Raw genomic sequence first — 72,089 nt, forward strand, 5'->3', positions numbered from 1 at the left:
TTCATCAAGTAAATATACTTAGAATCTACTCAAATCATCTGTGAAGTAAGAGCATAACGATATTCACTGCGTGCCTCAGCACTCATTGGATTGCACACATCAAATGTATTACTTCCAACAAGTTGCTCTCTTGTTTCATCTCACTGAATACGAGGCCTTTTAGTCATCTTGCCCATGTGGTATGATTTGCATGTCTCAAGTGATTCAAAATCAAGTGAGTCCAAACGATCCATCTGCATGGAGTTTCTTCATGCGTATAAACCAATAGACATGGTTCGCATGTCTCAAACTTTTCAAAAAAACGAGTGAGTCCAAAGATCCATCAACATGGAGCTTCTTCATGCGTTTTATACCAATATGACTCAAATGGCAGTGCCACAAGTATGTGGTACTATCATTACTATCTTATATCTTTTGGCATGAACATGTGTATCACTACGATCGAGATTCAATAAACCATTCATTTTAGGTGCAAGACCATTGAAGGTATTATTCAAATAAACAGAGTAACCATTATTCTCCTTAAATGAATAATCGTACTGCGATAAACATAATCCAATCATGTCTATGCTCAACGCAAACACCAAATAACAATTATTTAGGTTTAACACCAATCTCGATGGTAGAGGGAGCATGCGATGCTTGATCACATCAACCTTGGAAACACTTCCAACACATATCGTCATCTCACCTTCAGCTAGTCTCCGTTTATTCCGTAGCTTTTTATTTCGAGTTACTAACACTTAGCAACCGAACCGGTATTTTAATACCCTGGTGCTACTAGGAGTACTAGTAAAGTACACATTATAATGTATATCCAATATACTTCTATCGGCCTTGCCAGCCTTCTCATCTACCAAGTATCTAGGGTAGTTCTGCTTCAGTGACCGTTCCCCTTATTTCAGAAGCACTTAGTCTCGGGTTTGGGTTTAACCTTGGGTTTCTTCACTAGAGCAGCAACTGATTTGCCGTTTCATGAAGTATCCCTTTCTTGCCCTTGCCCTTCTTGAAACTACTGGTTTTACTAACCATCAACAATTGATGCTCCTATTTGATTTCTACTTTTGCGGTGTCGCGAATAGCTCAAGGATCATCATATCTATCCCTGATATGTTATAGTTCATCATGAAGCTCTAGCAGCTTGGTGGCAGTGACTTTGGAGAACCATCACTATCTCATATGGAAGATTAACTCCCACTCGATTCAAGCGATTGTAGTACTCATACAATCTGAGCACATGCTCAACGATTGAGCTTTTCTCCTTAGTTTGCAGGCTTAAGTAACTTGTCAAAGGTCTCATACCTCTTGACGTGGGCACTAGCCTGAAATCCCAATTTCAGTCCTTGGAACATCTCATATGTTCTGCAATGTTTCAAAAACGTCTTTGGTGCCTGAATTCTAAACTATTTAGCATTACGCACTGAACTATCATGTAGTCATCAAAACGTGTATGTCAGATGTTCGCAACATCCACAACCGACGCTCGAGGTTTAGCACACTGAGCGGTGCATTAAGGACATAATCCTTCTGCGCAGCAATGAGGACAATCCTCAGTTTACGGACCCAGCCCGCATAATTGCTACTGTCAACTCTCAACTAAATTTTCTCTAGGAACATATCTAAAACAGTAGAACCAAAGCGTGAGCTACGACATAATTTGCAAAGACCTTTTGACTATGTTCATGATAATTAAGTTCATCTAATCAAATTATTTAATGAACTCCCACTCAGATAGACATCCCTCTAGTCATCTAAGTGATACATGATCCGAGTCAACTAGGCCGTGTCCGATCATCACGTGAGACGGACTAGTCATCATCGGTGAACATCTTCATGTTGATCGTATCCACTATACGACTCATGTTCGACCTTTCGGTCTCTTGTGTTCCGAGGCCATGTCTGTACGTGCTAGGCTCGTCAAGTCAACCTAAGTGTTTTGCATGTGTAAGTCTAGCTTACACCCGTTGTATGCGAACGTTAGAATCTATCACACCCGATCATCACGTGGTGCTTCGAAACAACGAAATTTCGCAACGGTGCACAGTTAGGGGGAACACTTTCTTGAAATTTTATGAGGGATCATCTTATTTATGCTACCGTCGTTCTAAGCAAATAAGATGTAAACATGACAAACATCACATGCAAATCATAGAGTGACATGATATGGCCAATATCATCTCGCGCCTTTGAGCTTCATCTTTGAGGCGCGGCATGATCACCTTCGTCACCGGCATGACACCATGATCTCCATCATCGTGTCTTCATGAAGTTGTCTCACCAGCTATTACTTCTACTACTATGGCTAACAGTTAGCAATAAAGTAAAGTAATTACATGGCGTTTTCAATGACACGCAGGTCATACAATAAATTAAGACAACTCCTATGGCTCCTGCCGGTTGTCATACTCATCGACATGCAAGTCATGATTCCTATTACAAGAACATGATCAATCTCATACATCACATATATATAATTCATCACATCCTTTTGGTCATATCATATCACATAGCATACCCTGCAAAAACAAGTTAGACGTCCTCTAATTGTTGTTGCATGTTTTACGTGGCTGCTATGGGTTTCTAGCAAGAACGTTTCTTACCTACGCAAAAGCCACAACGTGATATGCCAATTTCTATTTACCCTTCATAAGGACCCTTTTCATCGAATCCGATCCGACTAAAGTGAGAGAGACAGACACCCGCTAGCCACCTTATGCAACTAGTGCATGTCAGTCGGTGGAACCTGTCTCACGTAAGCGTACGTGTAAGGTCGGTCCGGGCCGCTTCATCCCACGATGCCGCTGAATCAAGATAAGACTAGTAACGGCAAGTAAATTGACAAAATCGACGCCCACAACAACTTGTGTTCTACTCGTGCATAGAAACTACGCATAGACCTAGCTCATGATGCCACTGTTGGGGATCGTTGCAGAAATTAAAAAAATTCTACGCATCACCAAGATCAATCTATGGAGAGACTAGCAAAGAGAGAGAGGGGAGTGCATATTCATACCCTTGAAGATCGCGATGCGGAAGCGTTACAAGAATGCGGATGAAGGAGTCGTACTCGCAGCGATTCAGATCGCGGTTGATTCCGATCTAAGCGCGCGCCTCCGCGTTCAACACACGTACAGCCCGGGGACGTCTCCTCCTTCTTGATCTAGCAAGGGGAGAGGAAAATTTGAGGGAGAGCTCCGGCAGCACGACGGCGTGGTGGTGGAGCTTGCAGTTCTCCGGCAGGGCTTCGCCAAGCACTACGGAGGAGGAGGAGGTGTTGGGGAGGGAGAGGGCCGCGCCAGGGGAAGGGGTGCGGCTCCCATGCGCCTCCCCACTATATATAGGGGTGGAGGGGGCTGGTTTCTTGCCCTCCAAGTCCATTGGAGCGTTGGCAAAGGTGGGGGAAAGAAATCCCATCATTTCCCTTCCCCACCGATTGTTATCCCCCTTTTTTAGGGATCTTGATCTTATCCCTTCGGGATATGATCTTATTCCTTCTAAGGGGGGATCTTGGTGCGCCTTGACCAGGGGTGTGGGGCCTTGCCCCCACTACCCACGTTCATGTGGGTCCTCCCATGCAGGTGGGCCCCACTCCGGAACCTTCTAGAACCTTCCCGGTACAATACCGAAAAATCCCGAACATTTTTCGGTGGCCCAAATAGGACTTCCCATATATAAATCTTTACCTCCGGACCATTCCGGAACTCCTCGTGACGTCCGGGACTCCGAACAACATTCGGTAACTGCACACTAATTCTCATAACAACTCTAGCGTCACTGAACCTTAAGTGTGTAGACCCTACGGGTTCGGGAATCATGCAGACATGACCGAGACAGCTCTCTGGCCAATAACCAACAGCGGGATCTGGATACCCATGTCGGCTCCCACATGTTCCACGATGATCTCATCGGATGATCCACGATGTCGGGGATTCAATTAATCCTGTATACAATTCCCTTTGTCAATCGGTACGTTACTTGCCCGAGATTCAATCGTCGGTATCCCAATACCTCGTTCAATCTCGCTGCCGGCAAGTCACTTTACTCGTTTCGTAATGCATGATCCCGCGACTAACTACTTAGTCACATTGAGCTCATTATGATGATGCATTACCGAGTGGGCCCAGAGATACCTCTCCGTCATACGGAGTGACAAATCCCAGTCTCGATTCGTGCCAACCCAACAGACATTTTCGGAGATACCTGTAGTGCACCTTTATAGCCACCCAGTTACAATTGTGATGTTTGGCACACCCAAAGCATTCCTACGGTATCCGGGAGTTGCACAATCTCATGGTCTAAGGAAATGATACTTGACATTAGAAAAGCTTTAGCAGACGAACTACACGATCTTGTGCTATGCTTAGGATTGGGTCTTGTCCATCACATCATTCTCCTAATGATGTGATCCCGTTATCAACGACATCCAATGTCCATGGTCAGGAAACCGTAACCATCTATTGATCAACGAGCTAGTCAACTAGAGGCTTACTAGGGACATGTTGTGGTCTACATATTCACACATGTCTTACGGTCTCCGGTTAATACAATTATAGCATGAACAATAGACAATTATCATGAACAAGGAAATATAATAATAACCAATTTATTATTGCCTCTAGGGCATATTTCCAACAGCGTGCATGGTTGTGTTTTCTTAAATGAATGAAAAGCTTTCGAGTAAAGTACATATATTGAACGGGAACCAAAAGACATCCATCATCATCCGTCGACTTGCTAGTCAGTCTCCTATACTTAACAACAAGCAAGAATGGCACTCCACTCCCTCTCCTGGTCCGCATACTTCGTCGTCGTTCTCGCTCTCGCTTCTACCACCCTCGCTGCCTCTGGCTATGACTGTAGTAGATCCTTGAGGGCGGTGACTTCGCAATGCAAGTCCGTGCTCACAAGGGTTATATCTACCGGAGACAAGAGGCTTATTGGGCTTGAGTGCTGGCAGCAACTTGGTTGTGTGAATGAAACAACATGTTCCCCCCTGGTCAACATGATTTTTTCGGATCATCAGTGCCCACGGTCACCTTCCGTGGCATAGGTGTACCTGAGTAGGCCTCTACCTCCTCTACGTGCACGTGGAGGGTAGTAGATCTGAATAATCTATGTGTGCGTGCATGGTTGCGTTTTTTTAAATGAATGAAAAGATTTCGAGTAAAGTACATAGAACCATCACAATAGCGGTGCAATTCGCCGAAAATCACCACTTTACAAAACATTGCATGTCTCACCGTGTCGAAAAATTGACAGTGGCAAAAAACACTGACGCCAAATGCTAAGCGTTTTGATGACATCACTAACTATTCAGACCCGCCCGTCAAGCCGAGTTGGAAAAATAACTGCCACATAGACACTTGGACCTAGTCTTCTTCTTCTTCATTCTCTTTTCTCTCTTTGTAGCATTATGACAAACAACTCACATGCATCAGTAGCCGCGGCCATGCCTACTTCCAGGGCCGGCCCTATGCCATGGCAAAAGGTGCGGCAGCCTAGGACATGTTATAAATAAGGGGCCAATATATCTGCATATTTAAATAAATTACAAATAATGATTTGCAAATAAAAAATCAACATGGGCAGGGGACATATGCCCCCCCCCACCGGGCACACTTCATCACGTTGTATTTATTTAATAGTTATTTATAGTTAGTACATTATAATCATTATTTGCATCATATAATCACATATAGACGGTGTATTGAGACTTTATTAACAACTAAGATTATGTTTTTATGTTAACACCTTTATATTTTTCATAGTATACAATATATATTGTTGAAAGGATATATGTTACTATGTTAATGTTCATTGTGCCTCACTCGCAATAGGGCCTCCATAATGCTAGGGCCGGCCCTGCCTACTTCCTCCTCCCTCACTCTGGTGACGTACTGAGCCGCCCCGCGTCGTCCAGATCCTGCCACCCCATGTCGGCCACCATCTACTGGCGACTCACCCCCGGCCGCTGATTCCAATGGCTTGCCTTGCCCATTCCCTTGTTCTCCCACGAGCGTGAGTTACCATGACACACTGGCCATTGTGTAGAGAACGACGACGAGGTGCAGCTCCTTCCCCGCCACTCAGCATCGCCCGCACCGTCAGCGTTTTCTCAGCCGTCATTATCTCCCGGCCATGGGGCACCAACGAAACTTGCGCGGAGTCTGGGCACGTCGGCGGCCACTACGCCCGCACCCCGGTAAAGGATAGGAGGGGAAGGGCGCCGTAGGAGCGGAGGCGACTCGCCGGTCGTTCTCCTACGGCGACGCAGAGGCATGAGGTGCATCTCCCGTGACTTTGTTTGATGCACAAGAGGTGCTTGATGTAATTCCCAGAAGAAATAGGGTGAAGGAGGAAGAAGAAGACCAAGTCAACATCTGTGAGGCAGTTTTTTTTTTCAATTCAGCTCAATGGACAGGCCCGAACAGTTAGTAACGTCATCAAAGTGCTTAGCAGTTAGCATCAGTGTTTTTTGCACTGTCAATTTTCCGGCGCGGTGAGAAATGCAACTTTTGTAAAGTTGTGGTTTCTTGCTAATCGCACCGCTATTGTGGTGGTTCCGTGCAATTTACTCAAAGCTTTCTGTGTTCTGAATCTTAGAAATCACACACTGATAATTCTATATGTACTAATTGAAGGCATTAATCCATTAACAATTACCATTGGGAAATGGATGAAAAGCTTTCTAGGTTCTACACCTACATCTTAGAAAATCGAACTTGTATTTTTTTAAATTAAGATGGATATTACCTTTTTTTAATTAAGCTAGATATCACCTTGCCATCGAAGTTGACGCAAAGTACGACCAAAATGAAATGGAAAACGCTTTGTTGCTTCTCTCTCGGTCACTGGCCTCACCAGGTGCATCGCACTGTCTTCTCTCCCAGCGCTAGGAGGTTTCTACCGATAATCCTAGACCTGCGAACCCACTACGTAATCCTACATAAACTTCCAATCCCACCCCCTGATTTTCAGGGGGAGGGCCTCTTCCACCCCTCCCGATCCAATAGTATTATGTTTACGTAAAACACGTAAGAGAAATTACATAGAGCCAGCAGCGGCTTGATCACTTCACTTGGACAATGTGGATGTTCTCGCGAAGCTGGTGAAGACGTGCTTGGGTTTGCCCAGAGCCTTGGTGAAGATGTCCACGAGCTGCTCGTTGGAGCTGACGAACTGGACGGTTACTGATTCATCGTCAATGCAGTCGCGGATGAAGTGATGACACACCTCGATGTGCTTGCTCCTATCGGGGAAGACATGAGTCTTGCAAAGTTGAATTGCAGACTTGTTTTCCACGTGCAGACGGGCGTTATATATATATATGGATCCGTCTTGAGCACATCACCAATAAAGCCACCCGAGCCACACACCTTGGCATCCGCGGTGATGTGCTTAGCTTGAGCTTGGTATTAGGAGAGAGACACCACCTTCTGCTTCTGGCGCTGCCAGTATGGTCAATGTGCTCTTCGGCCGTCGACGTCGCCTGCCATATCATCAACCATTCTGGCCAATCAACTGAGTATTGATGGCTATGGTGGTGGAGCTGCATCCGACCTTGAGCATGCTCGCGATGTACCTCCGGAGATGCTTGATTGCGCTTATATGCTCCATGGTCGGTGCTTCCCTGAACCAGCTCACCATGCCGACAACAAAGCGGATGTCCAGGCGGGTGTGCACCAAGTATCTTTAATTTGTCCTTGTCGGACCACAATGGAGAATCGATATGTGGTTAGGGAGCGAGCAACATTAATAGAGTCGAGGAGGAGCAAACATGAAGGGTGAAATTAAAGAGATTGGATTTGTATTTTGTGGATGGAGAAAAAACAACATGTTCGGTTGGAGGGAGAAAATCTGGGTGTGTGCGTAAGTTTTTGTTTTGTTTTTTTGCGGGGAGGAAGAAAACTATATGATGTGATGGCTGAAAATAACACGTTCACTTGTGCTCAATATGCATGTGCCTGTGTTTTGTGTAGAGAATATCTCTTTGAGTGTCGCCGTATATATCACGTAAGTAGCAACGCACGAATTTCTAACTAGTACTACTGGTTAAGCTTGGGTACACGACACAAGCTAGGATGGTTGCACAAATGGTTGTTGCACCGTCAACCTCCCTCTTGAAGCACATCAAGTCAAAGGGGGCTCTCTCCCGTATAGCTCCACGCTCTCCCGATCTAATTGGACTAAGTTCTTCTTCCTGGACGTCGAAGGTCTGTCGGACTACTACTCGGGACGCGTGGATACCTTGGACGGCTCGTCTACTTCGACTCCCGTCTCAAAGATCATCCTCGCGGCTGCGAGGTACTACTACTACCCACGTCGTCCCGATTTATTAGGTCGGGCGTTTAATTCTATTGATGGTCCCGTGGAAAGATTGGCCATGCAGGCAAGGGAGAGAAAAAGGTTGTTACATGCACGCTATTCATTGGGTACAGACACACAGGAGAGAAAAAGTGCATGCATGGGAGAGAGGTCCAAGAGATTAGCAATAAAATATCCTTGGTCATGTTCCTCCGGCTCGCGGGGCTTTTTTTTTGAATAATTTGGATTGCTTACCACATGTGTCAGGCTCGCGGGACTTGAAAACTCGGGCGGAGGTTGTATAACCTAACTACGGGAATCCGCGGGAATCTTTGCGCTACACCAACTCGTCACTGCTTTCGCTACTCTGCTCATCGGTGAGTTTGACTGTTACCGCCATCTTCATAGTGTTCCTGGGTGTGACCGTGTAGCACAAAAAAATTGTGTTGCATGTTCCCCTACATAAGGGGTATCCACTTATATCTCAAGCGGCTCAACATGACTTGGAAAATTCGATTACGAAAATAAAGATATGACCATGATGTGATATATTGATACTGGTGATTTATCGGATCCCTACAATGCCAGATCACGGACAAAGTTCACTGGAATAACTGAAATCATCTAAATAGACTCTAATGATTACCTCCACTAATCATTATGAAACAATTACTTCATATGAAGCATTGCAAAATGTGCATGGCTTAGTAGAATGATTGACCACACTCAAAATTATGTAGCTAAGATCCATCAGAATCACATATTATTATCTAGCAGGATAATATCACTTGTACCATTCAAATGCATTTGGGTTATGTGAAGTGTAATATGACAAGCAAATTACTCATAAATTATGTATCTATACAAATTATTGAAAAGTGAGGAGTTAATTTAGAAACAAAATATAGTGAGGATCTAATAGATTATTCAAAGTGTCATTAATTACCATCTTCTACATTCCATAATCATGTCAATGGAACTGGTATAACACATCCTCCAGATTTGCAGTGTTCAAAGGGAGTAAACACCCAAATTATAACATGTTGACAATCATCAGGTTGCATATATTGTACTCTTTTTCCTTCATGATTCTTCCCTTATGATTTCTCATAAAAGGTTTTAAATGATAAAGTGTGCACATATATGTCATATTAAATATAGATACAAGTGTCCACATATGTCATATTAGTTTTTCCTTATATTTTCCCGCTGGATTTTATATGAGTTCTCAATGGTATATCAGATCACATTCTTTAGCCTTATTAGTTTTCCTATCAAATTTTCTAATAACGGGTTTTAGTGAAGCAAAATATTTTAAGATCATATGCAATATTTTCAAGCTTTTCCCCACCGGAATTATAAAGGAAAATATACAAAGCACATTTATTGCTCTCTACACTAACCAATGAGTTTTCTCCCTTCTCAAAGGTTTTGTCATTTGAGCTATAGGAGACAATAACCATTATGTGTTGCATCATTTTTTTCTTATTATTTTTTCACTGGATTTAAAGAAGCTTTAGAACGTTTCTGTACAATTCTCCACATATTTTTCCACAGGTTTTTTGGTGGAGAATTTCGAGACTATAAAAGGATTTCTTAAAATGAAAGATGAATATACAAGAAGCTTTTAATGATAGATTATTCAAGAAGCGGTGTTGTGCAAGGAGAATTTTTCAGACGCTTCCCTTTTTTTCTCTCTCACAATATGTAACCGGCATCTATCTGAGGGGTCCCTTCGACTTGTATATATAGCTTTGCATCAATGAAATCCAACACAGATCTGTCAATTACTTCTCATTCTTCATAATAAGAATGAATGGTCGGATTCTCCATTGATATATGCAGATGTGAATGTGGACGTTGGGCCCGAATGCTCCATTTATGGGTATTATCTTCGAGACCCATTCCTCAAAAAGGAAATCTCCATCAGTGAAGTTGGTCGTCGCCATGTTGGTAGAACCTCCATTGAGGCATATCCTTCTCCCCCATAATATTGTGGCACGCTTAATTCGTCGCCATCAGTTGTCGGACCACAATGGAGAATCGATATGTGGCTAGAGAGCGAGTGACATTAATAGGGTCTAGGAGGAGCAAACATGAAGGGTGAAATAAACGAAAATGAATTTGTATTTGTGGATGGAGAAGAAAAACGTCGGGCTATAGCTACGAGGTAGGAAAACCGGGGTGCGCGGGTTGAAAACAACATGTTCGGTAGGAGGGCGAAAACCGTGGTGTGTATGTTGACAACAATTCGTAAGGGGAGGAAGAAAATTATGATGTGCTGGCTGGAAATGGCACATTCACTTGTGCTCAATACATATATGTGCCTTTTGTGTTTTGTGTAGAGAATATATGTCATCGTGGCAATGCACCGGCTTCTAACCAGTACACGACACAAGCTAGCTAGCTAGAATGGTTGCAGAAATGGTTGTTGAGCCGTTGAACTCGCCCGCGCTCATCACCCTCCTCGCCTTCCTTCTCGTGGTGATCACCCTCCTCGTCTCCACCCGGCGCAGCAGCAATGCGCCGCGGCTGCCCCCGTCGCCGCGGGGCCTGCCGGTCGTCGGCCACCTCCACCTGCTCGGGAGCCTGCCGCACCGAAGCCTCCGGTCCCTGGCCTCGTCCCTCGGCCCGGTCATGCACCTGCGGCTCGGCCGCGTGCCGACAGTCGTGGCGTCCTCCCCGGCCGCGGCGGAGGAGGCCATGAAGACCCGCGACCTGGACTTCGCCGGCCGCCCCAGGCTCCTCATGGTCGACCGCTTCTACTACGGCACCGGCGGGATCGGCTTCGCGCCCTACGGCGACCACTGGCGCCAGGCGCGCCGCGTCTGCGCCGTCCACATGCTCAGCGCGCGCCGCGTCGCGTCCCTGGGCCGCGTGCGGGCGCAGGAGGCCGCCGCGCTCGTCGGCCGGGTCCGCCGCGCCGGCATCTCTGGCGGCGTCGTGAACCTGAGCGACAGCCTCAACGGCTACTCCAACGGTGTCATCTCCCGCTGCACGCTCGGCGACGCGGACTGCGGGGTGGAGGGCGGCGGCGCGAGGCTGAGGAAGGCGTTCGGCGAGATGGAGGAGCTGCTGGGCACGGTGCCCATGGAGGAGACGGTGCCGTGGCTGGGATGGGTGGACACGGTGACAGGGCTGGAGCGGAAGGCCAAGCGCGTCTTCGAGGAGATGGACGGGCTGCTGGAGCGGGTCATCGCCGACCACCGCCAGCGACGCCGTGCCGCCGCCGGCCCGCCGCCACCGGGGACGTTGAAGACTTTGTGGACGTGATGCTGGACGCGGACGAGCTGGACACGGGCAGCATCAAGTCCATCATCCTGGACGTGCTCGCCGCCGCCACGGCCACGACCTTCGCGCTGCTCGAGTGGGCCATGGCGGAGCTCATCAACCACCCGCACGAGATGCGCAGGCTCCAGGCCGAGGTCCGCTCGGCCGTCGGCCCCGACCCCGGCGCCAGCGCCGTCGTCACGGAGGCCCATCTCCCGCGCCTGCCGTACCTGAAGGCCGTGATCAACGAGACCCTGCGGCTCCACCCGCCGTCGCCGCTGCTCCTGCCGCGGGAGACGCTGGAGGACACCCGGCTGCTGGGCTACGACGTGCCGGCGGGCACCCGGGTCCTGATCAACGCGTGGGCCATCGGCCGCGACCCGGCGACGTGGGGGCCCCGCGCCGAGGAGTTCGCGCCGGAGAGGTTCGTCGGGTACGGCGGCCTCGGCGGCGCCGGGCAGGACTTCTCGTTCCTGCCCTTCGGCGCCGGGAGGAGGGGCTGCCCAGGGGTGGAGTTCGCCATGCTGTCCAACGAGCTGGCGCTGGCGAGCCTCGTGCATGGCTTCGACTGGGAGCTGCCCGGCGGGAGGGCGCCGCCGGTGGACATGAGCGAGCTGTACGGCATCTCCGTGTGCCTCAAGGCGCCTCTGCTTCTGGTCGCCAAGCCGTGGTCGTCCATGGATATGGATGGCGTTGAATGAGCTAGGATCGACGGTGCTTCTTTTTTCTGAATATATAATACTGCAATAATGCTAAAGGTACAAAGAGTTGCTACGCAATTACACGTTGACTAGGATCCCTTATTTTTTTTAAATGGAGGCAAAATATTTTCCCTAGTCTATTTTAATTAAAATTTAAAAGAGTGTACAAATAATTACAACTTGATCCAACTGCACATTAAAACGAGCCCTACTCTCGCAGCATGATTGAACTCAAGTGTTTTGTGCCCGCATCCCTAGCACGACGGCTTCGGCTTTAGTCTTATACGTGATGTCACTAGATATGGGAGAAAGACCGTCACATTCTCCTCATTGCAAATTGCCAACGAAGTACGCATAACAAGGGATGTCAGTGGCGGAGCCAGAAACTGAATATAGAGAGGGCCAAAACATGTCATATAATGTTTGAGGGGGTCAAATCATCTAAACCTAGCTAATTTTGTCTAACAAATGGAGCATTAGGAGTACATATAGGTGTATTTTTTAGAGCATAGCGGGGGGGGGAGGGGGGGGCGAGGGGGGCTGCCTTCGCCACTGGATGTGATCCCCTTCTTCATAATGCCGTTGAAAGGTTATCATGGAACATCGCCAATCCATGTCCAAACTGAAGTTGCACCAATGATCAATATGGATCTCGACATGGCCTAACCAAACTCTAAGCTCCTCCCAAATGTGTCGAACAAAATCTGTACTTGAACAATATATGTGTGTCCCCAGTGTGCATAATTGACATAAGCTACAATTCAACCACTTTACTCTTTGCAATTGGTAAGCCATGGAAATCATCGCTTGTACCGTGTTTCTTTAAAAAAATAAAAATTCTTTGTGGTGTAATCCGACAAAGGCCTAGACTTGGCACGAGGGCTACCGTTTTTCAGGATTTCTTCAGACTTTTGACGCTATTCATTTAGTGATGTGATGTGATGTGATGCGCCTGTCAACTACGACGCTTAAGAGGATGAGCATGTGGCTCGATGGTTCGATGTGGCAGTGGTCACGTAGCCCGCCCAAGTTTGGTCCCTTGGATCGGCTTGGGTGTCTCACTCATGATATTTTCCCCTTGTAGATTTCTCACGCTACAAGGCCACAAGGAGAATGATGTACCCACCGATTCATGAAGTCACACGGCTTCGGAAGTTACCAAGATGTGTTGCGCGTGTATACAGTGGCAGAGCCAGAAAAAATTGATAGAGGGGGGCCAAGTGATGGTGAATCAGATTGAGGAGGGCTAAACCATAGAAAGAGAGACTTTTAGCAGCAACTAATGACTAATTTTGCGTTGTTTACAAGCAAATTATCAACAAATCTTGGTTGTTAGGGGAGGGAGGTTGTAGCCCTTGGTAGGCACACAGCTAGGTGCGTGTAGTGGTGTTGCTAAAACTTGTATCGATTTAACCGAGGCTAAAAAACCTATAAAGTGATTGTGACGACCAATCTCAAGATATGTCGTACCGTGTCTCTCAAAAAAAAATACTCCCTCTATTCACTATTATAAGATGTTTTAGATGAATGTTAAAAAATAAAAAAATGTTTTAGATGTTTCAATAATGAACTGAAATGAATAAACAAAAACACTAAAACATACAAGTAAAAAAGAAACACTAAAACATATCTACATGCATCCAGTTTTCCTATAATACTCCTCCCGTTCATAAGATGGTTTTAGTTCACGACAGTTATAGGAGTACCAAATATATAGTTTGTAAAGTTTCACTCTGCTCATACAAGGTTTCACTACCATCTAATCTGAAACAAATGGAAAATGAATTCAAACTGAAAGTTCAGTTGTTTCTATCATTTTGATTGGTTGTTTATTCCATTAAAAAGAAAAAGCATGCACTAAATTTACCAGTGGTTAGGAAATTGCAAGCCAGCGACGCCCACAACTAAACTGAGTAGTATAATAATAACATGCTAGAACGTTGCGTTGCAGGGCACTTCACAGCTAAATTCAGGCATACGCCAAAAGGTAGCAGGTTCAGTCAGGCAGGCAGCTAACTATCATACAGATCAAGAGGGAGAGAGGTTCTAGGAACCCTAGAGAAGTCACCTATTACAGACAAGTAATCGTCAACACTGCCAAAGGAAACCCGGATTCTAACCCAGAAACCGTGGCATTGAGGAGCTCCTCGTTCGTCGCTTATCTGTTGCCGGCGTCGGCGTCGGCACGGTGCCCTTGCGACGCTTATTGCGCCGCTCTGTCTTCTCGGCGGTAGACTCGACGTCCTCCGAGCACCTGTCCTCGGAAACTTGCATCTTCTGGTCTTCAGAGGTGCTGGCAAGACGAGGCCTTTTAGCATCGCAGGGTTTGTCCTCAGAAACTGCTTCATTCGGTTTGTCCTCTGAAGCTACCATCTTCTGATCTTCAGAGGTGCTGGCAAGAAGAGCCCTTTTAGCATCACGGGGTTTGTCCTCCCAAACTGCTTCATTCGGTTTGTCCTCGCAAACTTCCATCTTCTGATCTTTGGAGATGCCATCAGGAAGAGGCCTTTTAGCATCACAGGGTGTGTCCTCGCAAACTGTTTCATTCTTCACGCACAAGGCGCTATCAATGTCAGGCATCTCAGCATCGGTATGGTTAGTGTCAACTTCACAAGGAACTGTCTCGCCTGCTCCTGGTCCTACGTTACCATGTGCATCCACACTATCCACATGAGCTTCATCACTCCAATTTTTACTGTCACCTGACACGATGCTGCTAGTCTCTCCCTCTTTCGGCTCATGGGGAACAGCGCTGTCAATGTTTCCCTCTTTGGACTCGGGTGAAATATGCCGCATACCATCACTGATCTTATCCGCAGCGGCGCAAGTTTCCTCCATGCCAACTTCGATATCATCTTCTACCTTGAGATCCACAGAAGTCTCTTCATGTTTCGCGTCCTCAGATTCGACAGCAATTGTTGCGGGAGAATGCTCAGCAACATCATTGTTCAAATCACATACCACGGGTGAAGACTGCTCAGCAACATCATTGTTCAAATCACATACTATGAGAGAAATATCACCCTTGGCCTCCTCATCTTCAATAATGTTTCTTTCTGAAGAATGCTCAGAAGTATTCCCTTCTATATCACCAGCCACAACAGATCCCATGACATCCGGGAGATCACATCTGCCATTGTCAGCTTCGTCTTTGGTGCTTGCTGGATCAGGTGCAATGTCAACTTCCCTGGCATCAGACATCATGACAGGATCCATATCCTCGGAAACATCACAGCAATCATACAGAACTTCATTTATGCTTGTTTCTAAGCTCTGTTCTTTGTAGGCCATTGCCGCGGAGTTAATAGAGAATGAGCCACACTTGGAATCCATAATATCATGCATCATAACTTCTGCGTGGCTAGAAATTGTCTGGTTATTATGCGAACAATCCAGCATGGATTCCTCAAAAGTGTCCTGACCTTTTACCACACAACCATCATCCTTCAACGCTTCATCATCTTCTGGGGCACATGATCTCAGGTCAGGTTTATTATCATAATCCGCAGGAGGTGGCTCATTTTCAACAGCCTGGCTTGGCATGCAGATGGCAATATCATTGTCGGGTGGACAAACCTAACAAAAATAATGAACAACAGGTAAAAAATGACCTTAGAAAACAAGTTCAACAAGTTAACTACTATCGATCAATTGAAATACTAAGAGTACTAGCCACTAACTAAAATTATACCTGTGTGTCCTGTACAGCAAATGTTGTAACCCCTTCAGTCTCTAAAATGCATCCAGGAACAGGTAGAACATTTCCAGAATCATTAAAGCAGACGGATGTGGATTGTTGCTGTGTTCCAGGAATTTGGCAAAGTGAGTCAGATTCACCAGCAGAGCACCCCTGAGCAAGGAACTCTCTAGCTGCTTCAGGCTCAGCATTTTCTCTTCCTAGATAACTTTCATCAAACTGCTCGCTGCCACAGGTTAGTTCCGGAAAAGTTTGAGAAGGTACTGTCACTAGCTCCTGGATTAACTTCCGGATCAATGAACGCTTCAGAGAAGCTTCAGCGGGTTCAAACCAACCATCACTGAGCTGAAAAGTACATTAAGCATTAGAATATGGGGTTAACAAAATATCCAAAATGAGATGTGTGAAGATTACTCAAGCAGAGAGGCATCAACTAAAACTTCAGTCTCCTGCTAAAAAGATGTACTAAAAAGGCTACATGCTATATAAAGAATTTCACCAAACACCTACCACTCCAACTGGGAGGATGGAAAGGTGGGATCAAAACTCAAGAGCGCTCACATCCTACCGATCCCCATATTTTAATTAGGAAAGTGTTCCCCAAGCTCCCAACCACAAACAATTTCATAAGGCAGCAAACAGCCCATCAATATTTTAAAGCTTTAACTTTGATAACCCCACAACTGTACTTTTGACCTGGTGCAAAATGCCACTGTACTTCAAACTTTGATTATTCTCCAATGACTTCAAGGTTCAATTGGACTTGCAACTTATGCTTTATAATGTTCAATGGACCGCCATAGTGGCAGAAAATATGAACCCTAACGCCAGCAAGTACCATGCACCAATTCTGACACATAGCAAGTTGCTCAAATGCATATGGAGATGGTCAGACCACAAATAACTGTGGTAAATTGACTAAGGTGAAGCTACAAGTGAGTGGCTACAATCTCGGAAAACTAGGAACAGGTGCTGTGCAGTTTCCTCCGACTTTTCATCAACAAACTTCTAACAGATGCATGCACATCTGAATTATACTCACTCCGTTCCTAAATATAAGTCTTTGGAGAGATTTCACTATGGACCACATACGGAGCAAATGAGTGAATCTACACTCTAAAATGCATCTATATACATCCGTATGTGGCCCATAGTGGAATCTCTACAAAGACCTATATTTAGGAACGGAGGGAGTAGAATCTATGATAGTTTCTCCATTAGTGATTATGTACTAAAATATCCACACTTTGCATGGTGTTCACTATAACACCAAAATTAGCATTTACTGAAGAAAAATAAACCAAATTATATAAACAGAACAGAAAAGAAGTAGGCTGCTAATGAAATAGAGCTGGGGGCCCAAACATAACAACATCAAATTTTAAGAAAAATAATTAATTAGAACTCACAAAGGTTGAGGATACTGATATCTTCATAGGGTTGAAGCTACTGGGATAATCCATCAGAAAGCGTTCCACATAATGGAGAAGGAACAGGCCACAGTCAAATGAGTTATCTTGCTGAGGGAGCTGGACGGACAAATAGAACAAAGCTATATCACAATAAGAAAATAGATAGTGACAAATGAAACAAAAGAATTCCTTTGTTTTGTAGGCACGTATACGATATTAAAAGAAATTTCTTCGTTCTGCAGGCATGATACGATATACATTTGCAACCTTGCAAGTTATTTCAACAATGAAGGCGAAGAGCAGCTGAAAGTATTTTTCATAGAATGAAAATATGTTGGACTGGCCAACTCAACAAGTCAAACAGACTAGCTCATAGAGATAATTAACAGAAGCTCCTAACCCATTAGACAAGCAATCCCTGGACTGCAATTTCAGTTAAAACAGAGAGCCTGCAAATAGTATCTTTATTGCCTATTACATGTTCATGGGCCATTTATTTTTTGTGCGGGCATTTTTTTTCATGTGTGCATGGGCCGGAGGGTGTGTGTTCATGGGCCATGTATTTGCACTGAATTCGCTATTTGGTTGGCCATAGATTAGCAAGGATAAGAAAAAACTTAAATGCACACGCGACAAAAGCTCGTTAAAAAATTGGCAACAGGCCAAGACTGGGCATCATGACAGGATTTTGGCAAACATGTTGTTGTAAATTTTAGCTTTAAAACTTAAACCCTAATGGATAAAAGATTTTATTAATAATTCAAACCTTAACATTTTTATCGAGTTAATACTTAAGCTAAATACCTTCGACAGATATCCACACTAGTTACCATCTATACCTCTCCATGAATGGTGAGTGCAAGTGGCAATGCAACTTAAAAACAGCTCCTTGATTTATTGATCACTCATGAAAGGAAATAACAAGGGGTAGGGTTTCTCTCAGTGCTTGCCCTCTTCACAGCATCAACATTAAATGGTTCTCAGAACTAGTGTAAGTCAGAAATTGGCATCAAAAATAGAAGTACTCAACAACAATTTTACAGAAACACATGAGACTTGATACTAAAAGCTGATGTCAACAAACCTCAAGGGAGACGAATCTCAGATTTAAGAATTTGTCTGAAATATCTAATGCTGATTCAGGGTGCCTTTCCTTCCACTCTTCCCATAGATAACTGCACCAGAAAGAGTTAAACTCAGCAGATATTGGTCACCAAGTGATAAGCTAAATTGGAGTAATTAAGTGCAAAAAAGCGACATTGACTGTTTACACTTCTCAGTTATTATATACTCCCTCCGTTCCAAAAAATTTGTCTTAGATTTATCTAAATACGGATGTACCAAGTCACGTTTTAGTATTAGATACATCCATATCTAGACGAATCTAAGACAAGAATTTTGGGACGGAGGGAGTACTTGCAAATTAGATGTATCAATCAGGCATTGATGTTGTCTACAAGTGACGCCTTTGACCATTACCTAGACCAAAATATATTAATAATAATATAATTATTTAATGTGCTTCTGACTATAGTGTCCGTTTTTTATCTGAAAAACCTAAAGACCATAAGTGGTCAAAGTTTTGAAAATATGATAGCTCATCCTAAAATAAACTAGTTTGCACAAAAGCAGCACAAGATCTCACTCTTCCAGAAATGAGTTTACCTTTGAATAATGTCTTTCAGTCCACTGTGATTTCCTTTAAGAGAATCCATATGTAATATACATGGAACTTTACCATGCTTTTTTGCTTCACCATCTGAAGCAAAACAACGGGAAAGTAAAACATTACTCCATAAAAATGTTAAAAGTACCAACTTTAATTTATGTTCCCACCTTCAGATGTTTCCACTTCTCCAGGATAACAAATAACAATCAAGCTCCAATGCAAGCTGCAATGCAGAAACATAATTAACAGTGCACAGAAGTTATCATTTTAACAATAAAGAAGTTAACAAGTTCCTTGCCTGAAGTTCACTGGAATAAATAGAAAATCCTTCGCAAATATGTTTATTTTTCGGGTCCACTTGCGGACACGTAAAAAAGCTGATCTACCCTCTGGAGCTCTCCCTTGATCTTTGTCAAGATCTGCCAGCTTGCGAAAAAAGAAGCTATTAAAGAAATGGTACTTGCTCTTCTCGGTGGTCTTCATTCTTGTGCTCAAGTATCTGCAAATAATAAATAAACGCATAGTTGTAATTACAAATGAGTAAAATGCACTCCAGAGAAATGTGAAGTTAACAGGCACATGCTGAAGTATGGTAACTAAACACATCAGAAATAGAAATTCATCTTTCAATGATATTTAAATCCATAATGAAATCAGATTTTCTTCAAAGCCAACAACTATGTAGTTGTCCATGAGAACTGTATGGCATTGTTATTCACAAAAAATACTGTCATGCAATGCATGAAACAAGCAGAGCCATGTGGTTACTGTAGCTTTCACAGGATTGTGGGATACATTTGTTTCACAGGTAACTGATTTGGTAAGTAACGTTCAAAACAATAAAGAAGATATTACAATAGCATCATAAACAACTTAAGAAAACATAAATACGGAACTGCATCTGCATGTAGCAAAGCAGGTGATCTGATCTACAAATATAACAATGGCAATTACAAATATTACAATAGCAATTGCGACAGCACAAAAAGTGTAATTGGACAGCACCATTTAACAACTAAGGCTATAAAATAAAGGATGATTGTGCAGACACCAATGAAAGGTTCAACCTACTTGATATAAAAGTCAATTATTGTGTCGTTGACAAATGTTTCAGGTAGAAGCAAATCAACATCTCTGCTGCTAATAGAAACAGCATCCGGATCTCCTTTAGGATAGATAACATCTTCAAAGTCGTCAATGCTGAAACGATTAACACGAATAACGAAACAAGTTTAAGCATAGCAAGAACAAAATATAGATCATGGTAGACACTCAGTTAAATTTCAGACATTCATAAGGTTATAAATAGCTCGCAATATTAGCATTATTGGTTTTTTAGACCCTAATCGCTAAACCATGCTTCAATGTCCCGCTACAGTTGCGACGGCAAGTATAGGTTCAAATAACTCTGATTTGTCTTAGCTAGCTAGTGACAGCCCCACTATTCCATCTAAGTACCTTTTGCCAAAACTACAAGCTAAATTTCATAATCAACTTCATTAAAGGCCTCAATACATCTATTGAGGGCATAGATTATGAGAACCTATCCAAAAACTAGTCTCTTTTTTAACCCTTTTTAACAACTATATTTCTTAGTGATTATTACTCCCTTAGTCAAACTTGTGTGTGTTTGACCAAGATTATAGAATAAAATATCGGCATCTACAATACAAAATAAATAAAATATGAAAATACTTATAATGATGGATCTAATGATACAAATTTGGTAATGTGCCTATTGATATTTTTTCTTAAAAACTTGGTCAAACATGCACATGTTTGACTTTTGAACAAACTAATACACTTATATTTGGAACGGAGGGAGCATTTACTATTTAGTCTGACGAAAATTGTGTTCCTATGATAATGTGTCAAAACTTGCTTGCATGATTCATGTAGTGTAAATATTAATTATTTTCTATTAAAATAACAAAAGATTATACATAATAGCTATGCTTTAAGTAGCTTGGCCAGGACCTCGCCGTCAAAACTGAGATCTAAAAACTTGGAGATTACAGAAGACATTAGAACATAATAGGTGAAATTAGTACAATGGATAAAAACATGCATAGCAATAACATCGCTTCTACTCCCTCCGTCCCCTAGTGTCAAAAACGCTGTTATATTATGGGACTGAGGGAGTACATGACAAAAGCTAATTGTAGTGCCATATGCTCATGGATGCTTCTAGATAGTTCAGATAGTTCATAGAGGCAAAAAACAAAAATTAAAAACAGATGCAGAGAATACATGACAGAAGTGCAACATACCCAGAAAAGTACTGTTTCGGGAAAAATAAACTTGGGTCAGTGCTCCGGTTCTCCAACGCAAAATCCTCTCTGACAGTGGCATGCCATCGCATAAGAACATTGTTATAGAAACAACAATATAACCAAAGACTGTACATATATGTTTTGTAACTCGGAGCAAACTGCACATTAGAAGTGTAAAAAGATACAGATATAGCAAAACTGTCCAACCACGAAATCAGGCAAATATGTGACAAGTCCAACAGGGTAAGAACTTTTCCGCCAAAATCATGTATAATGTCCTGATCCATCCATCACAACCTATGTCCACCTTTAAGATTTGATATCCATATTCAAACCCCAGACAAACAGAAAACCAAACCCTTAGCTGAAATAACCCAACTTACCAGCATTTGCAGCATGTCTAATTTCGTGAGTTCTTGAGTAAAAGAATAACACATTACAATATAACTGTTTCATATAGTGATTTAAAGTGCATGGTCTATTCTCTACAATACGAATAAAATCATATATTATTAACACTTGACAGTGATATCTGATATCAGTATCAGGCAAAAATATATTTGTTTTCTCTATATCTGGTGGTTATGGCTTATTAAATATGAGAACAAAGTTCTGAACTCAATCTACAAGTTAGTCTTCCTAAAATATGGGAAGTATCTGGTATGGACAGCATTTTTCACTGGCATATGTTTAACAGCCCAATTTACATGGTTCAATAATCAGCATTAGTATTTGCATGATCCTTATCTGTGGCTCAATAGGAGGGGGAAATAACAAAAAATAATGTGTCTAATGTAATGATGCATTGGCATGAACCTAGTAACTCTCTATGCTGTGGTCAGAAATGTTATTTGACTGAAATCAACACATACATGAATAAAAGGTCAGAATAAAGCATAACATCAGCTCAAAGCTTACGATGGAGTGTTGTTCCAGATGTCACGATATCTTGATGCCATATGACAGATCTTCTCTTGTTTTCGTGGCCACTGTGGATCTGTAAGAATAAACTCCACTCTAATAGGATCTATAGAGTACAAAAAAGACAAAAAAAAATTAGTTCGATATACGCAAACGCCAAACGATATCGAAACCTCACAATATTAACATTCAATTCATGTTAACTTATTAAATTATTCATGCATGCATTTGTGAACAGGTCACGACGACGGAGAGGAGAGGTGGAACTTCAGGCACAGCATCTCAAGTGGCAGGAAATTATTCATGCACCAGTCTTCCCAGCATCATTTACCTTCCTATTCAAAAGTACTATGCGCATGCAATCAAGCCTTTGGTTGGTACAGTCAAATAAATGTCTGCGCTATTTGTATAATCTTACTATTGCATGACACATTTTCTGCCAAGGACAAAAAGAAAATGAATAAGGAGCTCTACAAATGTTTTGTGTATTCAGATACTTTTGTTAAGCAGTGGACGATAATAATCAAACAAATAAACTGTTGTTTGGTTGATGCTATTCAACTTTTCAGAAGAACAAAAGACATGCAATACTGATAAATTCTAAATTAACAACAAAACACACCCCATAAACCAACACAGCTTTATTTCATGCCATGCCATGCATCATACATTAGCCGAGATGTCATCTCTCATTGGAACATAGTGAAAGCATACTAAATCTGGGATACAATAAAAAGACCAGAATGCCCAACGTAATTACCTGAACTTTCGGTCTCTGCACTGGGTCTAATAAGGAGAGTTACAGAGGCAGATATAACCTGGTTAAAAGGGTAACTGATATTAAGCTATACAAATTAGAACAGAAAGTAACAAACAAAAAGTAAAGAAAAGTACATACACTCTGAGTCCATTGACTATTAATGGAAATGATGTCACAAACATCCCAACATAGAGCTATCGTCTTATCATCTTCATATGGATCACAATCCGAATGTTCAATTTTGAACCCATCTGGTGAAAAAATTAAGTGAGGCTGATAATGCAGGGCCGTGTCGCACATCACAAAGTCAGGTTTAAGCACAACCGCCCCTTCTTTATCAACCTACAAATACAGGAAACAAACAGAAATGATAAAAGTACCCAACTACATACTCCAAGATGACATTTGAATCATGTTAGTAGGCCAATAGCTGGCTGTAACTTAACAAATGTAAGTTTTACAGAGATGAATTATCCGTTCTACTTCATTTCGATCATTTCTCCAAAATTTCTAGCTTGCTTAAGAATCCAAAACTGTATTCAATAATACGAATTACTCAAGTGGTCTACAAGGCAAGGAGGATACATACCATTTCACCCAAAGCATTGTACATATTTTCCAAATTTGGTTCCATGTAACCTGAAATTGCACAGATATATATTAGCAGACTCCCATAAAAAAAGCACGAGCATTGGCTATGGGTACCATTTTACAGGGTATACCGTAATTAGTGGTGGATGAAGTTTCAGGACTAGATGACAAGTTTTCTTCATCGGAATCAGAATATGTTCCCTGATGCCAACCCAAACGAGAAACCAAAAAAGATTAATACATGGAAATGGAATAAATAGTTGCATCAAAAGACAAATATTAACAGTATCTATATCTGGCTGAACCTCAAGGTGCTGCGTACTGCCATGTCTAACTTCCTTCACGGCCTGAATTCCTGACATCATCCTTGTATCTTCGTATCCATCTAAGCAAGCATAGGAATTGCCAGAACCACTGTGCATGGCTGTAGTTGCCATAACCACATCAAATTCGGTTTTGTGGGATAGATCCTGATTCATTTCAGGAAATTCAGTTGCATATGATTCTTCACCAACATGAGTATCATGCAAGCCAGTGAATTCCAAACCAGAGATCTCAGTCTGATTCATCTGCAACCTGTGAATTACAACACAGTGGAAGAGGGTATAGAAGCAATTAGATATTATTTGACCGACAATCATAGATTACTCGTTGATATGCAATTGCAGTTGATATGCAATAAACATACAACAACAAAATAAATAAGGCCTTGTCATCTTCATTATTATGATTGACCACTGAAAGATTGAATGAAAAGAACTGGATGCACAGGCCAAGAAAAACAAGCATCAATAATAGTATCTAATTTGTAATGAATGTGAAACATCAGAACTATATCAAGAGTTGTAAATTCTCAAAACCACAACACTGAAGTGGGTGCACAGGAGCAGCTTACTTTCGTTCTATAACATTAACACATTATGCTCTAATGTTATTAAAGTACCGTCAAAATATATGACAAGGAATCTAATAGGAACGCTCTGCAGCATTTGAACAAACAGAATACAAGTTACAACCTTAGTGAACATTCTCGTATGAGTTTGTATCGCTAGCTTAAATTGCTTAGCTGGGCTAGATAAATGGATGACGACGGGTGCTAGTTGCAATTACCTGTGGTATATTTGAGCCAACAGAATTTGTCTTGCAATCTTAATAAAATAGCCTCTTAAATTGCTTAGCTACGCCAGATTCACCTAGCTCATTTGAGCTATAGCTCACAGAAGCAAGGCTCGTCGTTTGGTGGCATGGAATCTAAAAACATAAAACACAGAGCACACCTTGAAAAATAACTCAGCTTCTTTGGATCTATGTTTGTTGGATGCATGGGGAAAGAAAATCTGCAGAGATGAACTGGGACAGGAATAGTCAAATACGACCCCGCAGCTGCTGCTGCATGCCCTTGATAGACAGAGGCCAAGACAAGGGCACATCTCCAGATATCGATGACTCCTCCATGATTTTCTTTTCTGCTTTGCCAGTGCAAAAGAGCATCCCATGTAGCCACCCCATTATGATTCGCTTCTGATTTTGGCGTTTGCATGCGTCTGCAATACGATTAGTCGAGAACATCACACCCGCATGAACCGCACCCTCCTGTTCCGCTTCTCTTGGCCACGGGCACTGCGGCAACGCCCACGCGACTCGGCAGCTGCCGGCCAGAACCAAATCAATGCGGCCAGACTGCCAGAGGACACAGCCAGACTCGCAAGGCACAGCCTAGGCCGATCAAAGCCACAGCCGGCAACTAAATGACCAGTACAGTCACCAGGCCCATCAACACCACAAGCAAGGAGCACTAACACGGTAATTTTTTCTAACCATCTTTGCGTCAATTGTTCGTTCTTCAATTTTGCCCCATGATTATGAACTTGTAGCCAATAGACGGTAGACCAAACCCTGATTCAATCTAATTAGGGTAAACTAAATTCAGCTAGGAAATTTTCCATATTTTACGTGTAATTTGCATTTATCCCGATTCAATCTAATTAGGGTAAACTAAATTCAGCTAGGAAATTTTCCATATTTTACATGTAATTTGCATTTATCTAAAGTAGTTTATTAAACCTCTGTGTCTGACAAAGTATTTTGGAAATTGGAAATGCAAGACATCTTTTTCAAGTAATTTCGTCCTTTGTTTCATCAATACAAATATATCATGAGCATTTTTGTATTTATACTGGTCTTCTATTCCGTCCGACAATCTATGCTAGAAGTAAAGGGACACACATTTATTTAGTAAACCGTTACTTGAAGAAAATTACGGCGCATATTAAAATGGAGCATCGGGGTGGCATTACCTCTAGCACCGCCCCTGTATCTATCTACCCTACCCCAAATCGCTTGGGACGAAAGAAAAATCAAATCTTACCAAAGGGTAAGAAATGCAATCTGGACAATTGCATACACATAGGTAGAACACTGCCGATATTCATAGAACACTTTCTTCTACCATTCTTGAAAGTACGCATACCCATCTATTTTCTGCTACAGGAACGCACACTCATCTGACTCATGTAACCGGAAAACACGACCGGTCATAGAAATTTCGTCACGAGCATTATTAAAAAAAATTAAACATTAATTCCGGCTCAGCAATCGGCACAACTTTCGAGAGGATGGGGAAGTTACAACAGGACGGGAGATTGGATATACCTGATTCAAGTCGCGGAGGGGGCGACGGGGCAGATGGAGGCGGCGGCGGTGTCCTTGGACCTTCGGTCGGGGAGGAGGGGGTAGGGTTTGAGGAGGGGTCGCGACGGGGTACGGGAGGGACGAGGTCGGCAGCAATTCCCTTGGCCAGGCGTCGGGGACGTCCCGCTCCCGCTGGTGGCGGTCAACGGCGGCGGCGACGGATCTCGCGGTTCTAGGGTTTCCGCCGAGGGGAGGGCCCGCGAGGCGTGGGTGGAGACGAGGTCGCCGGCGAGCGCAGCGGGGGGCTGCCGGTCCGCCGGAGGGGTTGGGGGGAGAGGCGGAGGCTACCGGGGCGGCATGGAGAGATGGATCGCCCTGGTGGCGGTGGGGCGGAGGAGGAGAGGAGAGGCGGATGGCGGAGGGGCGGAGGGGAACGGGTCAGACGAGAGAGAGACGACTCGGCTGTGCCCCAGTGGCAATTGCGGGGTAATTATACCGCAAAGGAGTAGCTACTCTCCAATGCCTTTGATCACGAGGAAACAGGTTTCCGGAGGGTTTTATCACGAGGAATTGGTGATGGGGAATGGGTTTTACGCCGGGAGGTTCTCTAAATTTTAAGGTCATGTCGCTCTCTGTATTTAAAGGATTATTATTGTTCTGTTCTGAGATATGTGCATCTAGTATTTTTGAAGATTGATTTATTTATGTCTATGATACATAACAAATGGAAAGATACGGCGGTTGATACTCTGGCAACGCATCTCTGGGCGTTAATGAGTGTGGATCGGGACAGGACCCTTCGGACGAATATTTATTTCCTATATCCGTTTCTTCGTGCTGAAATAAATATCCCGCGTACGAGTTTCCATGTTGATGTGAGGCTAGCTCGCCATGTTGTGCATGTCCAACAATAAAGGGAGAATCACGTGGCACAATAGGAAGCGCGCCTTTTTTTCTTCCCCGTTGGATGAGCGAGAGCCCCCCAAAAACTCGATCTCCACAAACATCTCTCCCTCCGTTTCCCAGGTGTTTTGAATCAAGTTGAACGAGTGTTAGATTAGCACGTGGGAGCTGGTTTGTCACCATTTTATCCACGATGATTAGCGCATCTCCGGATGGATCAAACAACTATTCACATACCAAGTTGGAGATACAACCGAGTAAGGATAAGGAAAGATGGATGAGAAAGAACGGTTATGGTGGAGGACGGCTGGAGTACTGCAATGAATGAGGTAGGTGGAATGGACCTCGAATGGTTCAGAAGGTACATACAGAAATACAGAGATTAATACCATACACTACTCACCGGAGGAACGTGAGTTTGACATCAACTTCAATCGGTTCCTAAATTTGAGCCTTTAAAATGGGTGTAGCGTGACAAGCGGATGAATGAATACCAAGTGTACAACCCCCTCCCCCCCCCCCCCTCCCAATACATAAACCATTACTATCGCTTTGTTTTGGAATATGACCATCTAAAACATTTGGAGATTTTTGCATGTAATACATAATAACTACAAAGATTTGTCAACTAATACACTGACAACGCATCTCTAAACATTAATGAGTACAGGCTGGAACAAAATCCATCGTCCAGATATTTATTTCCCATATCAACATCTTCATTTTTTGAGCAAATACCAGCGTCTTCCTGCAATGTCCAGTGGCAATTGCGGGGTAATTATACCACAAGTAACAACTATAGCTGCCTAGTCTATAATGTGTTTGATCAGAAGGGTTTTTCCTTTCTTGATGAGGGTTTTATTATAAGGAATTAGTGATAAGGAATGGGTTTTTGAGAGTTACTCCGGCGGGTTCTTTGAATTTTTAGTCATCGTAATGGTGTAGAGTGAAAAGGCGATGAATGATTTTTAAGGACGGGCTCTCTGTATTTAGACCATTATTTTTGTCCTATTCTAAGACAAGTGCATCTAGTAATTTTGAAGATTTATGTTTGTGATACCTAACAAATGTAAAGATACCCTGGCAACACATATCTAGACGATAATGAGTGCAGATCGCAATAGAATTCTTCAGACAGATATTTATTTCTTGTATCCATTTCTTCAGTGCTGAAATCAATAACCCATGTATGAGTTTCCATATCGATGTGAGGTTAGCTCGGCATGTTGTGCATGTCCCAAAATGAGGGGAGAGGGGGAGGGCAATTGGAACTTTGAGGTGTCCGATGGATCATAACTATATGGGGCCCGAATGGTTTGGAAGGTACATCTATATGACTTGTACCGGTCCAATACAAAATTAATAATATATTGCTCATTGGAGGAACATGAGTTTGAGAACAACTAAAGCCGGTTCATAAAGTTGAGCCTTTATAATATGTGTAGAGTGAGCGAACGAATGATCACTGAGTGTGCACCTCCCCATACCTAAAACCATTACTACTGCTCTATTTTGGGATATGATCATTTAATACTTTTTGAGATCTTTGCATGTAATATGTAATAAATACAAAGATATGTCGACTGACACCCTAGCGGCGCATCTCTAAACAATAACCGACATAGCGAAGGAGAGGAGTGTGAGACAATGGTGGAGCGTGGTATTATTCTTCCCCACTAGATGAGCAAGGAGCCTTCCCTGAAAATCAATCCCCATTGCATCCATACATCCATTGTCCCGAGTATTTATGGATCCAGTCGACCAAGTGTTAAACTAGCACGGGAAATTGATATGCCTTCGTTTATCCATGGTGATTAGCGCATCTTCGACTAGATCAAACAACTACTTCCAGATCAAGCTAGGGATAGAATTGTGTGAAGGATAAGGAAATGGAAATGGAGATGAAGAAGAACGTTCGTGGAGGAGGCTAGCTGGAGCACTATAGCCAATGTGGTAGGTGGACATTTGTAGTGAATGAGGTAAATGGGAAGGGCGATTGGGACTTAGGGTGTCGAGTAGACCAGAGCTGTGTGGGCCCTGGATGGTTTAGAATGTATATCAAATGCATTCGTAAAAATCCCACTAGTAGAAAATCAATACATAAATTAATGGTACACATTACCCCCAGGAGGGTCTGGATTCCTAAATTTTGAGTTATTATAATGGGCATAGAGTAAAAAGCGGAAAATGGTTCTGGAGGGCAGCAATTGGCCGTATCTAAGATATTCTTATTGTTTTGTGGGATATATGTATTCAATACTCTTGATGAAGACTTATGTCTGCGATACGTAACAAATGTAAAATATACCCACTAATACTCTGACAGCGCATCTCTAGACGTTAATAAGTGCAAATTGGAACGGGATTCTTCGATCAAATATTACTTCCCATATCAGTGTCCTCGTGTTGAAATCAATAAACCACGTACGAGTTTCCATATTGAAGTGGGGTTAGCTCGACATGTGTGTCTATCACACAGCAAAGGGGAAGCCATGTTACACAAGGGAGAGCGCAATGTTCTTATTTATTGGCTAGATGAGCAAGGAGCGTCCCCCAAAACTCGATCTCCACTAGATCTCTCCCTCCATTTCCCAGGTATTTTGAATCCATTCAAGTGAGTGTTAAATTAGCACAGGGGAATTGATTTGTCGTTCTTTTTATCGGTGGTGATTAGCGCATCTTCAAATGGATCGAATAACTGCTTATAGATCAAGTTGGGGATAGAACCATGTGAAGGAGAAGAAAAGTGAGACAGTGAAGAATGATTGTCGTAAAGGATGGCTAGAGCACTGCAATGAATGCGGTAGGTTGGCATTTGTAGTGGATGAGGTAGATTTTTTTAGGCAATTCAAGTGGATGAGGTAGATGGGAAGGGCAATTGCAACTTTGGGATGTCGGAACTACATGGGCCCCGAATGATTTAGAAGGTACATCTATATGATTTGCAGCGAGCCAATACAAAATTAATACCATACGTTACTCACAAGAGGAATGTGAGTTTGATAGCAACTCAAGTGGATTAGTAAATTTTGAGCCTATGTAACGGGTGTAGAGTGAGAAGTAGTTGAATGACTCACAAGTGTATACTTACCCATATACAAACTATCTATTGCTCTATTTTTGGGGTATGTGCATTTAATATTTTTAGAGATTTTTATCTGAATACATAATAAATACAAAGATATTTCGACCGATACCATGACAAACACATCTCTAAACGTTAATGAGTGCAATCTGGAACATAATCCTTCAGCAGATATTTATTTCCTATATGAGTGTCTTCGTACTAAAATCAATACGCGTATGCGTTTCCATATCGAAGTGAGGTTAGCTCCTAAAATCAATATGTGTATCCGTTTCCATATCGAAGTGATGTTAGAATGGCATGCGTGTGTATCCACAACGAAGGGGTGGACGGGTGGAGTGTGTGACACAACGGCGGAGCACGCTATTCTTCTCACGAGCAAGGAGCCTCCTCCTCCCCCCCCCCCCCCCCAAAAAAAACCCCCCCAAAAAAACTACCGCATCCGTACATCCATTGCCTATGTATTTTTTAATCTAGTCAAACATGTGTTAAATTAGCATCAGAGATTTGATTTGTTTTAGTTTATCCATGGTCATTAGTGCATACTGAATGGATTGAGCAACTATTTGCATACCAATCCGGAATAGAACTATGTGGAGGAGAGTGAAAATGAGACGAAGAAGAACTGGAGCACTACTCCATAATTCGTCCTAAAATTTCTAGATATACACTTTTCACCAGACGGAGGGAGTACAATCAAAGCAGTAGGTGGGATTTTGCAGTGGATGAGTAGATGGGAAGGGCAATTGGGACTTGTGGGTGTCAAGCATACCAGAGTTATGTGGGCCCTGAATAGCTTAGAGTGTACATCAAATGCACTCACAGTGAGACTTATAGTAGGTCAATACATAAATTAGTACCATGCAGTACTACCCGAATGAGAGCAACTCTACTGGATTCCTAATTTTTTAGTCTTTATAACGGGTGTTAGAGTGGGAAGCGGGCGAATGACTCAAGAGTGCACACATCCCCATATTTAAACCATTACAATCTCTTTGTCTTTGGATATGAACATTTAGTAATTTTAAAGATTTTTGTCTTCAATACGTAATAAATACAAAGATACGTTGGTTGATACCCTGGGCACGCATCTCTAAATGTTAATGAGTACAGACCAGAACAAAATCCTTCAGCCAAATATTGATTTCTGGTATCTTCATGCTAAAATCAATACCCCACGTATGAGTTTCCATACAGAAGTGACATTAGCTCGACATGTGTGTCTATCGACAACAAAGGGGAGGAGTCATGTGACACAATGGCGAACACACTATTCTTCTTCCCTGTCGTACAAGCGAGGAGCCTCCCCCCAAAATTCAATCCCCATACATCCCTCCCTCCGTTTCCCAAGTATTCTTACAGTCAAACAAGTGTTAAATTAGCATAAGGAGTCAATTTGTTGTCATTTATCCATGGTGATTAACGCATCTCCGAATGGACCGAATCAATACTTGCAGGCCTGGTAGAATTGCGGCGAGGCGAAGGAAAATGATACAAGGAAGAATGATTATGGTGGAGGACAGTTGGAGCACTATAGTCAAGGCGGTAAGTTGGTATTTGTAGTGAATGGGGTAGATGAGAAAGACAGTTGGGACTTAGTGTCTAGCAGACCAAAGCTATGCGGGCCCTGAATGGTTTAGAATGTGCATCAAATGCACTCATAATTGCGACTTACAAAAAGATGACGCACAAACTTATGAAAAACCACACTGCAAATTCAAAAAGTTAAAAAAAGGGGAAAACTTGCTAAAATGAAAAAAAAAAGTCATGACCAAAAAAGAGCATACTAGCCTGCCCACAAGTTAGTCATGCATGCCAGCTGTTTCATTGAGCGCAAATGATTTAAGGAGTGGAGGAGGCCAATTTTCATCATACCATTGGCTGTTCTCTGGCACGGGGGAGTCGAGAAATGTATTTCGTTTCAGATTTATTTAAAGCTTAAAAAAATATGATTTCCAAAATTTATGACTCCATGGAGCCCTGATATCAAGAATCCTCACTCGTAAAAGAACTACTTTTTAGGAAGTCAGTACTATCCCCTATGCTTCCATAACTCCCAAAATATTTTGGGGATGTCCACAAAAACACTTGACACCTGACACTTGCCCCTACATTTGAGCAGAATTTGCCTTTTCCCTGTCCCCTCCGGACCGGAGGGTTTTGGGGCGGGCCGCCCACCCGAGCGCTCCGAAGAGAAGACTATCCCAAGGCACCTCAATCAAACAGGAACGGTTCGAGGCTGGTGTTGGAAGGGCGTCCAAACAATGCTTGTGTCAGGGATATTGGAGGTGCCCTTTTCTACCCAGGCTTGACCTTATTGCAGTACATCAATCTATGGGATGCACTTGCTGCCTTGGATATATATTTGAACATCAGTACAGACACAAGCGCTCATATACACTCACTCCTATGAACGCACACACGCACACCTTACCTCTATGAGCATCTTCAAAAGACTGAGCCGACATATCATCTTAAGATTTACGAAGTCACCATAGGTGCCTCGTCGTTGACGAAAACGTCTCCTCACACTGAATGCGCATCGCCGGAAATCCTGAAATAAATCCAGAAATAAATGCGAGCACCGGAATTTGAACCCTGGTGGGCTAGGAATACCACAGTCCCTCTAACCCTTGGATATATGACCAGCAACAGCCGGACACTTTCTCTTGGATGTGGAGTAAATCTGGTGGGTACTCTGGTAGTTCTACCTATACTATGCCGTGTCAGGGATCAACGCGGTTTGGAGCACCATGGCTTCGGAGAGCTTGGATGCCGCTGAATTGCAAGCTATTCGTTTGGCTCGCCCTACAGCACCAAATATGGACTTCAGAATCGACGAGCGAGGCATGGTCTGCAGGATAATACGATGCCCTTCTTCCTCTGCCTGCAAGAACAAGACAATGCTGATCATATGCTCATCAAGTGTGTTTATACAAGATATGTTTGGTGGGCGTGCTCGTCGAGAGTCCGACTCGCTGTTCATGCTCACCTGTTGGGGGCTATGGAAGCGCGCAATGCTCGGGTCTTCACAAATGTCACCCAGCAAGGCAACATGGCAACGAACGGGCGTTCTACTAGTTAGAGAAATAGTGGCTGATTTCAAGACTGAAACTGCTGGGCGGCACGATGCCCGATCCAGCCGCCTGGTCATATGCATGGACGAGCTGATCTGCACTCGTGCAAAAATCGTCCACAAAGCATCGTGTCCCTAGCACTCTTTGCATGGAGGCTCACGGGAGTGACAATATGATTGAGAGAGAGTAGCTTCTTTGCAATTTTGGTCTGGTGTTGGCCATAGCAATCAACCTGTGATCGCTTCTTGGGCTACTTTGTAGAAACTTTCTCCTCTTCTATAAAAATATGGTACACTTAAGCGTACTCTAAAAAAACAGGAACAACCATGGAAAATGCACTCGAGGCCATCATCAGGTTAGACTCATTTTTTTGCGGGAGAGTAGAAGCATTTAGTTTCAACCCATACAAGGTCGGAATGCGATGACTCGACATGACGCAACCAGCACGAAGCTGGAGTTGCAGCAGAATCTCGACCATGAAAAATGCACTTTCTTTTTGTGGGTGAATGAAAAATGCACTCGAGACCATCATCAGGCTAGAAGCATTTAGTTCATTGTTCAGCTCATACAAGGTCTGCTACCTACTACTCCTATGGACCTATCTAGGTTAAAAATCCTGCTACACCGAGACCGAGAGTGCGACGACTCTACATGCAACCAGCACGAAATTGCAGCAGTCTCCAGCATCAGAGAAGAAATTGCTTCTCTAGCAAACTGCAAAAGAAACAAACATATTTGACATGTCAGAATTTATACGGATAGATCAGAACTGTATACAAGGGCGTTTTATTCAGTACTGTAACTGCTGATCGAGTCTTAAGGGGGCTCAGTGAGGCAAGAGAGGCAGAACCTTTCTGCGAAGACCATCGGATTTAAGAGAAACACTATCCTAGCAGTTTTTACTTTCTATGAGAGCATCTAAGATGTCGATTGACTAGTTTGGGAGTTTGCCTGCCGAGAAGTCCCAGAGTTCGTACATAAACCGCAATTTCCCGTGTATTTTCATGATAAGTAAAAAGCAACAAAATAAAGTGCCAGTTTCACATGTCAGGCTCTAAATCTCAAGCCAATAGGGAAATGGGAGAAACGACCAGTGGGTTTCACGAGAACATCCAACTCCAGTGCAAGAAACACAGTTATGTTTGCTCATAACTCGTATGAAATCAGTGACTCGGCAAACTGAGTTTGGCCAATTATGAAATCAGTGACTCCGCAAACGGTAAAGAAATATTTAATTCAGGTATTCCGTAACCTAGGCAAACAACGGTATAAGAACAATGTACCTGCCCCGACCAATCATCGTATCAGAATTCAGAAGCACACAGCTTCATTAGTGTTTGTCCTCATCGTCAGAAGTTCTGTCATTTCCATAACCGGAACTTGCTCTAATTATGTAGACCTGCATCGTTTACATAGAAGTCAGATAGTATGCACTTAGCAGTAAGATAAAATGACCCCCCCCATGATCAGGCATTACAAGAATCCCTTCCATTAGATTAAACGATGGCATCTGGTACTGATGTTGAGCAATTGCATCATTCCCTGCAAACTGTGTGCAAAATTGGCTACCAAAACAGGCCTAACTTCTTATCTTTGAACATGTAAACACAGCTCACTGGTTTCAATCATGGATATGGCATATGACCTGCTTTATAACTTAAATCTAAGACATATATAAAAGACATTGAGGTTTGATACTACACAATGAGTTGGTCTAGTTTTGTTATTATGCAGCCATAACAGGTTTTTCCCATGTAGGGGTAGTATACGACCACATTTGGAACAAGTTATATATGTGCCCTCGTACTGAATGTGGAGTTCCTGATAGTACAATTGTGAAGATGCTAAATCTCACCTTGAACTTTGTCCTCTCTGTCAGTTGGAAAACCAAGAAACCGCCGTCTGCGAGGTCATGGCGGGCGGCGAACCCTCTCCACCCCTTCCTGAGGAAGTGGTGTCTGGCATCCCTTGTACAGCATGTGGAACTCCTCATCCGCCTCGTCCACCAAGACGACCGCCTCATCGTGCGCCGGGAGATGCTCGATGAAGTGCTTCGGGATTGTCTGTCACAAGTCACAAGTCACAACACAATGCATATAACCCACCGAATCAACATCCAATCCGATCCAAGAACCACATCCAGATCCAGTGCAAGTTTTCTGGCTATAATACCATTACGGCTGCCCTGCTGGCGCAGTCGTGGGTCACGGGCTTGACGAAGGCGGGCCAGCGGATGTCGTGAAAGTGAATCCGGCGCTTGAGCTCCTCCGCCTTTTGTTTGGCGGCGGCGGCGGCGGCCCTGTGTTCGTCTGCGTCGGTCGGTCCTTTCCGAATAACATCGTCGTACATTCCCTGGTAGTCGCGCTGCTGCGCGCCCTTGAGGTAGTTGGGCTGCTCGGGGAGGCTGGCGACGCGGCCGGACCGCCGGAGCTCGCCGGGGCTCGGGGCCTTGCGCTTCTGCGGCACCGAGACAGCGGGCCAGTCATATAAGTAGGGGCAAAAGGAAACGGAAGACTGACTGGAGGCAAGGAAGAAGAAGGGAGAGGAACTGACGGACCGGCTTGGGGTTGGGCTTGGGCCTGGCGGCGGCCTCGCGGACGGCGGCGGAGCTCCTCCAGCTTGCGGCGGTTCTCCTCAATCTGCCTCCGGCGCTGCTCCTCGTACGAGTTGGATTCCGCCATTGCCTTCTCGATCCTGCTTCCTTCTTGACTCTGCTCGGGAATGCGGGACGGAGCAGCGGCCAACTACCCACCCTCAGCTTTCCCGGTTATTGCGATTCCCTCGGTTTCAGTACCCCCTCCAAAGTCCACACACGAAAATGCCCAGCGGAGGACGGGCTACAGGAAGTCTATTTTCAAAATACCACCATTTTTTTGCGGGAAAAATACCACCATTTTCCACAGTGCAATAAAATAAAATAAATTGTAGTACATACAGAAATACATATATAACACGATTGAGAAAATTTTCATAACAGTACACTTTCACATGAGGCGTAGAAGATGTTAAGAATAAAGCAACGTCATTAGCGCTAAGAGTCGTCACGTGTGTCCAAAGCGTCATACGGACGCGAACGTCCGTACGGGCGTCTTCTCGCGCCACAGACGCCTATTGTAAACGGACGCCTCTCCGGAGGCGCCCCAAATCCTTGTATAAATAGGGCTTTGCCCAGAATCAATAAACACAAGTTTTTCATCAAATCTTTACACGTTATCAGCCACGCTAGCCTCGACCAACAGAGCACAAACAAGAAGAGACGAGAAGGTGAGATGGCAGGGATGAACCTGCATAGAATCGCCTCTGCCCTTGTTCGATTCGTTGGACGGGAGATCCGTCGATCTGCCAGACGCCACAATGCTGGTGTTCCTCGCCATTGGGGCCCAGGCAACGGCCGCCGTGGTCGTCAGGATCACCCTGGCCCCGCCGCCGCAGAGCAGGCAGGACCAAGCAACCCATCTGCCACCGTCCACCACGCCTACCAGGCACCCCCGATGCCGGCCTTCGTCGCTCCGCCAATGGACTGGGCTCCCGCCGAGGCTGCAGCCCCGTTCCTGGGCGAGGAGGAGTTCTTCGACGCCGCCCAGGCCCCGCCACCGCCGGGGATCTTCTTCGGCAATGGCATGGACGCGGGCGTGGCCTTCTGTCCGGTGCACGGATACGGCCCTTGCCTGCCCGCGATTTCTGCCCCGTGTACGGGTACGGGCCGTGCCCTCCACCGCCGGCCACTCCACCACCGGAACCGGAGGTCATCGATGAGCCGCTCGCCTACCCGGACCTCCCAACGCCGACGCCCGCCGACGAAGACGAGGAGCACTTCGCCCCTCCAGGCTATGGCCCTGTGCCCGCCATGATGGAGTGGGAGGTGACGCTGAACGAAGAGGAGGAGCAGTGGCTCAACTTCGTTGTGAAGCCGGAGCCAACCATGCCGGCGGAGACCGGCGAACCCGGCGCCACCATCCCCGACCTCAACACTGCCACCGACGTGAAGATCGAGGAAGCGGCGTCGTCTTCCTAGGCCCCAGCATCTCCGCCGCCTCCGCCCCCGGCAAGCCCGCGAACGCCTCCACCGGCGGCTCGCCGGATCCTTCGCCGTTTCGCGGCGGCGCTGGAGCAGCACCGCCCCGGCCTCCGCTCCGGCTCCTGGGCCCCTGCAGGCCTCCACCTCCCCGGCTACGCTGCGGGGGGGGGGGGGGGCGTCCTCCTCCTGAAGATCGCCGGTGCTGGGCGCCGTCGGCGGCGGCCGGCGGGATCCCGTGGAGGTGGTGGTGGAATGGGGGGGGGGATTGACCCCAACCGCCCCACCTCCCAGTCCCCCTTATCTGCTCGATCTCTCCATCAGCACCGTCGCCATGGGCCTGGGCCGAAAGGCCTCGTGGGTTGTGGCCCATGTTGCAACGACCAGAAAAAAAACCCAACGGGTTATAGGCTAGATTGCAGAAAAATCCTTATATTATCGGGATTTCGTGCATTAGTCCAACTACTAGTACTAATTTAGTGCTTGTCATGTTTTAGCCCCGTAAATTTGGGAATTCGCGGATAGGTTCAACTACTAGTGCTGTAATTAAGTACTTGTCATGTTTTAGACCTTGTATCTCGATGTGATTATATATTGTACTCAATTAAATTGTGTATTGATGTTTAGACCATATTATTTCTATAAATCATTATATGTTCAATGTGTTTGCAATTTGCAATCCCTATAACATGTACAAATGGTACAATAATATTATTTTGCAATTGAAAATCATTTATTCTTGCAACTCAAATATTAATTCGCCATCAAGTAAGTCAAAAAATCCCTATGTAGCACAAAAATAGACTTAATTCAAATAGAATTAATATGCAAATATTTATATAATCTAAACAAAGTTCAAGTCTTTACTTGAATTCACAACAATTGCAAAATTTATTACAACATGACCATGATGATTTTAATTTACATACAAGTAAATTGATCGAATACCTGGTTCTCAATCTTGTAGGACAAAATGACCGTCAAAGAATTTGAAGAGCTTGCGCTCGACGGACACAACTATCCTACATGGGCTATGGATGTTAAAACCAGTCTTTCATCCCGTGGAATTGCAGCTGCACTCATACCTCCTGCAGACCCTCCCCAAGAGGGAATTGCACAATTAACCGAACAACAACAATATGCTGCTTTATACATAATAAGGCACCATATCCATCCAGATCTGAAATCTGAATATTTGATGGAGGAATCTCCAAGCAATATGTGGCAATCACTTAAGACTAGATATGAACAGCAAAAGGCAGTTATACTTCCTGAAGCTAGTCATGAGTGGACCCATTTAAGACTCCAAGATTTCAAATTGATCGGAGCTTATAATCATGAGGTTCATAAAATTTGTTCAAAGTTGCGATTTTGCGAGAAGGAGCCTACAGAAGCAGATAAGATAGAAAAGACTCTATCCACTATGCTCCCAGCTGACAGGATCCTACAGCAACAATATCGTGCCCGCAATTATACAGTTTACTCTGAACTTATACATGTGCTCCTCCAGGCTGAGAAACACGATGAACTTCTGCTAAAGAATAGTAATCAACGCCCAGTTGGGGCCGCTCCTCTGCCTGAAGTACATGCAAATTTTTAGGAAAATACCAAGTTCAATGGTTCTTTCAAAGGCCAAAACAAGAACTTCAAGGGTAAGAGCAACCACAACAAGAAGAACAAGCCACAAAATTCAGACAAGGGGAAGGGCATAACAAAGAATAAGTTTGATAAAACTAAACTTTGCCAGAAATGTGGATGCTACAAGCATGTCACAAAAAAATGCCGCACCCCAAGACATCTGGTAAACCTCTACCTGCAATTCATGGGACGTAACAGACCTGCCCAAGGAGCAAGATATGAAGCTCACTTCAATCTTCAACCTGATAACAACAAGGAAGCTGGTTGTTCGCAAGATGTTCGAGGAGCACCAAGTAACAACAAGGAATTCCATATATCGCAGGACTCCATGGACACGGAGAATATGATGACCGAATACGCCGCCGACATGTTCGGGGACTTTGACTAGTCAATTGACTCCATTTAGACATTTTATTTGTTTACATCCATCAGATTGTTGTAATAAAAACATATTATTATTGTTATTGTCATCATTCTATATTGTAAAAACACAATATATATTGTATCAGCACTTTGATATCAATAAAATTTGTATGTATTCTATATATCCAATAAAGTGTTTTTCATTAAACTGAAAATTCCACATTTTTAATATATAGATTTCTACAGGAGTCAATCCAATGGAGGAGGAAATGTGCCTTGTGGACAGTGGCACCACAAACTCTATACTTAGGGAAATAAAGTATTTCCAAACTCTTACAAAATTGAATGGAGATATTTTAACAATCGCTGGACGCGATGCGGTAATTGTTGGCAAAGGCCGTGCCATATTTACCCTCCCTATGCGTACACAAATTGTAATTGAGGATGCTTTACTGTATCCCGATTTTACTCGTACCCTCATAGGTTATAGAGATATCCGCAAAAATGGTTTCCACATTGAAACTCATGAAGATAACAAAGAGGAATATCTCCTCTTTACCAAAGACAACGGATATGGCAAACATATATTTGAGAAAATTCCCTCTTTATCATCAGGATTGTACTACACGTACATAAAACCCGTAGAGCACGTTGCATATAAGGTAAATTTTCATAATGTAAATGTATTCCAAACTTGGCATGATCGCCTTGGTCATCCTGGTATAGGGATGATGAGGAAAATTATCTGCAATTCCAATGGTCATGACTTAAATGAAGCTAAATTCCCACAATCTTCAGATTTTATGTGCACTGCATGTGCTACTGGGAAACTCATTTTAAGACCCTCATATCTTAAAATTCAAGCAGAACCACTACAATTCCTTGAACGGATTCAAGGTGATATTTGTGGTCCGATCCAACCATTGTCTGGACCTTTTAGGTATTTCATGGTTCTAATAGATGCATCTACACGATGGTCTCACGTGTGTTTACTATCTACACGAAACCATGCATTTGCCAAAATAATGAGACAAGTTATCAAATTGCAAGCTCATTATCCTGAGAATCGAATTAAATCAATTCGAATGGACAACACTGCTGAATTCTCTTCACATGCTTTCAATGATTATTGCATGGCATTAGGCATTGAAGTTCAGTACTCTGTCCCATATGTCCACACACAAAATGGATTGGCCGAATCTCTAATTAAGAGAATTAAGCTCATTGCACGACCCTTACTAATGAATTGCAATTTACCAACTTCTTGTTGGGGTCACGCAGTTTTACACGCTGCTGACTTAATCCAATTGCGACCAACTGCATATCACAGCACTTCCCCTCTGCAATTAGTACGTGGAAACCTACCAAATATTTCCCATCTGCGTAAATTCGGATGCGCCACATATGTGCCAATCTCACCACCGCAGCGTACATCCATGGGCCCACACAGAAAATTGGGGATCTATGTGGGGTACAAATCACCGTCGATAATCAAGTACCTTGAACCCTTCACGGGGGATCTGTTCACAGCCCGTCACGCTGACTGCATCTTCAATGAGGACCATTTCCCGGCATTAGGGGGAGACATCAAGTACCAAAAAGAATGCCCGAAAATCGATTGGAATGCCCAAGGCATTTCCTCCTCTGATCCACGTACTCAAGAAACTGAACTTCAAGTTCGAAAAATAATTAATTTGCAACACATTGCAAATAACCTGCCAGATTCATTTACTGACTATAAAGGTGTTACCAAATCCTACAATCCTGCTAAAAACGCGCCCGAAAGAGTGGAGGTACCAACAAAAACTACTCAACCCCCTGTTCAAAGGAAGAGGGGGAGAAGTACGGCCACGGAACAGGATTCAGCTCCTCACAAGCAACAAAGGAAACAGAGAAAGAAACTCTCTGAACCAATAAATGTAAACCAACCTAGCGTTGATAATCATCAAATGGGTAATATACACCCAGTGGAAGAACAACCTCCACAACCCAGCTCAGTTGTGCACAAACTAACTGGGACATCGGAACACCCAGACTCAATCGTATTGGGAAATCACGAAGAGTCACTAAGGGTGCAGGAAATTTCTATCAACTATGTTGATTCTGGAGAATCATTTGACCGTAAGACTACGACTGTCGACATATATTTTGCTGAAAAGATTGCAGATACCCTTCTCACTGATCATGATCCAAAGACCATGGCAGAGTGCAAGAAACGCTCCGACCGGCCTAAATGGAAGGATGCAATCCAAGCAGAATTAGCCTCGCTCAATAAACGAAAGGTATTCACTGAAGCAATACCTACACCTCCCAGAGTTTTCCCCGTGGGATTCAAATGGGTTTTTGTTCGTAAAAGAAACGAGAACAACGAGGTGGTGAGATACAAAGCAAGGCTCGTAGCACAAGGTTTCACACAAAAACCCGGCATTGATTTCACTGAAACATATTCTCCAGTAATGAGTGCAACCACTTTCCGATATCTTATATCTTTGGCAGTGCAAAATTGTCTATCTATGCAGTTGATGGACGTAGTGACCGCTTACCTTTACGGTTCACTTGATTCAGACATATACATGAAGGTTCCTGATGGAGTCCCAATCCCGAATCCAAACGCAAAACGCAACACATATTGTGTAAAACTAAATAAGTCTTTATACGGCTTAAAACAGTCGGGTCGCATGTAGTACAACCGACTTAGTGAGTTCTTTTTAAAAAAAGGATACTCCAATAATGATGATTGCCCATGTGTTTTCATAAAAAAGTCCACAACTGGATTTTGCATTATTTCTGTGTATGTCGATGATCTGAACATCATTGGAACCACACAAGATATTGATGAAGCACGCAATCACCTAAAGACGGAATTTGAGATGAAGGATTTGGGTAAAACCAAATTTTGCTTAGGATTACAACTTGAGCACCTTCCCTCGGGTATTTTGGTTCATCAAACCGCCTATATCCAGAAAATATTGGAGAGATTCAATATGGACAAATCCTATCCATCTAAAACTCCTATGGTAGTTCGATCTCTAGACTTAGAGAAAGATCAATTTAGACCAATGGATAATGGAGAAGAGATATTAGGACCTGAAGTTCCATATCTCAGTGCCGTTGGAGCGCTCATGTATCTTGCAAATTGCACCAGGCCTGATATTGCATTTGCAGTGAATTTACTAGATAGACATAGCGCAGCTCCTACTAAACGCCATTGGACGGGAGTTAAGAATATCTTTCGATATCTCCAAGGCACAAAGGATCTTGGCCTATTCTTTCAGTTTCAGAGAAATTTGGACATTGATATGATTGGGTATGCTGATGCTGGCTACTTATCTGACCCCCACAATGCCAGATCACAACCCGGTTTTGTGTTCCTACATGGTGGGACAACCATACCATGGAAGTCTTCCAAACAGACTCTAGTGGCTACATCCACCAATCATTCTGAAATAATCTCTTTATTTGAGGCAACACGTGAATGTGTATGGCTTCGCAGAATGATAAACCACATACAAAAATCATGTGGTAAAGGTTCTATCGAATCTCCAACCATTATCTACGAAGATAATGCAGCTTGTGTTGCTCAAATGGAAACAGGTTACATAAAGAGCAATATCACTAAGCATATTTCTCCTAAATTATTTCCCCCCATCAATTACAAAAGAAAGGGAAGATAAACATTTTGCAAGTCAAATCATGCGATAATCTAGCTGATCTATTCACAAAGTCACTCCCAGCTTCAACATTTGAAAAATATGTTCATGGGATTGGTATGCGACAACTTCGAAATTTGCAAAGATCAGGGGGAGAGTCTCTCTGAATCATAACCTGTTCAAACATTATATTGCACTATTTTTTCCTTTATGAGTTTACTCTCATGGTTCTCATCAAGGTTTTTAATGAGGTAATATCAACATAAGAATATATGTCATACATCCTATTTTTCCCCACCGGGGTTTTTAATGAGTGTATACAAGACATATTAATTGTCCTCTAAACTTACCAATGAGTTTTATCCTCAAGGTTTTCTCATATAAGTTATCAAAGAGACGATAACATATGTTGTAACATTTTCTCCTTATTTTTCCTACTGGGTTTTAATGGAGTTTTAACAACATATCAAGTTCTATTCTCCTCATATTTTTCCCACAGGGTTTTTGGAGGAGTTATTCAAGATCATATACGCTTGTGATTAAGAGCAATATTCTCAAAGTTATACAAGGATGCAAGACATAGAAGAAGCAGTTTTGTACAAGGGGGAGTGTTAAGAATAAAGCGACGTCATTAGCGCTAAGAGTCGTCACGTGTGTCCAAAGCGCCGTCATTAGCGCTAAGAGTCGTCACGTGTGTCCAAAGCGCCGTACGGACGCGAACGTCCGTACGGGCGTCTTCTCGCGCCACAGGCGTCTATTGTAAACGGACGCCTCTCCGGAGGCGCCCCAAATCCTTGTATAAATAGGGCTTTGCCCAGAATCAATAAACACAAGTTTTCCATCAAATCTTTACAGAAGAAAAAGGTAAATACATGCATGAAAATGGGACGATTTTTCTTTGTTGTTGGGCCGGATTTTTTTAGCTTGCAAGTCAACCTATTTTTGAACACCAATTTACATATTCGTAAATATCATTTTGGTTTCTTTTTAAATAGGGCTACATGTAGCCCGTCCTACACACCCGTCCTACACAACTTAGCTTCCAAACAATGTTCAAACAAACAACAGTATTGGCCCGGTTTGTTAGAGCATAGATACTAGTAGAGCCAATTCCTGGCTATATGTTACTGCACGTCATTTATACCGGATCTAAGAGAAATAACTTTGTGTTCGAATCACCATCTTGCAACCATCGAACCCAATCATCTTAGTAGCCGGAAACAAACAGGAACAGCCACGAAAAAAATGCACTCGAGACCATCGTCAGTCTACAATCATTCAGTAGTTCAAGCAATGCAAGGTCTGCACCACGCGCTGTTACCTACTACTCCCATCTAGGTTAAAAATCCTGCTACACTGAGACCGAGAGTGCGACGACGACTCTACATTCATGCAACCAGCACAAAACCGCATTAGCCGAGTCTCCAGCATCATCGAAGAAATTGCTTCTCTAACAAACTGCAAAAGTAACAAACATATTTGACATGTCAGCATTTATACGGATAGATCAGAACTGTACACAAGAGCATTTTATTTAGTATATATACTACAAAGCTGCTGATCGAGCCTAAGGGGGCTGACTGACAGACTGAGACAAGACAAGCAGAAACTTTGCAAAGAGCATAGGATTTAAGACAACAAAGAAAACTATCCTCACAGTTTCTACGAGTACATCTCCGATATCGACCGATCAGAGTTTAGGCATTTGGCAACAGAGAAGTCCCAGACTTCATGAATAAACTGCAGCCCCCCAAGTGCTAAGAAAGGTTTGGATATATGTCGGTCTCCTGGATATGTGGCATATGCTATTGACCGCCTCGACGAGAGTTTTGATGAATGGCATGCTGGGAGTGAGCATCGCAACAGAGCGAGGGCTGCGTCAGGGCGATCCTTTATCGCCATTGATGTTTATATTGGTTATATGGAGGGCCTGCACCATATGTTCAACTACACTGATTTGCATGGGATGTTCACTCCGCTGGCCAGAAGGGGCCTAAAGCACTGCCTGTCATTCTTCGCCGACGACGTCATGTTATTTCTCAAGCCAAACACAGTGGACGTGGCGCTCTGCTCGGCCATCCTACAGGACTTCAGTGAGGCCTCGGGCCTCAAGATAAACCCCGCAAGATGCACTGCCATACCTATTCGGTGCTCTGTGGAGCAGGCTGATCAACTGAAGTTAGGGCTCGGTTGCCCATTGGGATCGTTCCCCTGCCGGTATCTCTGTCTGCCGCTAACAATCAGAAAACCAACGGCGATGCAATTCCAGGAAGTGGTAGATGGGATGACCAGAAGGTTGCCAACGTGGAGGGGGGCATACATGGACAAATCTGGAACACTCGTGCTTGTGCAATCCGTTCTTTGCGCAATGCCGATTCATACGAACGATGATGGCACTGGATGTGCCACCCAAGGTCTTGGCGAGCATGAACAAGATATGTCGGGGCTTCTTTTGGGCAGGGAGCTCGGACGCCCACGGAGCGAAGTGTGCCGTGGCTTGGCGCACTGTCTGCAGTCCGAAGTGGACTGGAGGACTAGGCCTAAGTGGGTGAATGTCACCTTGAGGGCTCGATGGCTGTGGCTACAGAGGGTAGACCAGGAGAGACCGTGGGCTGAGTTCGAGGTCAATGTTTCAGCTGAATCGCTTGCTGTTGTCGATGTGGGCAACGGTGCAGGCTTGTTCTTCTGGGAAGATCGTTGGCTATAGGGAAGATGCATTCAGGAGATCGCTCCTCGGCTCTACGATTGTGTCCCTCCCAGGATCCGGAAAAGCAGGACAGTTGGGGACGCTCTGGCTGGGGCTTGGCCTTTGGATGTCGGGCTGGATATGACCGTGGCCGAGATCTACGAGTACCTAAACCAATGGGAGTTGGTTATCAAGGTGGAGCTAAATCCGGGCGTGGTGGACAAGTTCAGGTGGGCATGGGAGACCTTGGGGCAGTACATGGCAATGTGAGATCTGCCTACGCGAGCCGATACTTTGGACGAGAAAAAGACCTGTCTACCACAGTAGTGTGGGACTGCAGAGCGCCGTTGAGATGCACGCTGTTTACCTGGCTTGCCTATAAGAACAGATGTTGGACCTTGGTCCTTGGATCGCCTCGCGCGCCGTGGTCCTCTGCATCAGGAGGCCTGCCCGCTTTGTTGCCAGTTGCCAGAGAAGATCAGCCACCTATTGGTATCCTGTGTTTTCGCACGATCAGTCTAGCATCAGGTGCTTCTTGCTTGGGGACGTGAGGACTCGATGCCGAGTGGGACAAACAACTTGCTATCTTGGAGTGCTTCAATGCAACCACAGGCAACCGTACAGAAAGATTTCCACACAATTAACTTGCTCGTCTGTTGGCAGATATGGAAACACCGCAATGCTATTGTGTTCGATGGGGCAACTACAACTGTGGCCGTTCTACAAAGGATTCGCGAAGAGGGTAGGACTTGGCAGTTAGCGCGGATATTTCGGTCGGACATGTCTTCTTTCTTTCATAGGTTGCATATAGGTGGAACTTGAGTGAGTAGTTGCGTGTAACTCTGGCTAGTAGCCATCTTGTATACACGTGGATGGGTTTCTCACCCTTTTTTTATGAATATATGATACGCATGCTTGTGCATATTCTAGAAAAAAAATAGCTAGCACATAAGTAACAAAGTAAGGTTACGATGCTCAAAATCTCAAACCAATAGGGAAATGGGAGAAACGGCCAGTGCGTTCCCTGAAAAGATCTAACTCCAGTGCTGGAAGTGCAGTTATGTTTGTTCATAACTCGTAAGCAAGCAGTTTTTTTTATCAGCAAACCGAGCTTAGCCAATTATGAAATCGGTGCATCGGCAAAGATAAAAGAAATATTGAGTTCAAGTATTAAACCTAGGCAAACAATGGTAAGAACAATGTACCTGCACTCCGATCGAACATTGTGTGGGAAGCACACATCTTCATTACTGTTCATCCTCAGAGTCATCGGAAGTTTGGTCGCTTTCATAGTCTGGGTTTGCTCTGAAAATGTAGACCTGCATCATTTACATAACCAATGAGATTGTACAATATGCACTTAGCAGTGAGATAAAACGGCCTCCTCACGATTGGGCCTTAAAAGAATCCCTTCCATTATCTAAAAAGATATAACTGGACAATCAAAGGCCAACGAATGAAATAATTCCTAGAGGCCCTTTTAGATCTGGCTGGAATGAAGGTATATACAGTAGGGATGCTGAGCAATAACATCGTTTCCTGCAAACTGTGTGTAGAATTAATTGGCAGTCCAAGCAGGCCGAATTTCTCATCTATGAATAAGCAGACACATTTCACCAGTCTCAGTTCTGGATATGGCATATAACCCACTTTATAATTTAAACCTAAGACATGCGAAAAACATTGAAGTTTGATACTAAACAATGACCCTAGTGGGTAGCTAGTTATTACGTAGACATAACAGGTTTTTCTCATGTATATAAACTTAAAGACCATTGTTTCGACAGACGAACGCATGAAGGAGTATGAGGCCACCAAGCAACTTTCAAGAATGTTTAAGAATCGCAAGGCGACATTTGGAACACAAGGAATTCCACATGAAAACAAGTTATATATGCAGTCGCACTGAATGTGGAGTTCCTAAAAGTAAAAGTAGAGCGTTTTTTACCCATGGAACCGAGGGCATGCTGAATCTCACCTTGAACTTTGCGCTGTCTATCAGCTGGAAAACCAAGCAATCGCCATTTTCAAGGTCATGGTGGACGGCAAACTCTCTCCACCCCTTGCTGAGGTAGCAGTGTCTGCCCTCTTTGCTGGCATTGCACATCATGTGGAACTCGTCATCCGCCTGATCCACCAAGACGACCGCCTCATCGTGCGCCGGGAGGTGCTCAATGAAGTGCTTCGGGATCATCTGTCACGAGGAATATAATAACCCCCCCAAAAAAATTCAACAATCATCCGATCCAAGAACCACATTGCCTGACATCGAGTGGAAGTTTTTTTCTTGCTCCAGTACCATCTGTTTTGCCCTGCTGGCGCAGACGTGGGTCATGGTCTTGACGAAGGCGGGCCGGCGAATGCGGTGGATCCGGCGCTGGAGCTCCTCGGCCTTGGCGACGGCGGCGGCCCTCTCCTCGTCGGTCGGCCCTTTCCAAATACGAGCGTCATATGCGGCGTACACTCCCTGGTCGTCGCGCTGCTGCGCGCCCTTGAGGTAATTGGGCTGCTCCGGGAGGCCGGCGACGCGGCCGGACCGCCTGAGCTCGCCGGGGCCCGGGGCCTTCCGCTTCTGCGACACCGAGGCGGCGGACGAGTCATATATACGGGAGAAAAGGAGAGGGAAGACCGGAGGCAAGGAAGGAAGAAGGGAGAGGATCTGACGGACCGGCCTGGGCTTGGGGTTGGGGTTGGGCTTGGGCCTGGCGGCGGCCTCGCGGACGGCGGCGGAGAGGTGATGCAGGCGGAGCTCGTCCAGCTTCCGGCGGTTCTCCTCAATCTGCCTCCGGCGCTGCTCCTCGTACGAGTTGGATTCCTCCATTGCCTTTTCGATTCTGCTTCCTCCCCCTTCTTCTTCCGCTTCTTGGGTGTTTTCCAGCCGCCCCGTGCTTGGGAGGTGAACTGGGCTGGGCAGGGAACGGGGAAAAGTAACGTGGCCCTAGAGGCCCGCCTTTCTTCAACCACCTCGCCTCCGCCTCAAACCCCACCACGCTCGGCGTGCCGAATGCATCGTCATTATTCTATTCTAGGAGGAGCCATGATTATGCTAATGAAAATTCATTCCTCTTGTTTAAATATTTTATTTTTTTGACAAAGAGAAATATATTTAATATCACAAAAATATCAACTACATCCAGTCTCTGCAACAATGCAATACCGTAAAGACATTACGGATGCACACAGCCAGAGGACAAAAATAAGAAAAAGAAGGAGAAGAAGAAGAAATCTAGCTACGCTAATCAATTTCTTATAGCTGCAGCATTAACCACCACCTAGACAGCACCCGAAGTTCAAATTCTTCAAAAGCGACACCTCCAATAAGGAAGCAGTGCACAAGCACCGTCATCGCCCGATTATAGATTTTAGGTTCTCACCCTGAAGAAGATCCGCTCCGCACCCTCAAAACAATGTTTTCAACAAGGTCACTGCCAGACACAACCAATTAAGGACAGACCTTGGGTTTTCACCTTGAAAGCTAAGACTCCGCACTTCACTTGTGCTGCTGCCCAACTTTGCCGATGCTGCTGCTATGAGTCACGAATCACCAAGGAAAGTCCTCATCGCCACGAAGACTCGATCCGTCATTACTAGGCCTCAGACTTAGCCAACATGACGTTCTCCGCCGCTATCTTCACCATGGAAATCGAAATATCAATATGTCCCATAATGTCAACAGGCACCGAAGCTTCGCGTCACGTCCTCCTAAAGCCACTCGGGCTGAAATAGGGGTGCACACGACCGAATCTCATCCAATCTAGCAATCTACAAGCGTCAAGCACCCAATGAAGATCTCCGGCGGAGCATTTCAGAACTCATCAATGGCTAGATCCATGAGGGCCAACAATTGGCAGAACACCATCTTAGAGCAAAAAGAACTCAAGGACGGCACCACCCGCCGGCTCCCAACAGTAGGCCGGAGACCTCAGCAGGAACCGCCGCCACCACGCCTAGATGAATAGTTGAGCCACATTGAGCCCCCGGACCACTCGATGCCGCCCTGCGGCCACAACGGCAGTCGAGGTCGCCGAAGAAATCCGAGGCCGTCGCCCAGGCGCCCATCTCCATCGACCATGCCGTCCAAGGCCACCATGAATCTCCGGCCGGAGATCCCGTAATGCGAGAAAGGATGGGGCCCCCGCCGCCATTAGTCGCGCGAGAAGGATGAGGACCGCCACCGCCGGTAGCCTCGCGGCCTTTAATCGGAGGCATCCTTTGGTGGCGGCGGGGGAAGCATGATCGGAGGGGGAAGGGGTGACGGCTGTGCTAGGGTTCCGCTCGAGTCGTCTACTTTGTAGGCTCTCTACAGCGATCATACGGATAATAAGAATGTGTCAATATCAAATTGTGGATCACAAAGGCTCTATCATAAAAGGAATCTGAGGGACGGACCTCAAGTGGTTGTTTGGATATCGATGATTGACGAAATAGGGTTTCCCCCCGCTTTATATTATAAAGCCTGGACCAAAGCACACAGGTAGCAACAAGGTTCAACACACACACACACACACACACACACCAGAGTACAATAAACACACCAGAGGTCTAGCTGGGGGAGCAGCACAATAATCCCCAAATAAGAAGCCAAAAGACAGCTACACTAATCCGGCTAGGGGGGGGGGGGAGCGGCGGTGCAGACAAGCGGGCGGCGATGGACCGGAGCAAGGCGATGGCCCGATCGATTAAGACCCGATCCTGGCGCTGACTACGCGGCCGCCATAGCTATAGAAAACCACATAGTTTGTATACTGCATCAGTCGCACGAAGAGGAATAACATGCTCAATCACAAGCTTATTACGGATATTCCAAAGTGTCCAAAGAAGGGCACCAATGGCCACCCAAAGGGCCGGCCGCCCAGCCGCATGGTTGGCCTCAAGCACCTCCCTAAACATATCAGGGAGGTTGGTATGGCACCATCTGCCACCTGCAACCTCCCGAAAGCAACCCTAGAGGAATCTCGCCGCCGGGCACACGAAGAATATGTGGTTAGAGTCCTTCGGGGTCAAGCACAAGGGACACATCCCGTCGGAGGGGCCATTACGCTTCAGCACCTCCGTACCGGATGGGACTCGTCCGCGCACTAATTGCCAAAGGAAGATCCTAATCTTCAACGACAGCTTAATCTCCCAAAGGAGGTTCAATTCTATCGGTCTCGGAGTTGGCATAATCGCGTGGTACAGCGATTTCGTTGAGAACCGCCCACTGGGCTCGAGGTGCCAATGGACTACGTCCTCCTCCTCGGATGGGGAGTGGAGAGAAATGCATCCTACGAGGTCCCCCCACATATCCAGCTCGCCGGGACCGAAGGTCCTTCTAAAGGCGATCTGCGCGAGGTTTGACAAGGCTGACGCCACCGTCAAACACTTGTCGGTGCAAATATTGAAGAGGGCCTGGAAGCGGGAAGCGAACGGCAGGGGGCCGCACCACCGGTCCAACCAGAAGAGGGTGGCGGTGCCTCGGCCCACCTCCATTGACATCTGATCCGAAGCACTGGCATCAATTGCACAATCGTTTGCCAAAACTGTGATCCTGGCTCTTTGCGCAAACGCTAGGGGTTTGCCCCGCAGGTATTTAGCTCGAATAATGTCAAGCCATAGGCCACCCTCACGAGAGGCGATCCTCCATAGCCATTTAGCTAGAAGGGCAATATTCATCCTTTTGGATAAGATGATCCCAAGACCCCCCGGTCTTTGGGCTTGCAGATCTCCGTCCACTTCACCATATGGTATTGGATATCAATGATTAGCTATGCGTTTATCAAAAACTTGTTTTTAGGAGATTTTTGATAAAATCGGTTTTGCTAGTTTTCCTATGGATAATCAGTTTATGTACAATCACGTTTGGGGTAAAAAAAGCTAAAGCTGACTTCTCTAATTTCTTGTTTGGATAACGATGTCTCCCGTGAGTAGAGGAAGGAGTGGGCCGTGAGAAACGAGCGCACCGTGAGAAAATCAGTTACCATCAAGCACTTGCGAAACGTGTTTTTGGAAAAACCACTAATTGTCGTTTTTCTACAACTCTGAAATTCTGGATTTCCAGGAACCACGTTCTGTATATCCATAGATTAGTTAGGCAGTAATGCTACACCGGCGGACAGTTACAGGGTTTTACAGGGTGAGTTTCAGCTGGCAAATCGTGATTGGATTAAGGGGAGTGAGGGCCCCCACCCACCTGAAAATCAGGGGGGCAATGTTTAGATTGTTGAATAATTAGGCATTTTCCTGTTTAGTTTAATCCAGAAAAATAATGGATAAAACATGAATAGCAAAATATTGATGAAACTAGAAAGTAGCAACAATTCGTTGAGACTAGTCATACAATCAAAATCATAAGCAAAATGCATCATATCCATGTCAATTGCTATTAGCAATAAACCAAATGCTAGCCCTAACAGTGAGGATAAAATGGCATACGGCGCAGTAGCAGAAGGTGCAGATGTCCCGATCGTCATGTCGCTGCAGAGGTCCTTGACGTCGGAGAAGAAGTCGTCGTTGGGGAACTCGTCGTCAGTGATGTCGCCGTTTGCAGCCACGATGAACAAGACTCCAGCAGTCGCGTAAGGACTCTCCCCAAAAACCTGATCGCCCCTCCCCCGTACCGGATCACAAGAGGCGGGGTTTCGGAGGCCTGCTGTCTCACTCTCCGGTGCACGCCAAGAAGCGAGATGGGAAAGAGGTAGACGGTGCAATGCTCTGGAACAATGCGAAGAGTTGTGTCTCGTTGGAAAGAGGAGCGACCTCTTATAGGAGCAACGAGATGAAACTGAAATGGACGCACTAATTCTCATTAAGGAGAGGAGAAACAGACGCACTAAAAATCCTATTAAGTGGTCAGTTTCGTCTCCCATTAGTAGGCAAATCGTTTCAAGTTCTTGCATGACAAAATATGCTAGTACGCACGGTATGAAGAAAAACCAATGTACTAATGAAGAAATGAAACCAAAACCAAAATATTGATGCCATCAATGAGGAGATGAATGTCATCATTCACCACCATTCGGTTTCATTTTCCACTAGCGCAAATATTTTTGTTGGGGATCGTAGCAGAATTTTAAAATTTTCTACGCATCACCAAGATCCATCTATGGAGTCTACTAGCAACGAGAGGGAAGGAGTGCATCTACATACCCTTGTAGATCGCGAGCGGAAGCGTTCAAGTGAACGGGGTTGATGGAGTCGTACTCGTCGTGATCCAAATCACCGATGACCGAGCGCCGAACGGACGGCACCTCCACGTTCAACACACGTACGGAGCAGCGACGTCTCCTCCTTCTTGATCCAGCAAGGGGGAAGGAGAGGTTGATGGAGATCCAGCAGCACGACGGCGTGGTGGTGGAAGTAGCGGGGATCCGGCAGGGCTTCGCCAAGCGCAAGCGGGAGGGAGAGGTGTTGCAGGGGGAGAGGGAGGCGCCAGGAGCTGTAGTACTGCTGCCCTCCCTCCCCCCACTATTTATAGGGGCCCGGGGGGGGGGGGGAGGGCGCCGGCCCTCCTGGAGATCCCATCTGAGGGGGGGTGGCGGCCAAGGGGGTGGCTTGCCCCCCAAGGCAAGTGGGGCGCCCCCCACCCCCAGGGTTTCCAACCCTAGGCGCAGGGGGAGGCCCAAGGGGGGGCGCCCCAGCCCACTATGGGCTGGTTCCCTTCCCACTTCAGCCCACGGGGCCCTCCGGGATAGGTGGCCCCACCCGGTGGACCCCCGGGACCCTTCCGGTGGTCCCGGTACAATACCGATAACCCCCGAAACTTTCCCGGTGGCCGAAACTGGACTTCCTATATATAATTCTTCACCTTCGGACCATTCCGGAACTCCTCGTGACGTCCGGGATCTCATCCGGGACTCCGAACAACTTTCGGGTTTCCGCATACTAATATCTCTACAACCCTAGCGTCACCGAACCTTAAGTGTGTAGACCCTACGGGTTCGGGAGACATGCAGACATGACCGAGACGACTCCCCGGTCAATAACCAACAGCGGGATCTGGATACCCATGTTGGCTCCCACATGTTCCACGGTGATCTCATCGGATGAACGACGATGTCGAGGATTCAATCAACCCCGTATACAATTCCCTTTGTCAAGCGGTATGTTACTTGCCCGAGATTCGATCGTTGGTATCCCAATACCTTGTTCAATCTCGTTACCGGCAAGTCTCTTTACTCGTACTGTAATGCATGATACCGTGGCTAACTCCTTAGTCACATTGAGCTCATTATGATGATGCACTACCGAGTGGGCCCAGAGATACCTCTCCGTCATACGGAGTGACAAATTCCAGTCTCGATCCGTGTCAACCCAACAAACACTTTCAGAGATACCTGTAGTGTACCTTTATAGTCACCCAGTTACGTTGTGACGTTTGGCACACCCAAAGCACTCCTACGGCATCCGGGAGTTACACGATCTCATGGTCTAAGGAAAAGATACTTGACATTGGAAAAGCTCTAGCAAACGAACTACACGATCTTTACGCTATGCTTAGGATTGGGTCTTGTCCATCACATCATTCTCCTAATGATGTGATCCCGTTATCAATGACATCCAATGTCCATAGTCAGGAAACCATGACTATCTGTTGATCAACGAGCTAGTCAACTAGAGGCTTACTAGGGACACGTTGTGGTCTATGTATTCACACATGTATTACGATTTCCGGATAATACAATTATAGCATGAACAATAGACGATTATCATGAACAAGGAAATATAATAATAACCATTTTATTATTGCCTCTAGGGCATATTTCCAACAATTTTAACTTCTTTCTTGTCATGCATGAACGTGCCACATGGGCTTATGGGATTTTCCTATAAATTATTGGATATAACAGATGGTTTAAATCCCAATAATTCTAACAATCCCCCACCAGATCCCAGAGGCACATCAAGTTTGCCTATGGTTCCAAAACATTGTTTATATACCGGTGTTTCGGTGGAGACTGTTAAGTTGAACTTCCACCTAGAACTCCACGCTACACTCGTTCACAACTTGAACAGTGGACTACGCCTTGAACTGCAAGTTTTGTGCAAACAAGTTTCACGTAAAAGCCTTTACCGATACTAGACCGCTGAAAACTTTCCCACGGGTAGGAGCATATGCGTCATACTCCGGGGCCTCTTCATGAGTTTATTAGAGAACACCCAACTCTCACAGACCGTGACGTTCATATAGGTGTGTTCTTTATAGATGTTTTGTAGGACAACATCTTTGCCTACCCAAGCCATTCAAAACACATTAAGATAAATATCAGCCTACCATACATATTAGGAGAGAATTGCATCATAACGGAGTGGATTTTTGTCAAATAAATATTCTCCTCTCAGTTATCCAATAGTTTGTCTCGCCAATTCTAATTCACGGGATCTCCGATCACAAAGAATGGGTTATCACCATGAACAACTTATGTAGTGGGTCTCAATCCCATCTCCTTCGATGCATTGTCTATCACATTTCGTGATAAACCCTTTGTGAAGGGATCTGCCAGATTCTTCGATGTGTTTATATAGTCCAACGCTATAACTCCAGAGTTTCTCATGAACCTGACGGATTTCAGTCTCCTTCTCACGTGTCTTGATGACTTCTTATTATCCTTAGAACTGTTTACCTTGACGATCACTGCTTGATTATCACAGTTCATTAGAATAGCTGGTATTGGTTTTTCAACCATCGGCAAGTCCATCAAAAGTTCTCGAAGCCATTCTGCTTCAACTGTTGCCGTGTCTAATGCTGTGAGTTCTGCTTCCATTGTTGACCTTGTTAAGATGGTCTGCTTGCAAGACTTCCAGGAAACAGCAGCACCACCAAGTGTAAACACATAACCACTTGTCGCTTTAAGCTCATCAGCATCAGATATCCAATTTGCATCACTATAACCTTCAAGTACTCTTGGATACCCGGTATAGTGAAGCCCATAACTCGCAGTACCTTTCAGATATCGCATTATTCTCTCAAGTGCATGCCAATGAACATCTCCTGGGTTTGAAACAAACCGGCTTAGTTTACTCACAGAAAACGAGATGTCAGGCCTCGTAGCACTAGCTAAATACATAAGCGAGCCAATGATTTGAGAATATCTCAATTGATCCTTTGTTTCTCCCTCGTTCTTCCGAATTAAAACACTCAGATCATAAGGTGTCGGAGAAGGTTTATAATCTGAATATCCAAAGCGATCCAGAATCTTCTCCACATAGTGAGACTGCAAGAGAGTGATCCCACCATCACAACCTCTTAAAAGCTTGATGTTCAAGATAACATCAGCTACTCCAAGGTCTTTCATCTCAAAGTTTTGATTCAGAAAATCTTTCACTTCCTGAATGACCTTGAGATTTGTTCCAAATATAAGTATGTCATCAACATACAAACATAATATAACTCCTTCGCCCCCACCATGGCGATAGTACACACACTTGTCGGCTTCGTTTGCAACAAAGCTCATAGATGTCAAAGTTCTTTCGAACTTCTCATGCCACTGCTTAGGTGCTTGTCTCAAACCATACAAAGATTTCAACAATTTACACACTTTTCCTTCCTGACCATCTACTACAAAACCATCGGGTTGTTCCATGTAAATTTCCTCCTCCAACTCTCCATTTAGGAAAGTTGTCTTACCGTCCATTTGATGAACGAGAAGATTGTGTGAGGCGGCCAATGAGAGTAGTACTCGAATGGTGGTCAATCTGGCCACAGGCGCATAAGTATCAAAGAAATCTTCACCTTATTTTTGGGTATAGCCCTTGGCAACAAGTCGCGCCTTGTACTTTTCAATTGTACCATCGGGCCTAAGCTTTTTCTTAAACACCCACTTAAACCCTACAGGTTTACACCCATAAGGACGATCAGTGATCTCCCATGTCCCATTAGCCATGATAGAATCCATCTCACTACGCACAGTTTCTTTCCAGTAATCAGCATCATAAGATGCATAGCTTCTGAAATAGAAGTGGGAGTATCATTCACGAGGTACACAATGAAATCTTCACCAAATGACTTTGTGGTCCTTTGTCTCTTGCTCCTTCTAGGAGCTTCATTGTCATCCTCCTCAGGAATATCTGTGTGTTTCTTCTCGGAATGTTCCAATGGAACAGTAGGTTCAGGAGTTGTCTGTGACCTCTAACTAGATGAGCCAGGCATATCCTTCATAGGAAAAATATCCTCAAAGAAAGTCGCATCATTCGACTCCATGATGGTACCAACATTCATGTCAAGTACCTCAGATTTCACCACTAGAAATCTATAGCCAATGCTATGGAAAGCATAACCCAGGAAAACGCAATCAACTGTTTTTGGCCCAACCTTACGCTTCTTGGTAATTGGTACATTGACTTTCGCCAAACAACCCCAAGTTCGTAAGTAGGAAAGTTTAAGCCTTTTCCTTTCCCATTCTTCAAACAGGGTAATCTCTTTATTCTTCGTAGGAACTCTATTTAGGACATGACTTGCAGTCATCAAAGCCTCCCGCCACCATTCCCTGGAAAGTCCCGCTGTATCTAACATGGCGTTAAGCAAATCAGTTAGAGTTCGGTTCTTTCGTTCGGCAACCCCGTTTGACTGGGGAGAGTAGGGAGGCGTCCTCTCATGTATTAGACCATGTTCCTCACAAAATAAATTGAACTCATTGGAAAAATACTCTCCACCGCGATCCGACCTAAGCCTTTTGATCTTTCGATCGAGTTGATTCTCTGCTTCGGCTTTGTAGATTTTAAAGTAGTGCAAAGCCTCATCTTTTGTTTTCAATAAATATATCATGCAATATCTAGTAGAGTCATCGATTAGAGTCATGAAATATCTTTTTCCACCTTTTGTCAACACACCATTCATCTCACAAAGATTTGAATGTATGAGTTCAAGTGGTGCCAAATTCCTCGCCTCAACAGTCGCATGAGACTTGCGAGGTTGCTTTGCTTGCACACAAATTTGGCACTTAGAACCTTTGACAATTGTAAATTTTGGGATTAAACTCAAATTTGCTAGCCGCGTCATGACACCAAAGTTAATATGACAAAGTCGTGAATGCCAAACATTTGATTCGGTTTCACTGCAAACATGATTAATAACTTTAGTGCAAAAGTCTGACAAAGATAAGCGAAACAAGCCTCCACTCTCATAGCCCTTCCCAACAAATTGTCCACACTTAGATACTACAACCTTATTGGACTCAAATACCAATTTATAACCATCTCGACACAAACAAGAACCGCTGACAAGATTTTTATTTATAGCAGGGACATGCTGCACGTTCTTCAGTCGCACGATCTTTCCCGAAGTAAACTTCAGATCGACCGTACCAACACCATGAACAGAAGCATGTGTCCCGTTTCCCATCAGCACGGGTGTAGTTCTTGCGACCTGATAAGAAGAAAACATGTTTATGTCAGAACACACATGTACATTGGCACCGGTGTCAATCCACCAATCTGGAGAATGACATACTGAAAGGATGGTAGGAAATTTACCATACCCGACATCTTTCATGTCAACATCGCCAATAACAACATTAGCGGTCTTGCTATTGTTCTCATTCTGACGCATGTCCCAGCGGTCCTTGCAGGATGAAGCCCAATGTTCTTCACTGCCACATACATGGCACTTTCCTTTCTTCTTATAAGTATCCTTCTTCTTCTTGAAGTTGACAGGTTGTGGGGCTTTGTACTTGCCATCGAATTTTCCTTTGCCCGCATAGTTTTTGTTCTTGGGTTTGTGGGTTTGGAAATTTCTCTTTTGTACCAAATTGGCACTGGAATTCCCCTCATGGAAACGAGCACGTGTGTCTTTTGCCCTCGCCTTCTCTTCTACATCAAGAGTGCCAATTAGATTGACAACAGTAAACTCTTGCCTCTTATGCTTCAGAGAGGTAGCAAAATTCCTCCATGAAGGAGGAAGCTTGGCAATGATGCCTCCGGCAATGAATTTGTCCGGTAACACACAATTGAGATGCTCAAGTTCTTTAGTGAGCGATTGAATCTCATGAGCCTGCTCAACAACGGAGCGGTCATCATTCATCTTGTAGTCATGGTACTGTTCCATGATATACAACTCACTTCCTGCGTCCGCGACTCCAAACTTGGCTTCGAGTGCATCCCACATATCTTTACCGACCATGATGGTCATGAATGGATCGACAATCTTGTCACCAAGAACACTCAAGACAGCACCTCTAAAGAGGGTGTCTGTAGCCTGGAAAGCTTGCTGCTGCTCAGTAGTCAGCTCTCCCTCTGGCTTGCCTTTAGAGGCGTGAAAACAGTTCATGGTGGTAAGCCAAAGAACTGCCCTCGCACGCCACCTCTTATAGTTCACGCCCTCAAATGGTGCGGGCTTGAGAGTTGCAGCAAAAGCAATAGGAGAAAATTGCCTACACATATCAGGTTTTTGGATTGTTGAATAATTAGGCATTTTCCCGTTTAGTTTAATCCAGCAAAATAATGGATAAAACATTAATAGCAAAATATTGATGAAACTAGAAACTAGCAACAATTCGTTGAGACTAGTCATACAATTAAAATCATAAGCAAAATGCATCATATCCATGTCAATTGCTATTAGCAATAAACCAAATGCTAGCCCTAACAGTGAGGATAAGATGGCATACGGCGCAGTAGCAGAAGGTGCAGATGTCCCGATCGTCATGTCGCTGAAGAGGTCCTTGACGTCGGGGAAGAAGTCGTCGTTGGGGAACTCGTCGTCAGTGATGTCGCCATTTGCAGCCACGATGAACAAGACTCCAGCAGTCGCGTAAGGACGCTCCCCAAAAACATGATCGCCCCTCTCCCGTACCGGATCACAAGAGGCGGGGTTTCGGAGGCCTGCTGTCTCACTCTCCGGTGCACGCCAGGAAGCGAGATGGGAAAGAGGTAGATGGTGCAATGCCCTGGAACAATGCGAAGAGTTGTGTCTCGTTGGAAAGAGGAGCGACCTCTTATAGGAGCAACGAGATGAAACTGAAATGGACGCACTAATTCTCATTAAGGAGAGGAGAAACAGACGCACTAAAAATCCTATTAAGTGGTCAGTTTCGTCTCCCATTAATAGGCAAATCGTTTCAAGTTCTTGCATGACAAAATATGCTAGTACGCACGGTATGAAGAAACCAATGTACTAATGAAGAAATGAAACCAAAACCAAAATATTGATGCCATCAATGAGGAGATGAATGTCATCATTCACCACCATTCGGTTTCATTTTCCACTAGCGCAAATATTTTAACTTCTTTCTTGTCATGCATGAACGTGCCACATGGGCCTATGGGATTTTCCTAGAAATTATTGGATATAACAGATGGTTTAAATCCCAATAATTCTAACATAGTTGATTAGAAAGGAGCCTGTAGAAGCATGTAAGACCCCGTATATTTAGCATTTTTGTTAGTTAGGCCCTGTACAACACGGGTGCTTAGGCAGATGCTTCAGTAAGAAAACCGTTTTTTTTCTTCGAGATAGCTGGACGCGGGTGCTTAGAAAGAGGGACAAAAGCGAAGTCTGGCTTCCGGTGCTAGCCTGTGCTTGACCATCCATAAGACTAGAGGTAGCTTTGCTATGCCTTAATTAAAGTGGTCTAAGCATCCATAGGAAGCGCTCACCATTGCGGGGCGACAATATTTTAAAACGCCATGCTGCTCTTGCTCTTTAACCATCGGTCTGTAAGCACCGGCCATTGTACAAGGCCTTAGGGTACACAAACAACATTTTATTCGGTTAAACATTTTTTCTCATTTGTAGAGAATGTGTTCTATATATTCTATCTATCTATCCAAACAAGCAGGGATGGATTGTGTTGGAGATCAAAGTGAAATCTCTGTCGTTTGTATTAGATGATCTCCAATATATACAAGTTGTAAGAGAGGCGACGCTTGAGAGAGGCGCCTGTTGAGGAGTCAACCAACGCAACGGTTGATACGAAGTCAACCGCCTGTGGTTCGTGCAAGGGTAGATTACCCCTTAATTAACATGTGTTAATTAAACTCTAACAGATTGCATCGGGAAACGGCCGCATCGGCACATTGGAACCCGCCAGCATAAATGGTTCGACAATGCGCGTTGTAAAGTACCTGGTTCGCTCAGAGCCCACGCGGGCCTTCCCAACGGACCCTCCGAGCCACCAGGTAACAGTGCGTGTCTTATACCCGGTCAGCCTCGTACGGCATACCTTTCCGTATGGCGCGTGATTCTCCCGGCTTCGATTCAAGGGTCAATTCATCTCCTCCTGTTCCTCGCCATCAGCTTCATCGCAAACGAGCGACCGGGCACGAGGCTAACCAGCCTGTCGCCGCCTCATGTTTTGTAACGTACCGCGAGCTAAAGGGAGTTGCATGCGATAACAAAAAGTTCGCTCGATAAAGATCTTTGTTGCTATGTGAGTATTTTTATGGGTGTTCATATCCCGCTAATAATTATTGACCAGGAGGTGTTTCATACATGTCCGCATATTATCGGACCAGTACGTAGGTTCACACACTTAACGCATAGTGGTATTTAAGAGAACTAGAAGGTATAGAGAATGAAAGAAGAGCTTCTCAAAGTGTTTCACATGATCCCAAAAGGTGGTTTGGTGATGTCAAAAAGTGTCTTGAAAGATGACGCAAGCTTATGGTGAGATGTTGTTTGGCGAATTCACTCTCTCGTGTTGAACCGCGGGCGCCTGTCAACCCCCCCCCCCCCCCCCCCCCCCCCTCGCTTTTGGACCATATGGTTGTTGCCGTCACAACAACTATAGGGTGGTCACCATGTTGACATTATGTTCTTTGCACCAGGGGACGCTAAATGTGGTGTGGGGGAGGTGCGGTGCACGGTTGGCATTATTTTTCCTGTTAGTCTTAACTTTTTTTCTTTTTGTGTGATTTTAAAATTTTGATTTCCTAAAAATTTGAAAGTTTAGAATTCTGAAAGTCAAAAGATCTAAAAGCTCAAATTTCAAAAGGTTGAAAATTGAATTCGAAATTCTAAAACTGAAATTTCAAAAGTTTCAAATTCCGAAAGCCGGCACACAAATTTCTGAAAATCCACACCACAAATTCTAAAAGCCCCGAAAAAGAAAACTTTCTAAAATGATATGTTCTTGTTTTTAGCAGATGTACTCCCTCCGTTCCAAAATACTTGTCGTGGTTTTAGTCCAAAGTAAAAAAAGAGCATACAGGGCAGCCACTAGTTAACCATGTCATTTCGGGGTATTTCATAGGTATGGGGAGTCTAGAAAAGAAGGTGCTCTGTACGCGAGAAATTAACTCTCCCTAAAATTCCCACTACTAACTGCGATGAAACACTAAACATGGGTTTCTGACAAATAAACAACTTCTCAATCCTAATCCACCAACGAACTCATACCCTTAAACTCACATTTGTCCTTTCTGTATAAAAGGAAATTGCTTCTGGATCTAAGGCTCCAAGGAGCCCGATTTTCGGAAATTTCAAAAGATTTTTTTTCAAGAAAAAAAACCTTTGAAGTTTCAAATTGTGAAAACAAATAAACATATACGTAGGGGTGCACACTACATGTATGTGAAGTTTCATGATGAAAAATCATGTATATCTAGCCAGCACACCATTCACTATGGAAGTTCATGATTTTTTTTGTAGCTCACATCATAACGTATCTCATCATGAAAACTTAGAGAAATGTAATATACATCCATATCTATGTGTATATTTTGTTTCAGATTTATTTGAAACTTTAAAATATGATGATTTTGCCTGTTCAGCACCCACCCGAGCATGTGCTCGCGGAAGAGAAAACCCATCCCATCTGTGACACAGACAAAGGCACCTCAAACAAACAGGAACAGTCACGAAAAATGCACTCGAGACCATCATCATCAGGCTAGAAGCATTTGGTTCATTGTTCAACCCATACAAGGTCTGCACCGCGATCTGCTACCTACTACACCTATCTAGGTTAAAAATCCTGCTACACTGAGACCGAGAGTGCGGCGACTCTACACGCAACCAGCACGAAACTGCATTAGCCGAGTCTCCAGCCTCATCGAAGAAATTGCTTCTCTAACAAACTGCAAAAGAAACAAACATATTTGACATGTCAGCATTTATATGGATAGATCAGAACTGTATACAAGAGCATTTTATTTAGGGGTTTTTATCATTTATGCCACTAGTTGTGTCTCACTACTCAGTTTTGCCATTAGAAGTTACAACTACTCAAAAATGCCATCGATATGTGAGATGCTTGCTCAAAAATGCCATTAGATATCTCAAAAATGCCATCGCTCCGTTAGATGTTTGCTCAAAAATGCCATTAGACAATGTTATTTTCACTTCAAACCGTTGACAATGTTATATGAGAAAAATAAGCCTAGACCCACATGTCAGTTCTCTCTATCTCACAATGATAAGTGTGGCCCCACTTGTCAGGAGTAACCAAGCGAATAATTTACAGGAAAATAAGAACGCTGTTGGGATCAAGTAGGCCCCACACTTTGTAGTGAGATAGAGGGAGAGCTGGCATGTTGGTCCATAGGTATTTATGTCATTATGACATAGCAAAAGATATTTGAGATCACAATAATGGTGTCTAGTGGCATTTTGAGCATGTGTCTAACGAAGCGATGGCATTTTTGAGCGGTTGAAATTCCTAGTGGCAAAACTGAGTAGTGGGACACAACCCGTGGCATAAATGATAAAACCCCATTTTGTTTTGGCGACTGCTACAAATCATTTGGAGTGCTGATCGAGTCTAAGGGGGCTGACTGACGTAAGACAAGCAGAACCCTTGCGAAGAGGAGAGGATTTAAAACAACAAGGAAAACTATCCTTACAGTTTCTACGAGTACATCTCTGATGACGATCGATTAGTTTCGGCATTTGGCAACATAGAAGTCCCAGACTTCATGAATAAACCGCAGCTCTCCATGTATTTTCATAGCATAAGACATAAGTAACAAAATAAGGTTGCCATGCTTGAAATCTCAAACCAATAGGGAAATGGGAGAAACGGCAGTGCGTTTCGTGAAAAGATCTAACTCCAGTGCTGGAAACACAGTTATGTTTTGTCATAACTCATAAGCAAGCGGGTTTGTATTTTTTTTATCCGCAAACTGAGCTTGGCCAATTATCAAATCGGTGCTTAGGCAAAAGATAAACAAATATTGGATTTAAGTATTCGACCTAGGCAAATAATGTTAAGAACAATGTACCTGCCCTCCGATCTAACATTGTATTGGAAGCACACATCTTCACTTCTGTTCATCCTCAGAGTCATCGGAAGTTTCGTCGCTCTCATAGTCTGGGCTTGCTCTAAAAATGTAGACCTGCATCATTTACAAAACTAATGAGGTTGCACAATATGACACTTGGCAGTGAAATAAAACGACCTCCTCACAATTTGGCCTTAAAAGAATCCCTTCCATTATCTAAAAAGATACTATAACAGTAGACAATTAAAGGCCTGTGAATTAAATAATTCCTAGAGGCTCTTTTAGATCTGGCTGGAATGAAGTTATATACAGTAGGGATGCTGAGCAATAACATCATTTCCTGCAAACTGTGTGCAGAATTAATTGGCAGTCCAAACAAGCCTAGTTTCTTATCTATGAATAAGTAGACACAGCTTACCGGCCTCAATTTCGGATATGGCATATAACCCACTTTATGATTTAAACCTAAGACATACGGAAAACATTGAAGTACGCAGTCTAGTTATTATGTACACATAACAGGTTTTTCTCATGTATATAAACTTAAAGACCATTGTTTTGACAGACGTACGCATTAACGAGTATGCGACCACCAAGCAACTTTCAGGAATGTTTAAGAATCGCAAGGCTGCATTTGGTACACAAGGAATTCCACACAAATTTCGCATGAAAACAAGTAATATACGCAATGTACTGAATGTGGAGTTCCTAAAAGTAAAAGTAGAGCGTTTTTTACCCATGGAGCCGAGGGCATGCTGAATCTCACCTTGAACTTTGCGCTCTCTATCAGCTGGAAAACCAAGCAATCGCCATTTTCAAGGTCATAGTCGACGGCAAACTCTCTCCACCCCTTGCTGAGGTAGCAGTGCCTGCCCTGTCTGCTGGCATTGTACATCATGTGGGACTCGTCATCCGCCTCATCCACCACGACGACTGGCTCATCGTGCACCGGGAGGTACTCGGTGGATTGCTTCGGGATAGTCTGTCACAATGCATATAACCCACCAAATGAACACCCACCCGATCCAAGAACCACATTTGCCTCACATTCAGTGGAGGTTTTCTTGCTACAATACCATAAAGTATGCCCTGCTGGCGCAGGCGTGGGTGATGGGCTTGACGAAGGCGGGCCAGCGGATGCGGTGAATCTGGCGCTGGAGCTCCTCGGCCTTGGCGGCGGCGGTGGCCCTCTCCTCGTCGGTCGGCCCTTTCCAAATAACATCGGCGTACAGTCCCTGGTAGTCGCGCTGCTGCGCGCCCTTGAGGTAGTTGGGCTGCTCCGGGAGGCTGGCGACGCGGCCGGACCGCCGGAGCTCGCCGGGGGGCGGGGCCTTCGGCTTCTGCGACACGGAAGCAGCGGACCAGTCATGCATACGGGAGAAAAAGGAGATGGAAGACCGGAGGCAAGGAAGAAGAAGGGAGAGGAACTGACGGACCGGTTTGGGGTTGGGCTTGGGCCTGGCGGCGGCCTCGCGGACGGCGGCGGAGAGGTGATGCAGGCGGAGCTCGTCCAGCTTCCGGCGGTTCTCCTCAATCTGCCTCCGGCGCTGCTCCTCGTACGAGTTCGATTCCGCCATTTCCCCTTCCTGATTCCGCTTATCTGCTTCCTCCCCTTCTTTCTTCTTCTTGGGAGTTTTCCTGCTCTTGCTCTGTTTGGGTGGAGAACTGGACTGAGCAGGGAATGGGGAAAAGTGGCGTGGCCCTAGATTCGTCTCCTTTCTTCTTCTAAGGGCATCTCCAACCCCCGCCCTTAAACCAGTTGCAACCGATTCAAACATGTTTTGTCATCCAACACAATCCTGCATCAGTCCGTCGAGCGCTCCGGATACGCTTCTTCCAGCAAACAGGAGACAAAGTGGGCGTTTTGTGGGTGTCCGGACTGCTACCACGGCTGCTTTCGGCTACCCTGACAGGCTGACCCACCCAAAAATCTCACTCGCCTCTTGAGCGCTTTTCACCAAACGTCTGCGCCGCATGTCGTGCCGCATTCATGCCGGTCCAAAGCATGCAAGACCGACATTGATGTTGCGCGATGTGACCGGACGGGAGGGCGACGCTGACAGACGCGACCTCTCGGCGGCGACGGCGCGTCCCGAGAAACCAACTCCGACTGCTGCGCCGCATTGAAGTGGGTTGACTGCCCCTTTCGCTTGGCCTGATCGTGGCTATTTAAGCCGTGCGCCAGCGACGCAGGCATCTGCACTCCACCTACCCGAGCACCGTCCCCCTCCCCGTTCCTGTCCCCGAGCCCAGCGGCGATGCCGAAGTCGTGGTTCTCCCCCCATCCCGACATGCGAATGCGGTGGAAGTTCCCCGTCAGGCGAATCTTGGCGTTGCCGCCCTCTCTCTCCATGCCCCTTGGCATCCACAGGGGCGGGATCCTCCGGCAAGGAGGGGATAGTCATCTCCCCCCAGAGATGAGGAGGACTAGTTGCCGGAGGAACGACCCTGTCTCCTCGTGGGAGGCCGCTCTGATAGATGAATAATTCGTCCGTCAGATGGAGATCATGATGGAGCGCTCGCTCTATCAGATGCGCCCGACGCCACCATCCAGATGCGCGCCCGCGTGAAGCGGGAGCCGACATCCCATTACGGCGGGTCAAGGACGAACCCGCGTCCCCGCTGGGCAACCTCGGCCTCCACATCAAAGGCCGCGTCCCCCCAACGCATTTGTGGCGTCAAGGACGAACCGGCGTCGCCCCCGCCACATAGCCGGTACGCCCGCATTGATAGGCCCGCGTCGCCACAACCGCCGCCTTGTAACGGAGGAGCTGCTGCCTGCGATCACTAAGGCGCGTGACCGCATCCTCCACTACCTCGGAGGAGGAGGTTACAACGGTTGTCGGTGTCAAAACCGGCGGATCTCGGGTAGGGGGTCCCGAACTGTGCGTCTAAGGCGGATGGTAACAGGAGGCGGGGGACACAATGTTTACCCAGGTTCGGGCCCTCTCGATGGAGGTAATACCCTACTTCCTGCTTGATTGATCTTGATGATATGAGTATTATAAGAGTTGATCTACCACGAGATCGTAGAGGCTAAACCCTAGAAGCTAGCCTATGGTATGATTGTTGTTATCCTACGGACTAAACCCTCCGGTTTATATAGACACCGGAGGGGGCTAGGGTTACACAGAGTCGGTTACAAGGGAGGAGATCTACATATCCGTATCGCCAAGCTTGCCTTCCATGCCAAGGAGAATCCCATCCGGACACGGGTCGAAGTCTTCAATCTTGTATCTTCATAGTCCAACAGTCCGGCCAAAGGATATAGTCCGTCTATCCGAGGACCCCCTAATCCAGGGCTCCCTCAGTAGCCCCTGAACCAGGCTTCAATGACGATGAGTCCGGCGCGCAGATTGTCTTCGGCATTGCAAGGCGGGTTCCTCCTCCGAATACTCCATAGAAGATTTTGAACACAAGGATAGTGTCCGGCTCTGCAAAAGAAATTCCACATACCACCGTAGAGAGAATAACATTTCCACAAATCTAATCTACTGACGCATTTTGCAGCATGACATCACACCACGGCCCGGTCATTATTCGAACCGTCTTTCACAACCAGCCACATCACGTATTGCGAGGCGGTTTTTATTGGCACGTCCTGTCGAAGCAGAGATCGTGTCCCTTTTTTCACGGGATTCTCATGAATACGGGTATGGGTAACCCAATCGTGCCTGTTGGTATGACTCCTCGATTTTAGGCAAGTCCCAAACAGCCACGCGGAGGACGCTTGATATTCATCCTCTTTACAAAGGGGCCTAGGCCTGTCCCCTTCTTCTCGCGCTCAATCGAATCCTTCCCCCACCTCAAGTTCCAACACCCAAGGCTCAGGCTAGGTGCTTCGGACCTACAATCATGTCCGGATCCAACCTTCAAGGTCGGTGGATGCCCTCCTCTGTCACAGAGGAGGACATCAAGAAACTAAGAGAAGCTAGGTATTTGACTGGCGAAATCTCGCACAGGCTACCTGCTCGAGGGCAGGTCATTCCCGCTCCTGAACCTGGCGAGAGTGTCGTATTCGTCTCCCACTTCCTCCGAGGGCTAGGTTTCAGTCTAGATCCCTTTGTCAGAGGGCTCATGTTCTACTACGGGCTCGATTTCCATGATCTGGCTCCGGATTCCATCCTTCACATCTCGTCGTTCATCGTCGTGTGTGAAGCCTTCCTCCGCATTACCCCACACTTCGACTTATGGCTCAAGACCTTCGATGTGAAGCCGAAGATGATTGAGGGGCGACACGCAGAGTGCGGAGGTGCCGTAATAAGCAAAGGCGCCGATGTTCCATGGCCAAAGGGTTCCTTCCCGGAGGTGTCCAGTTTATGGCAACGGGAGTGGTTTTATATCACATCTCCCCGGGGTACTAAGTGGGTAGCCGCCCCTGCCTTCCGCTCGGCCCCCCCGCCACAACTGGCGTCATGGGTCAACAAGGGGCTGGACTGGGGGCCAGTAAATGATGTGCCGACATTGCAGAGTCGCATCCGAGATCTCCTCGAGAGAGATGTCAGCCTTGTTAAGGTAATGCAAGTCATGCTAGTTCGTCGAGCCCTGCCTTGCAAACGTCGACCTCTCCGTATGTGGGAGTTCAACCCGGAAGGACCGCGAACTATTCAGCACTTCTTCGGCGTGACGCTCGAAGAGATGTACAGATCGTTCTTCGGATCACAAATAGAGTGTCCGGACACCTCCGAGGATGCGGGTCTGAACTGCAATCATCCAGACACTCAAGTAAGTAATTCCGCGGCCGAACACGTTGTCTTTTAATTTATCACAACATCATTCTGAAAAGTCGCCTTTTGACCAGGACTGGATAAAAAAGGCGAAGATGATCAGGTGTCCGGCCCCCCTTCCCGAGGGCTCACTGGATCCTGTACTAGCCAGGATGCTTGAGCTTGCGCCTTATCAAGCGCCATCAAGGGAAGATAAAGGGAGGAACAAAGAGGCCAAGAGCGAGCCTCACTCACTATTCATCCAAACTGGGGGAATTAGTGCCTCCGTGAAGGAGGATAACCGGGGGGAAGAATCTAAAATCCCCTCTCCCCAGGGAAGGAAGAGGACCGCCTCTGAAGACTTGGAAGTAATGGTCTCCAAGCGAGGGAAGAATCCTTTGTCGGAGGATCCTACCCCAGAGGGCATCCTTACCGCACAGTACCCGCAAGGGGACCAGCCCTCTACCGAGCTGTAAGTAAACAAAAGTACTTTATAGTAAATATATCCTGCTTCATTTCCGAGAACGATAACCGAGGCGTGTGTCTTGTAGTTCGGATCATAGCCCTTCTCGACAGAGTTCGTCTTCGGGGGATCTTCTTCCGGAGATGATGGAGAGCGAAACACCTCCCCGTGCCTCCCCGCCTCGTGAAGCAGGCGACCCTGAGGTGTTGTCACGGAGGATTTCTCCTGATCCGCCAAGGCCAGAAGGTAAACCTTCGGCCAACCGAAGTCCGGGGTATTCGGCTCCTAAGGAGAGCAACAGAAAGAGTCCAGAACCGTCCGGTGTGCGATCAGACGCATTGATGAATCTTCTGGAGCAAGCGGCTATCTCAGAAACGCATCGTGCGCTAATGGGCACGGTGGTTGAGAGGATTTCATCCGCCGAAAGCAGGTTGCATGAAGCTTTTATGAGTCTGCTGAAAGGCTTTGAGGTACGCAAAGTAATATATATTTTTTGGACGATACCGCACACGCTAGGTGTGGCCTATGCAGATAGTAGCCCCTGAGACTCTGGTTGCTGTCGAAAAAGACGGAAAATAGAGGATCATAGTCCCAGGTAATAACCGTGCTGCTTTCATGTGCAGGTGGCTGCGGGTCCGGTGGCTAGCCGGACTGGTGAGTTTGCCGAACTGAAGCGGCAACTTGATGCGGTAGATGCCGACATCGTGCTTGTAAACAAGCGGCTTGACGAGGCACAGGGTATGTATTCTCCTAGGATCAATACATATTAAGAGGAGCATGATGCTAGTATCTGTAATATGCTGTGACTGCATATGGAGCTGTCGCCGTGGAGACCCTTCGGGCAGAACTTGCCCGAGCCAAGGAACAAGCCAGGAAGAGTGATGCGGCCGCCCTAAAGGCGGTCAAAGAGCTAAGAGCCGAACAGGCTGCCCATCGCCAGAGCAAAGAGAAAATAGCCAAGATGGCTGTTGAGCTGAAAGATGCCGCCGGCCGGTATGAGCTTCTTGAAAAGGAAAGCCAAGCGAAGGCGGCGGAACTGAAGGAGGCCATGGAAGCGGCCAAGGAAACCCGCTCGCAAATCAGAGCGGTGAAGGAGGAACTCCGTCAAGCCGGAGATATTGCGGCTGGGAAGCCCTTTTTGTTGCGGACGAGGTTTGGAGACCCGAAGTATGCCCCTCTGGATAAATTATGGAGTTCTGCAGACGCGTACTTGGATTTAGCAGCGAGTGCCGTTGATGCGACCAAGTTTTTCAAAGATCAGAAGGATCATGCAGTGGAAAGGTTGTTCTGGTCACAGTTCCGCACTCCAACGCGTCCGCTGCTGTTAAATGAACAAATGGCCGAGTGGGCCGAGCTCCATAGGTTGTCTGGACTTGCTATGAGGTCCGTCGTGGATCACCTTTGGCCGGAGGGACCGCGGCCGAATAGTTATTTTGGTCTAGTGCAACAATTCCTTGGTGCTGTGCCGCATATCGACGCTGTGAAGAGGTCGGCGTTCATAGAGGGTGCACGGATGGATCTTGCCCGTGTCAAGACATACTGGGCAGAGATGGAGGCCACCACTATTGCATCCCAGAGTTCGGCGGTAGGCCGGCGATCGGCCGAGCACTATTTTGAAGAAGTCTTAGAAGGCGCGTGTAATAGAGGCTCAGTGCTCGAAGCGTATCATGTTCTAGTGACATGTATCTCAATTGTAAGAACAATGCTTATTAAATTATAAAGGCTGTGTTTATACTTTTGCCTGAAAGTATTATGATGCCTCCTGTGCGGCCGTTTTATGTATATATGTATATAACCTGAAAGTTTGCAGTCGTCGGCTTCAGCCCCCACGCATATAATGCGGGGGTGTTCGCAAAAACGTGTATTCACACTTGATCCAACGTCTTGGTCCATTAAGGAGGTGATAGCGCAGCGAACGAGGCAATCGGACTATATTGCTTTAACACTTTCACTTAGCCATAGGAGTTTGATGGTGGGACTACTATATAGCCCCTGGTACCTCCGCGCTCATCCGAATACGGGGCGCGTACATACATGACCGGGAAACGGCCCTTCGTTAATGCGGAGGAATCCTGAAGATTCCGCTAAGTCATCAAGTGGTTGACTAGTCTCGCACTTTATTATGACAGTCAGTTTTCGGCTTTCTCTACTGAGGTGCTCGTCCGAATGAACCAGGGCACAATCGCAGTAGTTCTCCCGGTGCCACCTTAGCCGATAGAGCGGAACGTAAGGTAGCAAAACGCGGGAGCCGGGCAAACCCAACATTTGACCAAATCCATGATTCGGAGCTGATGCATATAAGGCCAAACTCGCGACGCCGAACACTCCCTAAGGTATTCGGTCTTTACAACATATACCGAGCTGAATAACGCCCTTGATAATGATCCCTGAGTGTCCAGGTACGTGCATCGTTCTGACGTGGCGAAATGCCAATAACGTCAGCATCGCTCTCGGTTATGCTGAGTATCCGGAGGATGTGAAGCAACAAGAGACAGTAAAAAAGGTTTACGCAGGGTCTTAATCTAAAAAGAAACCTTTGAGCGGGGCCCTGCTGCACGTCTGCGCCTGTGTCTCTGTTGTGCCGTATCCTGGAAGGGTGTAGCATGATTACCATCTGTAAAAGAGAAGGACTTAGGTGAAAGTTGTCGTGCGAAAAAATTGGTTATTCTCAATAAACCATTAGAAATCAAGATAAGTAAGGTCGAGCCGAACTGTAGTCCTTTTACATGCGGGAAGCCCCTGGTACCGCCTATGAGGGTAAATCCATCGAACCAATCTTAGGTATATCTAAGCTGTTACAGCTAGTGATGCGCCGGACTCGTCTAGCCGTGTCCACGGTCTTGACGACCGATCATTTATTCTGGTTGGAGAGGCCGTTTAGTGTCCGGCTGCTAAAGCCGCCACACGTTCTTCCGCGCATAAGGAACGCTCAATATTTCCGCTAATTGTGATGATGCCACGTGGACCGGGCATCTTAAGCTTAAGAGAAGCGTAATGCGGTACTGCATTAAAACGAGCAAAAGCTGCTCTTCCGAGTAGTGCTTGATAGCCACTTCGAGATGGAGCGATGTCGAAGGTTAACTTTTCGATTCGGAAGTTCTCGGGAGAACCGAATACAACCTCTAGTACTAGAGAGCCCGTA

At 45.3% G+C, this 72,089-nt stretch overlaps 3 protein-coding genes and 2 pseudogenes across 4 annotated transcripts; 1 reads left to right on the top strand and 4 right to left on the bottom strand.

The window, feature by feature from the left end:
• The first annotated feature begins 10,606 nt into the window (after positions 1-10,606).
• Positions 10,607-12,353, top strand: LOC109767744 ((+)-menthofuran synthase-like; annotated as a pseudogene).
• A 1,827-nt stretch (positions 12,354-14,180) lies between these two features.
• On the bottom strand, positions 14,181-26,756 carry LOC109767745 (uncharacterized). Its single transcript, XM_020326464.4, has 16 exons — positions 26,251-26,756; positions 23,904-24,174; positions 23,730-23,799; positions 23,597-23,646; positions 23,146-23,349; positions 23,008-23,065; positions 22,245-22,353; positions 21,324-21,392; positions 20,125-20,253; positions 19,352-19,552; positions 19,221-19,276; positions 19,050-19,143; positions 18,469-18,559; positions 17,382-17,501; positions 15,967-16,317; positions 14,181-15,851 (listed from the first exon to the last, which is right to left on the bottom strand). Exons 2-16 carry the CDS (start codon positions 24,165-24,167, stop codon positions 14,391-14,393), a joined length of 3,327 nt encoding a protein of 1,108 aa, XP_020182053.1. The 5' UTR covers positions 24,168-24,174; positions 26,251-26,756; the 3' UTR covers positions 14,181-14,390.
• Positions 26,757-33,764: 7,008 nt separating this feature from the next.
• On the bottom strand, positions 33,765-37,482 carry LOC109767746 (B3 domain-containing protein Os06g0194400-like; annotated as a pseudogene).
• A 6,615-nt stretch (positions 37,483-44,097) lies between these two features.
• LOC109767747 (B3 domain-containing protein Os06g0194400-like) lies at positions 44,098-48,576 on the bottom strand. The gene is made up of 5 exons (XM_020326466.4): positions 48,315-48,576; positions 47,946-48,218; positions 47,625-47,840; positions 46,852-46,965; positions 44,098-44,418 (listed from the first exon to the last, which is right to left on the bottom strand). The coding sequence occupies exons 1-4, from the start codon at positions 48,465-48,467 to the stop codon at positions 46,894-46,896; spliced, it is 714 nt and encodes a 237-aa protein (XP_020182055.1). The 5' UTR covers positions 48,468-48,576; the 3' UTR covers positions 44,098-44,418; positions 46,852-46,893.
• A 13,837-nt stretch (positions 48,577-62,413) lies between these two features.
• LOC109767748 (B3 domain-containing protein Os06g0194400) lies at positions 62,414-65,471 on the bottom strand. 2 transcript variants are annotated; one of them, XM_020326467.4, is made up of 5 exons: positions 65,215-65,471; positions 64,855-65,118; positions 64,545-64,760; positions 63,779-63,892; positions 62,414-62,635 (listed from the first exon to the last, which is right to left on the bottom strand). In XM_020326467.4, exons 1-4 carry the CDS (start codon positions 65,353-65,355, stop codon positions 63,818-63,820), a joined length of 696 nt encoding a protein of 231 aa, XP_020182056.1. In that variant the 5' UTR covers positions 65,356-65,471; the 3' UTR covers positions 62,414-62,635; positions 63,779-63,817. The 2 variants fall into 2 exon arrangements, with proteins under 2 accessions (XP_020182056.1, XP_073354514.1); XM_073498413.1 differs by having other exon boundaries at positions 64,855-65,467.
• Positions 65,472-72,089: the final 6,618 nt, after the last annotated feature.

The sequence above is a fragment of the Aegilops tauschii genome, chromosome 5 (genome assembly GCF_002575655.3).
Source record: "Aegilops tauschii subsp. strangulata cultivar AL8/78 chromosome 5, Aet v6.0, whole genome shotgun sequence".
NCBI classification, from domain to species: domain Eukaryota; kingdom Viridiplantae; phylum Streptophyta; class Magnoliopsida; order Poales; family Poaceae; genus Aegilops; species Aegilops tauschii.

Excerpts from the sequence above, each read along its gene's own strand:
- LOC109767745 (XM_020326464.4), bottom strand. The coding sequence starts at position 24,167 with ATGAATCAGACTGAGATCTCTGGTTTGGAATTCACTGGCTTGCATGAT. Across the intron at positions 23,800-23,903 it reads GCAGTACGCAGCACCTTGAG|GGAACATATTCTGATTCCGA; the intron begins GTTCAGCCAGAT and ends GGTTGGCATCAG. Across the intron at positions 19,144-19,220 it reads AGAAGTGGAAACATCTGAAG|ATGGTGAAGCAAAAAAGCAT; the intron begins GTGGGAACATAA and ends GTTTTGCTTCAG.
- LOC109767748 (XM_073498413.1), bottom strand. The coding sequence starts at position 65,355 with ATGGCGGAATCGAACTCGTACGAGGAGCAGCGCCGGAGGCAGATTGAG. Across the intron at positions 64,761-64,854 it reads CCAGCAGGGCATACTTTATG|ACTATCCCGAAGCAATCCAC; the intron begins GTATTGTAGCAA and ends GCATTGTGACAG. Across the intron at positions 63,893-64,544 it reads TAGAGAGCGCAAAGTTCAAG|GTCTACATTTTTAGAGCAAG; the intron begins GTGAGATTCAGC and ends TAAATGATGCAG.
- LOC109767747 (XM_020326466.4), bottom strand. The coding sequence starts at position 48,467 with ATGGAGGAATCCAACTCGTACGAGGAGCAGCGCCGGAGGCAGATTGAG. Across the intron at positions 48,219-48,314 it reads CCAACCCCAAGCCCAGGCCG|AAGCGGAAGGCCCCGGGCCC; the intron begins GTCCGTCAGATC and ends TCGGTGTCGCAG. Across the intron at positions 47,841-47,945 it reads CCAGCAGGGCAAAACAGATG|ATGATCCCGAAGCACTTCAT; the intron begins GTACTGGAGCAA and ends TCCTCGTGACAG.